Raw genomic sequence first — 72,089 nt, forward strand, 5'->3', positions numbered from 1 at the left:
TTCAACGGTCCTTCTCAGGATAGTTGGCGACTTTCTCTTCAATATTGGTTTTCTTTTGAATATTCTTCATGCAATTGCTGTAGATTTTCGTAACTCTGTTTTCGTAACGCTGTTTTCGAACATGGCAGATATAATTGAAGGCATCAAAAAGGTACAGCTTCATTCTAAGAGATGTTGTAACCCACTGGGGAAAGAAGGACATTATGGCAAAGACTTGAGGAAGATTTCAAAAGCTGTTTTGGAAGTGTATCCAAGTTTACATCCACGATCAAAAATTTGCCATGACTGCAGGAAAACTTTTTACAAAACTCAAAAAGATCATTCTTTGGAAAGTAATGTTTCTCTTGAAAGTAATGTCTCTGTAGAAAGTAATGTTATGGAAGATTCGATGGAATTTGACGACTCTTCGGAAGAACCTCCGTCTAAACGAATATGCAAATCTAGAGAAGAACAATTAGAAGAACTTTTGAATGGGCTAAAAGAGAAATTCCTAAATTTACCTGACAATGATCCTTTGCGTAAATCTATACTCACAATAGCCCCCGATTGTTGGAGTATTCGTCAAATCAGTGAAGAATTTCAGTGTTCTTATAGGATGGCCAAACAATCCAAGGAGTTGAAAAATTCAAGTGGAGTATTATCAGTACCACCTTTCAAGAAGGGAAAAAATGTAGATCAAGAAACTGTCTCGAAAGTAATTGAGTTTTACGAAAATGATACAAACAGCCGCATCATGCCCCACAAAAAAGAAACTGTTACTATAAAAGTTGATGGTCATAAAGAAATAAAACAGAAGCATTTACTGCTGTATGATGTCAAAATTTTGCACTCGATGTTCAAGGAAAAGTATCCACAGTATCCTATTGGTTCGTCTAAATTTGCTGAGTTGCGGCCTAAATGGTGTGTCTTAGCTGGAGCGTCAGGTACACACAGCGTCTGTGTTTGTACGACTCATCAGAACGTTAAACTAATGATCGACGCTGTAAATCTCAAAAATTTAAGCAGAGATTCTGTGGTTAAATTAGGTGACTACAAAGATTGTTTGGAATTTATTCTTTGTAAAAGACCTACAGCTGCTTGTCATTTGCTGCAATGTAAGAATTGTCCTAATATGGAGAGGCTTTCCGAACTTGTTCTGGAATTATTAGAACAAAATAGCATAGAGCAAGTAATATTTAGCACATGGCAATCTACCGATCGATGTACCCTCAAACAAGAATGTCTTCCCTCAGATGAATTTGTGGAGGAATTGTGTAATCGCTTAAAAGTCCTCATTACTCATAGTTTTATTTCAAAAGAACAATGTAAATTTATATCTGACAAAAAGGAAAATTTGAGAGAAGATGAAATATTGTTACAATGCGATTTTGCGGAAAATTATGCTTACGTTGCTCAGAACGCAGCGCAGGCCTTCCATTACAATAATGACCAATGTTCCGTTTTTACTGTTGCATTTTACTATCGCTATTCTAAGGAGTTAAAACATCATAGCATTATTTTACTTTCAGATTGCACTACTCATGATGCAACGGCGGTCTATTTAATGCAGCAGAAGGTAATACCGGAGATCAAAAAAGTATGTCCAAAAGTAAAAAAAATTTATTACGTATCAGATGGCGCTAAGCAGCATTTTAAGAATAGAACTCAAATGATGCATCTTACGTATCATAAGCTAGATTTTGGAATCGAAGCGGAATGGCACTGCCATGCATCGTCACATGGAAAAAGCATTTGCGATGGTCTTGGAGCTTGTCTGAAAAGTGAGGCTACTCGATATAGTTTACAAGCTGAACCCAAAAATGCTATTTTAAATTCGAGTGATCTCTTCACATGGGCTAAGAAAAAATTCAAGAATATACAATTCTTATATTACACCAAAGAGGAACATCAGAAGTTATCAAAGTCACTAAATAAAAAATTCCCTAATCCACCTGCTGTGACAAAGATTCAAAGCAGTCATGCATTTATTCCAACTACTGGTAATAAATTGAAGGTAAAGCGGTACTCTAATGCAAAAGACAATACAATTATTATGCAGTATTAGAGTTTATGTAGCCTTCTTTTTGACTCTGAATAATGATTGATTACTACCACATCAACTAGATTTGACATTTTTGACAAAATTTATAATAATTTTTCTTAAAAATCAGTATTTATTCATTTTCAAAGAAGTCTGCTGTTGCTAGACAAGTGATTCGAATATAGGCCATAAGTCGGCTATCTTGGATCGCCATTACGTGAATTGCAACCTATCACACCAGATTTGAGAGAAGTGACGTTCAAAATCCCTGTCAATAAATTTTCAAACAAATCTGGTGTTTTTTAAAGCTTTTACATCAAATTTTGACGAAAAGTCGGCCATCTTGGATCCGTCATTTTGTGATTTGGAACCTATCACACCAGATTTGAGAGAAGTGACGTTCAAAATCCCTGTCAATAAATTTTCAAACAAATCTGGTGTTTTTTAAGGCTTTTACATCAAATTTTGACGAAAAGTCGGCCATCTTGGATCCGTCATTTTGTGATTTGGAACCTATCACACCAGATTTGAGAGAAGTGACGTTCAAAATCCCTGTCAATAAATTTTCAAACAAATCTGGTGTTTTTTAAGGCTTTTACATCAAATTTTGACGAAAAAGTCGGCCATCTTGGATCCGTCATTTTGTGATTTGGAACCTATCACACCAGATTTGAGAGAAGTGACGTTCAAAATCCCTGTCAATAAATTTTCAAACAAATCTGGTGTTTTTTAAGGCTTTTACATCAAATTTTGACGAAAAATCGGCCATCTTGGATCCGCCATTTTGTGATTTGGAACCTATCACACCAGATTTGAGAGAAGTGACGTTCAAAATCCCTGTCGATAAATTTTCAAACAAATCTGGTGTTTTTAAAGGCATTGACATCAAATTTTGATGAAAAGTCGGCCATCTTGGACCCGGCATCTTGATTTTTGCAAATGTGCATACGGCTTTTAAAAGTTTTCAGTTCGAGCTTCAAAATAAGCCCTTATACGAATTTATTTGTCGCTGAACATTTTGGCGGCAGCACTGAGCCGGTTGATTGATCAAAAATTTTGAGTTTATGGCCGCCATATTGACGTCGCCATCTTGATTTTTGCTAAGGCGCTTATGGCTTTTTGTAGCTCTTTGTTCAAGCTTTAAATTGAGACCTCATACGTATTTTTTCATCGCTTTAAATTTTGGCCGCAGCACTGATCCGGTTGACGTGGAACGTTATATGTATATATATATTTTATATTTTTTTATATTAATGTATAATTTTTATATTTAATCTAAAAATTTTATATTAATATTGATATTACAATGTTGAGAAATGCCTGGTTTTACTTTTTTTATTGACATATTTAAATGTTTTTGTAGAAGCTATTTAGGTATAACGGTTCACTGGATTGATAACACAACTTTAAAAAGAAAATCAGCTGCGCTGGCTTGTCGTCGAATAAAAGGAAGGCACACTTATGACATTTTAGCTAAAGCTATTAATTCCATCTTTCTAGAATACCATATTCAAAACAAGGTTTGCTGTACAACTACTGATAGTGGGTCCAACTTTGTCAAAGCGTTTCGGTAATTTTTTTATACTCAATATACACATTTTAATATTTTTTCTTGCACTATTTGGTATATGTTTATAGCAAAAGAAATTTGTTTTAACATACTAATAGAAAAATCATATTTCTTAGGATTTTCCAGAAAGATGATGATGATGATGTTGATGATGATGAATCTATAATAGAATTTCACAACCTGAGTGATTTATTAATTATGAACGAAGAAGAAGATAGTAATATAGAATCAGAAGACGTGATCACACTTCCTGCACATCACAGATGTGTTGCTCATTTACTGAATCTGATCGCTGTTAAAGATTCAGAAACGGCCTTGAAAAGTAGTATATTATAAAAAAAAAATACAGAACAGTATTCGCAAAGTTAACTAAACTTTGGAACAAACAAAATCAATCAACACAAACAGCCGATAAGATAAAAGAAATATGTGGTGTTTATTTAAAAACACCTGTTGTTACAAGGTAAGAAATACTTTTCTATCGTTTCTATTCATAATAATAATAAATATAAAAATTTGTGTTTAACAATAATAACATAACTTTCCCAACTCATTAATTTCTTATTTTAATAGATGGAATTCTACTGCGTTTGACTGCGTATCTCAGCTCGTAAACCTCTTGAAACATAATCCCGAAAATATAAACGCATGTCTGGATCACTGTAGCTTGCAAAGACTGACCGATAACGAAATAACATTCCTAGAAGAGTATTGTCAGGTAAGAATGAAATATTGCATACAAATTTAACAAATTTTACTAGTTATTATTTATAATTATTTAATTTTGCTTTCTCATAGAGGAAGCTTTGTTTTCGTGATTTTCGTACATGAACCTTTGATTGCGTATAAAGTTGGGTCTAATCAACCAAATTTAAATGAATTATATATGAAATAGGGGTAGAAGAAACCAAAGAAAAGATTGTTTTTTGAGTTTTTGATGCTAATATGTTCAGAGTGTTCTAAAATGTCGAAATATTGCATTAAAAAAAGGTGTCCGTATGTGGCAAATTTTTTTAGAAATGTCCGTGGTTGCTCTAACTTCCGCAAATATTGAGATATCGGGCTGTTTTTTTTTTAATCGATAGAGTATCATTCAAGGAAGGTTGGTATTGAATTTGGCGATGATCGGTATATAAAGGGGTTCTTTTTTAAATATTGGGCTATTTCTAATTTTATTATATTTTTTTCAGTCTTTTCTACCTCTATTTCATATATAATACTTTAAGATTTGGTTGATTATCGGTATATCTAATAATCGGTAAAACTGGCAGTGTTGCCAGATAGTGAAGAACGAACTGTCGTACCAACCGTAACGAAATTGTCGTATTTGGAGGGAAACTGTCGTACCAACTTTTACAAACTGTCGTACAAACTGTCGTACACTTTTCTCTTTTCTAATGACCAAATTTTGTTACAACCTACGGCACGTTCACTATTTTCGATGCTGAATTACCCATTAAATAATATTCAAATTAAAATTTAAAAAAAAAATAACAAAAACGATAAATAGTATCTTTTAATAGTAGGGGAGACCGCCGGGGTTATGTGTCCACACTTTACGCTTTTTTCAAGTTTACTAAAAAACTAATAAAGATATTTGGCTAAAATTTTAATGGTATAACCTTTCAACCTTGCTATTAAAAAAAAAACATAATTAGAATCATTAATTTTTTAACATTTTAAAGAGGCGAATTTTTTAAGTGGGTAAGTCAAGCGTATACAGATAGCCCCATATGCGGGGCTATCTGTCCACATTCGAGGGGCTATCTGTCCACATAATAAAAAACACATTATTTATATTAATTTTTATACTTACTTATAATATTATTTATTACTAATATATAATATTGAAAAAACTGCCTAGTCGCTGGAGTCAAAAATTTGCCTCTGTTCTCATGGATTTAACGAGATGTCTAATGGAGAGTATCTATTATCTGTTTTATAACTTCACTGGCAAACTGTTTTATTCAGTTCAGTTTGCAAGTGAAGTTATAAAACAGATAATGTGCTCTGAATGTCAACGTGAAGAAATTCAAGCAAGCGCGGGTAAACGGCGGGAGTAACTATGACTCTCATTACAGTAGCCAAATGCCTCGTCATCTAATTAGTGACGCGCATGAATGGATTAACGAGATTCCCACTGTCCCTATCTACTATCTAGCGAAACCACTGCCAAGGGAACGGGCTTGGAAAAATTAGCGGGGAAAGAAGACCTTGTTGAGCTTGACTCTAGTCTGGCACTGTAATCAGAGCAGTAGTAGGCACTTGTTTAGATTTTTTGACAGGTTTCCTGCGTAGAGCTGACTTTTCTTTATGTATGGTGGCATCAAACTGATTTTGAGTCCGTTGCACAATCAATGTGATGAGTTTCTTTTGTCCCTTCAATTCTTCAATCTTTTTTTTTTATTTGGGGCCTTTACTTTATTCTCGGCAGCGAATGAAATAGAAAATACTCAATAATTTAAGACAAACTTATATATTTAACTTGACGTTAAATTTATATATTTAACTTGACGTGTACTTTTAAAATAAAAATTTGGTGACGATTCTTGAATCTCAGGATCAAGTAGCTGCTCGTGGTAAAAGGGTTCTTTCTTTATAAAATTTTGAATTTTTTGAGGATCGGTGAAGGGATTACCAATTTCTGCTTAAAAAGTGTATAAGATGTACATTAGGGTGGAGCAAACTTGCATATAAAAAACAAAATTTTTGAATTTTATAACGCTACTAGGCGGAAAAGATGCGAATATGTCTAAAACTAATATCTGTAAAATTTCAACTTGATCGGAGCTCATCTTCTGCCTCCAACTTTTTTTTGAAAATTTTACTAACTGTAGGGTGAAGCGAAAAAAAAATTTTTTGAATTTTATAACGCCACTAGGCAGAAAAGATGCGAATATGTTTAAAACTAATATCTGTAAAATTTCAACTTGATCGGAGCTCATCTTCTGCCTCCAACTTTTTTTTGAAAATTTTACTAAGAGCAAAATTTTGAAAATTAAAAAAAAGACGCAGCTGAAAATTTTTTTGGAAGTTTTAACTCTATTTTCATCAACAGTCCACAAATCTTGATTATTACAATACTTCAGCATACTAAACCAATTAAAATATATCAGAGCAGGCCATTTTTTACATGTAAGAACGCAGAATTTGTGTGTATGTGTGTTCGTGTGTACCTACAGTGCTTCGACATCGGCGGCGAGGCGAGACCGCATCAAATAGGTGACATCGATCTGCGATTGTCTTTTAGTTATATCCGTTTGTTTTCTGGTTACCGGACCACGATTCCACGATTGCGCCCGGAAACGAGTTACAGTCGGTCGACGACAGCGAATCTGAGTATACGTTTTATCCTATCTATATCCCACATACAAAGTAACAGAAGGGAGGCATTATTTTTATGATTTTTTAGGGGTGTTAATAAGGCCGTTTTTTGGCCCACGTCAGAATCGCTCCAAACTGTGGTATTTTCTTCCTACCGATGTAGCTCACAACCTCCTAGAACCGTTTGCTGTCCGAGCAATTAGAGGCTGAAAACGGGCAATTTAAAATCTCAAAAATTAATGGAGTTTTTCACATGGTGGTAGTGCCGGTCTCATTTCAGCATGTCATTGTTGGGAGGGAGGGAGGGATGGAGGGTGGAGGTCGCAGGGGGAGGGAGGGAGGGGGGGGGAGGGGAGGGGGAGAGGAGAGAGAGAGAGAGAGAGAGAGAGAGAGAGAGAGAGAGAGAGAGAGAGAGAGAGAGAGAGAGGGAGAAGGAGAGGGAGAGAGGAAGAGAGAAATAGGGAAAGGGAGGAAAGGGAGGAAGAGGGAGAGGGAGGCAGAGGGTGGCAGAGGGAGGGAGAGGGAGGCAGAGGGGGGCAGAGGAAAGGAAAGGAAGGGAGAGAGAAGGAGAGAGGGAAAGAAGGAGAGAGAGAAAGAGAGGGAGGGAGAGAGGAAGGAATAGAGAAGGGCAGAGGGGGAGAGAGAGAAAGAAGGGGGAGATGGAGAGCGAGAGAGAGAGAGAAGGGGGAGAGGGAGAGAGAGAGAGAGAGAGAGAGAGAGAATGACGGGAACCAGACGGGAGGAACCAGGTCTGCCTCCCTCTCTCTCCCTCTGCCACCCTCTGCCTCCCTCTCCCTCTTTCTTCCTTTCCTCCTTTCCCTATCTCCCTCTTCCTCTCTCCCTCTCCCTCCCTCTCCTTCTCACTCCCTCCCTCTCTCTCTCTCTCTCTCTTCTCTCTCTCTCTCTCTCTCTCCCCCTCTACCTCCCTCCCTTCTTCCCTCCCGCCCCCTGTACCTCCCACCTTCCCTCCCCCCCCCCCCCCCGCTACCTCCCATCCTCCCTCCCTCCCTCCATCCCTCCCTCTCTCCCTCCCAACAATGACATGCTGAAATGAGACCGGCACTATACCACCATGTGAAAAACTCCATTGATTTTTGAGATTTTAAATTGCCACAAACAAACGGTTCTAGGAGGTTGTGAGCTACATCGGTAGGAAGAAAATACCACAGTTTGGAGCGATTCTGACGTGGGCCAAAAAACGGCCTTATTGACACCTCTAAAGTCATAAAAATAATGCCTCCCTTCTGTTGCTTTGTATGTGGGATATAGATAGGATAAAACGTATACTCAGATTCGCTGTCGTCGACCGACTGTGACTCGTTTCCGGGCGCATTCGTAGAATCGTGGCCCGGTAACCAGAAAACAAACGGATATAACTAAAAGACAATCGCAGATCGATGTCACCTATTTGATGCGGTCTCGCCTCGCCGCCGATGTCGAAGCACTGTGGTACACACGACACACATGCACGAACACACATACACACAAATTCTGCGTTCTTACATGTAAAAAATGGCCTGCTCTGATATATTTTAATTGGTTTAGTAATTTAGTATGCTGAAGTATTGTAATAATCAAGATTTGTGGACTGTTGATAAAAATAGAGTTAAAACTTCCAAAAAATTTTTAGCTGCGTCTTTTTTTTATTTTCAAAATTTTGCTCTTAGTAAAATTTTCAAAAAAAAGTTGGAGGCAGAAGATGAGCTCCGATCAAGTTGAAATTTTACAGATATTAGTTTTAGACATATTCGCATCTTTTCCACCTAGTGGCGTTATAAAATTCAAAAAAATTTTTTTTTGCTTCACCCTACAGTTAGTAAAATTTTCAAAAAAAAGTTGGAGGCAGAAGATGAGCTCCGATCAAGTTGAAATTTTACAGATATTAGTTTTAGACATATTCGCATCTTTTCCGCCTAGTAGCGTTATAAAATTCAAAAAATTTTTTTTTCGCTCCACCCTAATGAGCATATAAGATCGCTTCTTATATGAACATATAAGACATTATAAGAGATTTTTTTTCCCGGGTTCGTCTATGAAAAAGCAAAACAATCTCAAGTTTAGTGATCTTTGCTCTGATAGGGCGTTTGCCTCATACGAAGGTAATGGAGGGCTAAAATTTCAAAAAAATAAATTTTATGAGACTACTAATGTAATTCGGAATAATATCGCATTAAATTCAATCATAATTAAAATGATAAATCTCATTAATCCACTAACTGTAAATTTTGAGTTGCTAACTTTTATAGAAAATATACAAATCTCCTATAAATTTTGGCTATTACTAACTTGCAGAAAGAAGCTCTTTTATAGTGATATAAAATATGTATTGTTAAAATTTTGAACGTTTAAATTATTTGAAAAATAGCTGAATACCGTTCGCACCCCTTTTTGAATATTAACAGATGTATTTTATGGAAATTTTTCTCATGGAAACTTTATAACAAACCAAAAGTAAGAGTCTTTTAATCATCATCGAAAACAAGGCGTGGCGTTCCTGCAGAGTCAAATCTCGATCACGTTTGCATTGTTTATAAAAGCAAAGGATGATCTCTTGTTAATATTGCATAGCACGGTGAGATAAACGATACGCCAGTCGATAGTAAGTGACCTCCGGGTTACGACATGATAGGAAGGAACACGTGTAACTCATTTTATAAAGTTATTATTTCTATATTTTTTAAATTTGTGATTCGGTGAGAAATCCCGTTACGGTAATCACGTAGTGTTCCGCTGCTTTAGGCGGGTCTGCCTTTATTGTGTCCAAATTATCAAAAAAACTCGACTAAATTCTAGAAAAATCCGAGTTGACGCAACTATGGCATATCTATAAGTCTGAACTAATCTGTCTAGTTAAAAAAAAAAAACAGGAAAAAAGTAAAATTATATTACTCCGCTGACTATATTACATCTCACTAATCGTTACGTTTGCCCAGTTCTTTCCAGATGTATCCAGATGAACGAAATTATATTTTGAAATCGGCTGATACCAGAGATACTCACCTGAGAGTCAGCGTTGTTCACTCGTTGCTTTTCACGCGCGTGTCGTTTAAACTATTCATTTCCCCCTTTGATAAACGTGAGAACGCCCTAATTGTATAGGGAGATAGTAGGGATCGCAAATTGTTTGTGCCCCTCCCACTGGCATCCTGTTGTCTCTATACAATCGCGCGTATTGCTTATATAAAAATCGCAATTGTGCGTTACTATTGCGCACAACCGTCGCGACTACGAGAGCATTTCGGACTCGACGACGACTCCCGGTCTCTTCTGCCCTGATCGACACCCCCGGCGGCGGCGACAAGGCGATTCCTCGAAACGAGACTTCGTGACGTGGTAAGAGAAGCAGAGCGAACTGTGTGGTAGGGACTTGAAACTAGTAGAAGTTGTTTTGATCTCTTTCGACGGACATATCGCGGAGGTCTCCTGCCGTAGTAACACGGTCGACGTCAACGTGGACGCTTTACGTGCCTCCCGTCGTCTTCGGCCACTCGAGTCTCCGAGTCCCGTCCATCCGAATCCCGACGGCGCGCGCCGTATATCCGTCGCGAAGACCATCGGGCCACACCTGTCACCTCCCTCGATCCCGTTACCGCAGATATTCCACCGCGTGGAAAACCGATATTCGCATCTCTGAAAATTTCTCGTGCAAATTCATCCTGCAAGAGACTCGGGAGAGGTTCCTCGCGTCGCCGTCGAACGGGACGGTAGCGAAATTCGGAGAAAATATTTGATCCCGCTCAAGGGGGTTCTCGAGGCTTCATTGCTGTCTTCGCGGAAACGTTACTTCGCGAAAAGAAATTTGCGGATCACGAAGTAGCTCTCACGCTCCTAGCGCGAGGAATCCGCCACGAGGATAGATGAGAAGTATCAATTCCTCGAAAAGGAATTTGAAGGGGTGAGTTTTATTGATCCCTGCCAGATTTGTCGTTACATTTCCGAGTGCCGCGGGAAAATTCTCGTACTTATTTTCCCCAAAGAAATTTGCGTTCCTATTTTATACTCTCTAAATTTCATAGAGTAGTTTCGCCATATATTAGAGTGATTGTGATAGTCACTCTAAAAGAGAGGGTTGTCACTCTAATTTGAGTAAATGCGGGCACTCACAAGGCAGGAGTGAATTTTTCACTGAAATTTTTAGAATGGCTACTCTACCGGAGTGATACGATCTCACTCTAAAGCTGTTGTGAATCACGATTCACTAAAGATCGACTGATAAATGACCCTAACAGAGTGAAATTTTCTACTCAAAATTGTGACATAATCCACTCCTATAAACACTGATTTACTAGGCTGCGTTCCAAAATTCAACCTTGGTAACTAAAATCTATAGTTTACGTCACGTACTCTATAGCATTTTAGTTACCGAGGTTAAATTTTGGAACGCAGCCACTCGTAAAAAGTGCTCTTTCACTCAAAGTACGATTTCACTCCGACTTATAGAGCGCAATTTTACTCTTTCTTAGAGTGACGAATCACTCGAAGGGCACAGACACAATTTTCACTTGTCGTTACACTTGCATTTCACTCGTTTTGCGTGACATTTCACTTTTCGACTTTTAGAGAGTACTAGTATAATTTTGACACGTTAATTTTAACTGGTACTCTTCGACAGCTTTGAAAAGCTTCGGAGCTTCGAAAAATATATTTACGACATAAGCGATTGCAACATTAGAAATTTTATTCGGATTTTGTCATATAATTTTATAAATGTGTACCTATTGCGATACTATTACTATTATATTAAATTAATAATTACATAATTTTAATCCTTCGAAGCTTCGAAGTTCGAATATCTCGAAGCCTTCGAAGCAAATCAGCAGCCCTAACTTTAACTGTTGACTGCCAGAGTTACCAATTAGATAATTTCGTTCTCGACGTTATCTTTATAACAGCATGTTTTTCAATGTGTTACTTAATTATATTTATTCGTCATTAAAACTCACAATAAAATTCTTATTTTTCCTTATAAAAAATAGAATCGGCGAATAGCTGGTGAATAGCATCCATTTATAGATCGCCAACCAAGAGTCAACTCATATTTGGCAATCATCAACGTATTGAATTATCCAAAAATATCCAAAAATGATAACGACGAAACGAATGAATAGATCGTGGTTATGACGAAGTTATAATAGATGCAACAGCTCGTTACCCGCTCGCGAAAAATTTATTCGGCATTCTCGCGAATAGGAGAGCGCATATCCTTTTCTACCTCTAATCAAAGGAAGATCGAGGTTTCGCGGAAATTGAGTTTCAACATCTGAAACGCTCGTCGATAAGTTCGGTGGCGATTTTTTAGGAACATTCATTAATCAACGAGTATTATGCGTAAAGGGGAGGGGGGGAGGGTGCTCATAAGTACTGTAGCAAACAGTGATAACCCGCATTGTTCCTTTCGCAAGACTAGGCTGGACCCGTTGAATTAGCATTGGTATTATTGTGTTTTCCTAATTCTCTTTCTATCTTTAGTTATTTATATGTTTTTGTAATTTTATATGTTTTTCATCCTATATATAGAGAGCTGTGAAGGGATTGCTTCTTTGAGCGATGCCGCAGGTTCGATCAAATCAAATTGGTTAAGAATGTTAAAGCACTGCATTTAAAAATAGTTGATTGTTAAATATCAAGTTATTTGTTAGAGAAAAAATTAAATGTACCGAATATCTAATTGGTAACATTAATAATTAAAGAAGCGATCCCTTAATTGCTTTCAATGGCACGACGGTTTATATGTAACAGCTCATTTTCTCTTTAACGAGATTTCTTTTATCTTATATATTATATGCATATACTTATTAAATTATATATTTATTTCCTTGATATTCTTTAATCTTATACGTATATTCTTATCTTAGACGATTTTTGCGACTTAAATTTCAGTAAGGGTTATCAGTATACGATAAAAATTTACACGTGCGATAGATAGGAAAATTTGGACATGGCATAATCTACACGCTAAGATAAATATTAATTACTAGTTACGAAATCATGCTTCACTGATTACGGTTTCCTTTACGATATACATTACGATAGTAGAGATATATTCTCAGTTAATTAGTCCTGTTTTCATGCGCTCTCGGTAGTAACAAGTATATAAAGTCGACATCCGATCCGTCGGCGTCGAGGAGGCGTAAAAGTCCCTCACAGCATGCGTTCCCACTGTGAAATCTTTGAGTAAGCTTTAGGTAAGGGCACGTGCGTGATATATCTGTACACGATTGTGTACATAGCGCAGAGTATATACGTATGTGTATACAGTGTGGAGAGTGACGAATTGCTGTCAGATGTTAGCGCGATTAAACACTGACAATGCCTTGTGTGGCGTACGCGGAAGCGCGTTTTGACTCTAATCGCGGCGATGATGAGGTCGTTACTCAAATTAAGGGAGAGAGCCGAGGGAGCCGACGGAACAGCGAACCACGGCGCCGCGGCGCGGCGTCGCGAGACCCCGTGCAAGACGTATAATCCTTCGGTTGAGTCTGTCGAGCGGTCTACTTAGATAGCGCGGCCGACCGCGGCCAGTAGCGGGATTCTGTAACTCCTTATGAAGGGTTGCTCAAATCAATATGATAAGAATTAGTTTAAATTTATGGAGGATATTCGTTTATAGAAATCTTGAATTATTGAAGTTATACTCTTATACACGGGCGACATAGCAAAAATGTTGACACCTGTAATGTAACTCTCGAAGGCATATTAAAAATAATATTGTAAAAATAAAACAGCATATTGTAGCTGTTTCGCGTAAAGCTATCGAGCACGCTACGGAGGGCGTGCATTTCAGTCGGGCAACGTCGAATTTGAGTCGGCCCTGATAAATGGGCGGATTGGAATTGCGTGAATTTTTCATTTTCATTCATTTACAAATTACGAGTATCTTTTCTTAAATGTATGGATTTGTCCGTCATTGAGGTTAATTATCTTGGGTGAAAAAATAGACACTTATTGTAAGATATATATCAATCGGAATATATTTAGAGAAAGGAAAAGACGGATTTTTCCATTATTTATGGTCAAGGAATTAATTCGTTACTATCGGATAAGAGATATCTGTCTTCTGTAAGAAAAAAAATAATAGGGGAACCAATAAGTACATATAACTTTAATAATTAATTACTCGACAACCATGCAGACAATTGTCTTCAACTTTGGCACGGACGACAGATTTCCGTAGACGAATATCCTCCATAAATTTGAACTAATTCTTAACATACTGATTTGAGCAACCATTGCACCCTCCTTTAACGACAATGTCGTTACGCCAGGGCTGCGTTCGGAAACGTCACCCGAGTGCACACGAGTATACTCCCTTCTCTTTCTATCTCAGCGAGTTAGAAAGAGAAGGGAGTATACACCCGTGTATACCTGGGTGACGTTTCCGAACGCAGCTTTGATATTGGGAACTTTCCAGCAAGCGACACAAGTCGACACAAGCGACATTTTTTGATTGGACAATTAGTTTTTGAATAACAATTAATTTAAAAAGTGGCAAAATTTTCGTCTAAATCTCGAATTTTTTTTAGAACTGCGCCATTTTGTTAAAAATTAATATTTCAAAAAATCCGTACGCTTAACTGAAGACAATTTTGTTATAAACACTCTGTTCAAATTTCAAGTCATTCGGATAAAAATTGACCGAGATATGCGACCGCCCAGCTTTTTTTGCGGAGGTACACGGCACCACACACTGAACACGCAAATATTAATATTTTTTAATGATTTTTTTTTACAATATATTTAATATATGTACTTTAAAGAAATGACAAACCAATTTGATTAAATTTATTATTTCTCGCGAAAAAAAATTCATGAAAATAGCATTTTTTTCCGGCCGTCACACAGTGGTTTCCCCCCTTAAATATAACATAAATTACATGTCCCAAACAGTTTACTCAAACTTTTGTATTAATTTAACATAATATGGATGTGTTAAATGGTAACACCGATACTACGTTAATGTTTCAACAGAAAAGAAATGTAATTTTGATCGTAATTTGAAGTTAATTGTGTGTACGATTAACATAACTTTTATGTTGAATCTTATGTTGAATTATCCCCACTTTCGTTATAGAGTAAAATCAACATTCTTTTTCCGTAAATTTTAACACATTTAATAAATACGTTCAAATTTTGTTACTTTAACATATTTTTTGAATTATTTCAATAATTTTACATTTTATATTTGTTCAGTTTAATTAACATAGCAGACATATGTTAAATCTACACATGTATGTGTTGATTACTTTACACAAAAACTAACCTTGTGAACGCTTGTGAACAAGGCGCAGGCAGATTTTTTAAAACAACCAAGAAGTGCAATTTTTACTCATCGCGCTCCGGACGCCCCCCCGACCTCGCAACATTTCTTCAATATTTCTAGGGCGAGCGCAGTGACGAAGCTTCCTCTTCTCGTCCGCGATCTTCTGGTATAAACACGAGATTGTTGTTGTTCGGGGAATATTCCCCGAGGACCAGGGACAGAGCAGAAATTAATGTCGCTTGTGAACAAGGCGCGGGACGATTGATGCCGCTGATTTTTGCGACCACGAGATGCCCTCAAGTCCATCGCCAGTCGCCCACGAAAAATGTCTCTCCAACATGGAGAATAATCCAGCGGCGACGCGAGCGATGTTTAAGGGCCAATGGCACTTTTTACATCAGACGATTCCCGCATGGAGAAGCGATTCGCACGATTCCTTGGGCCTAACGCATCTACGGATCGAACCAAGTTCACAATACCGTGGACACTCACGTACAGGAACACGTTATATAAACAATTACACTTTTCCGAGTTTAGATTACACTCTCCCGAGTTTGGATTGATCATTTTCAATTTGACCGTGGTTGAATCGATCCTGGGGATCAGGCGCCATTTTTACAAACAAAAGATGCGTCACCCGTCGAATGATCAGTCATAACCGTTGTTTATATAAATAATCACGGGTGAGAAAAAAAGAGAAGGGGCGGGGGGTGACCGTGGGGGGGGGGTACCGTGGCTGACATTGGTCGCGAGATAGATTCTCTGAGATCAAAAATTTTAGTGGGATTATCGCGGTTGGAGGATTCGCGTGTGACGATGATGCGATGCGACGCGACGCTTAAACTACCGCATATCGGAATGAGATCGTAGCGCCGCCAGATCACAGACGATCTATAACTATGCCATCTATAACTATGCGATAACAGCGCCGCAATTATTTAATTCCGCGAAAATTGATTACCCATTACGTTCATCACGCGTCTTCGCAACGGCGGATAAGCGGCGAGATCGAGAGATCGAAGGAAGGGATCGATAGAGCGAGGTGAACATGTAAGAAACGCACGTGGTGGTAGTAGAGCGGGCGAACTGTGAGACGGAGAGAACGGTAGTAGAAAGGTAAGCGGTGATTATTGAAAGAATCGTTTGCGGAAGGATCAAAGATAAAGGTAGAGGTGAAAGAGATAAGCGTGATAGGTCAGAGAGAAAGAGAGGGGGCGGGAGAGAAAGCAGAGTAAGGGAGAGAAAAGTAATTATATGTGCATGTTACAGATAACCAAAGAAAGATGGAAGGGAAGATAATAATAGAGAAGGAGGCGGTGGAAAAGATAGTGGAAGAGAAAGTATGGAAGATGATAAAGGAAGTTAAGGAGGAATGTAAAAGAAGAGAGGAGGAGATGAAGGAGGAGGTAGAGAGATTGAAAAGACAGGTGGACAGGATGGAACAGAGCGGGGGCAAAAGGAAGAGGAATGATAGTGAGGAGAGTAAGGGTAAGACTGGTAAGAGGAAATGGTGGGCGGAGAAGTTTGAAAAGAGCGACAACGAGAAGAGAAGGAAGAATGTGATAATAAGGATTGAGAAAGAGAGATGAGGAGGAGAGGAATCAAATTGAGAGAAGGTGAAGGAACTGTTTACGGATGGATTAAAGGTGAAAGTGGAGGTAAAAGAGGTAAGTGTGATAGGACAGAGAGGAGAATGGATGTTAGTAAGGATGGGGAGCAAGGAGGATAAGTGGAAGGTTTTGGAGGCAAGGAGAAAGGAAGGGAGTAGATTGAGGGTGAAAATGGACGAGGATAAATCTGCGGAGACGAGGGTAAGAGAAAGAGAAGAGAAAGAAAGGAGAAAAGAAAGGAGAGAGGAGGAAGGCGGGAGATGGAAGAGGACTGAGGAGGACGAGATTACGAAAAAGATGGAGGAGAGTCTGTTGATGGAGTCGGACGAGGAGGAGGATGATAGGAAAAAAAAGTAAGTAAGGACAGTGAAAGAAGGAAGGAAGGCGCCGAACGCAAGGTGGGGGAGAGCCGGACAAAAGCGAAGAGGCCCGCCAGGAAGGAAGGAGGCAGAGAGATGTGGAAATATGATGTTAGGTCGCTTGGGTCATGGGTATAATGAATGTATAATTGGGTCGCGAGTATATATGTAAAGGGTTGGGTACGTCCCTGGAAAACGCCATATGAAATGTATGTGATTAATGACTGAATGTATAATTGTAAAGGTTTTTGGGAACGTTTTTCCTGTAAAAAACGCCTTTCCAACCCCGGAAGGGGAGTGAAATAAAGATGATTGATTGATTGATTGATACCCATTACGTTCATTGGCATCGTAGGTATACGTATCATTAGGAAGAAGCATTTTGACAATAAATTTAACACACTAGAACTACTGAGAGGGCTAAAATAACCCGTTTGACATTTCTTAATAAATTATTACTCATTCTTTTAAAACACCTTGATTTCTGGAATTTTCCCTGACTTTTATTGAAATTACAGATGATTACCCAGACGGCCAAGTCTGTCGAAAGCAGATTTTGCCGAGTATCTCCTATAAATTTTACCGGCAGAAAGACTACCTTGATGCCGATTCTGATATATCACATGATGTCCGACATAACGCCAACAAAAGTATAACAGATGTGCTAATATAATCAGGCAGCAGATTGACGGCAGAAATCGAGCAGACCCTGCTGGAACTGTTCAGGCTCTGCACGGTTTCTACTGCCAATCTGCTGTCTGATTATGTTAGCAGATTCTGCTGGCAGAACATAAACTGAATGCGGACGCAGCTGATGTCATCTGCTGCTATGTGTGATCAAATTTGTTACCAATCTGCTGACAGATTGTTTCATTTTGCTTACTGGGTAATTTTATTAATTAGTTTCTCTTTTCCTCTTTTCTTTTCTCTAAAGATTTCTTCGGTAAAAATAAATATAGATTAATCTCCGGTAGTTCTAGTGTTAAGAAATCAACGAATGTAAAATAGACTATAAATTAAATAATCGGCAGATTTTAATGATTTCTGAATAACACAATTATTTTTCATTGTATCTGAAAAGCACCGAAACGAAATACTCTTTCTAAGATAAAACTTATTTCTATATCAATGTTAGTGTAGGATTAATATTATGCAAAGATATTAGCGATATTTTAATTGGTAATCTTTTCCAAAGGACCTCTCACAAAACCACGGGAAAATGGATCCCGGTCAAACTGAAAATTTAGTATGATGTAATTCGTGACGTCCTGATGAAAAGTGTCCATGGGCACGAAGTCCAAAAATGAACAGTTTCCGAGTTACAGAACGTCAAACATCGGAAAAATGGGTTCATCGGCTCATGGTAGCCCTGCTGAAAAAGTTCGATTAAATCTAATTAATACCATATTAATATCAATAAGATTAATTATATCAAGTTCGTATATATCAACAATAATATGAAAGGTTAACGGCCAATAACGAGCATGAAAGTTGTTAAATTCAATAAAGATTTATTATTACAAACACTTAATTAATTAGGAACGTTTCGGCAACACAGTGCCTTCTTCAGCTAAAATTAATAAAATATAAAATGTCGCAATTCAATATTAAATTCGTCACGAGTTACAAGTTTCCACATCCAAGTAATAATAATAGGAACATCAAATAAATACTGAACAGAAAAAATCGGAATCGCTGTACATTTGTGAGGTCCTTAATTGGAAAATGTAGTCGAATAATAAAATCCATGATTGATTCTTTAGTCGGAAGTGAGAATAAATCGAGTCAATCAACGATGTAAGCTCGTCACAAGCAAGAGTCAAATGAACAAAATTAAAAGTGTATGTACTGTAAATTGAAGAGACTTGTAAGAACAAGGAAATGTAAATGAATTTGATACGAATATACATATTGAGCATATAAGAAGAGATTAAGCTTTGAATTGTTGCGAAGGGACCGTACAGTGGTACAAATCTTGTGCGTGACTGAGCCTTACTGTTTATTAAAAGTGTTGGTTGACAATAAAGGTCGTATATAAAAATTTAAATAACTCCCTAGGAATTATTACTGAGTTTGTTGAGAATATTGAAATAAGACCCATCCAATAATTTAGTATCATTATTAGAATTAATACCATTTTTCTGTTCTTTGATGTGTATCATCTCTGAGATAAGTCGTTTATGGTAATTATAATACTTTCAAAATCCAAAATCTCCGGGTTATTCCCATTAAAGGTGTGATTCAAATTTAGCATATGCTCTGTGATAACTGAATGTTTTGATGGATCCAATTTATAATTGTTTTTGTACTCATTAATTCTTGTTTTCAATGTTCTATATAGATTTCTACAGTAGGTACATATTAATACCTATAGAAATCTAATAGAACACACCCTATTCTAAATTCCTGATAAATACTAATACACATATGTTGCTGTTAATACTATTCAAAATATATAGAACATTCATTGGAAATACCTATATTTAATCCCAATAGAGACAAATTTCCATTAAAACCTTAAGAAACATATAGAATAGTTTATTAGTAATTCACATTGAAAACCACAAGACACCAGTTCTTTTTAAAACCTATAGAAATGTATAGAACAGTCTATTAAGAAATCCCTGTAAAACTCCTTAAAAACTATTCTCGTTAAAACATTCAGGAATCTATAGACTTGCGTTATTGCGAATTCCTAGTAAATCTCAATGGACACCTATTTGTACTTATAGAAGTATTACCTATTAATACCTATAGAAATCTATAGAACACCCTACTTTAAATGTCTAATAAATACTAATAGATAAATGTATGTTCCTGTTAACACTATTCGAAATATATAGAACATTTATTCGGAATTCCCATTTAACACCAATGCATACAAATTTCCATTAAAACCTAAAGAAACATATAGAATAGTTTATTAGAAATTCCCATTAAAAACCACAAGACATCAGTTTCTTTTAAAAACTATAGAAATGTATAGAACAGTCTATTGGGAAATCCCTGTAAAACTCCCTAAACAATGATACTGTTAAAACATCCAGGAATCTATAGACTATGTTATTGCGAATTCCCAGTAAATCCCATTGCACACCTACCCAGATAGCCAAGAATGCTAAACTCACATTAATATTCATTATACACTGTTGGAAAATTTGTGTTAAATATAACATAAATCACATGTCGCAAACGGTCCACTCAAATTTTTGTGTTAATTTAACATGGATGTGTTAAATGGTAACACTGATACTATGTTAAAATATTTTAACCGAAAAGAAATGTAATTCTGATTGTAATTTGAGGTTAATTATGTGTACAATTAACATAACTTTTATGTTGAAGTTAAGATTGTAAGATAAAATTAACGCTCTTTTTCTGTAAATTTTAACACATTTAATAAATACGTTCAAATTGTGTTACTTTAACATATTTTTTAAATTATTTTTAATAATTTTACATTTTAAATTTGTTAAGTTCAATTAACATAGCAAGCATATGTTAAATCTACACATGTATGTGTTAATTATTTTACACAAAAATTTCAACAAGGATCTTTTTTAACAAAACTACAAAAATTTTCCAACAGTGTGCATATATCAAAATGTTTGTTACATTGTTTTTAATATTTACAAGTTAATATATCATTACAAGATTTTTGAACACTATAAAGATGTTAATGGAATAAATAAATAAATTCGCCAGTACGTAGATAAAAAAACGTCTGGCGACGCATGATGTATAATTGTTGCGTATTTAATTATAATTATAATATCTCACTTGAGAAGGACCAAATTATGGTCGAAACGTTGTGAGTCAGAATAAATGTAAACTGGCCAGTTGGGTCGCTTAATTTTGGATTTTATTACTATAAAGATATGTTATATATACGAGTATAAGCAAGAAGGAAGTGTTAGAGTCAGAGGGTCCCCACTAGTCCATTCGATCGTCGATGTCAAGCAACGTTGAGCGCAGTTACTACTCGGATAGGTGACTGGGATAATTTCCAGTCAAATATAATAAAAACTGATTTAATATAGTTCGAAAACGCTATAAAAATGATTAAAAACCAGATGCTTTTTAATGGCATTTTATGATTAAACTCAGCTAGAACCAATTGACTTCAATGAAAGCGATAGGATTGAATAGAGAAATTCGCATTAAACCCGATGCAAACGGTTAGAATTATATTCGTTCCACGGTGATAATTTCCAATTAGACATTTTAAATTCCGGTTCAACATGGTTCAAAAACGCTAATAAAAACAATAAAAACTGTTAAGATTTTGATTGCTATTTTACGATTGAGCGTAATCAGAACCAATATAGACATATTAAAACATATAGGACGGAATGTGAATATTTCTATCGAATCTGATTAAAAAACCATAGAAACTTATTTATATCTATCGGCATAAGTTCCAGTTTAACAAAGTACAACCGATTTGAGAGTAATTATGTTCTAATGGAAAATGCAGGTTCAAAAACACAATTCAATCTTATTAGACTTAATAGGGCTGATTTTTTAATGGTTTTAATCGAGCTTTTTCAGCAGGGAGTCCTTAATGTGTACGGTCATGCTGGTGTGTGCCTGTGTGTGTGCGTGCGTGTGTGCATGTTCAAAACATAACGAAAAACAAAGTTGACTCCTGGCGAAGGTATCGCGATTTCTGCGCGGCAGCGAACGTGTTAACCGTGTATGTTTGTGGATATGCAATTCGATATGTTCTTCTGTGTACATGGACGTAGATATACACATGTAGTTTCGATGAATGTCAGATATTGCTTTTATTCAAACCATAACTATTTCGATTAAAAAAAGTTAATTAATGTCCGTAATATTAAGGCAGTTACTTTGTCCGAAGTTGATAATTCACTTATTTTTAAACGTTAACTGAAAACGCTTAAGTCTTAGATTTGTACAATTCCCAAAGAGTCGAGAATTCACATACTCGATTAAGTCATAATCTAATATTCGTACTCTCGAAGATTTTCGAAAGGGTAGCTAAAGTTCGCATTATTTTGTATGTTTATACGTTTGTGATAGAAAACTGATAGCCATTTTTAACTTTTTCTTTATTCCACCCGGGAAAAAAAACCTCTTATTTATTCATATTAGTTTATATTAGTTTATATTAGTAGATATATGATTATATATGATCATATAAGAAATGGAAAATATAATCTTAAACAATATTATATGGCTATATATGAGAGTATATAATTATATATGGCCATATATAAGCATATATGATTATATACTCGGGAAAAAATACCTCTTATTTGTTCATATTAGTAAATATATAATTATATATGGTCATATAAGAAATGGAAATATAATCTTGGACAATATTATATTGCTAAATCTCTTTAAGTATAACTTTATATAGTCATATATGGTTTTATATACTAGTATATTATCATGTGTGATCATGTAAAAGTATATTTATAAGGTTAAAGATAATCATATATGAATATATACTCTATAATGGATCTATCCATATAAATTTGTATAACTGTTATAAATATTCTTCTAGTATAGTATTTTACTTGAAACTGTATCAAATTAATATGAAATATATTATTTCTAGTTTCAGTTTACACAATTGCGTTTTAAGTCCGACAAAGTCCATATTGGCACGCAGTGCCAATTTAAAAACTAAAAAATGTATTTAATAATAATTGATATTGTGAAATATTATTAAGCATCAAGATCCGCTTCGACCGAAAACGGCACTTCTTATTGCTTATATGTTATTTTAAGTTTTCTTTTTTTTCTAATTTTGCATAAGATACTTAATTTTTTAAATTGACATATTAATTTTTATTAAATATTTTCGTAAACAGTGAAATTACCAGTAATAATTCGTGAAAAAAACTGTTATATAATATATATTATGGTTCTTATAAACAAATATATTAATCGTATTATTTTGCAAACATACCTTATAATTTAAACTGAAAATAATATAATCGTATATGAAATGATATAGTCATATAAGATTATATATGATCAGATCAGAATATTGCATCTCAAAGTATCCGATAGATGGCATTCGATGGGATCTGTTTCTCGTATTTAAAATTTGACAAACAGTGTTATAAGAACGGCATTAAAAAGACACGACACTGTCTCGCGCTATTCTCGCGCGACGCTGTCTCGGAGCGACACAATTTTTGTATCAGTTATATCGTGAAGTCCACTCTTATAATAAAGTGGCATGCTTAAAAAATAACATTTGAAAATATATAACAATTTTATAAAACTTATTTAAATATATATGTCCTTATATATAATCTTATATAATCATATATGACCATATAAACTCTTATCAGGCCAAAATTCATATATGATAAGATAGCTTCTTATATGAGCATATAACACACTATAAGAGATATTTTTTATATGTCCTTATATAAAATTCTTTAAAATTCGGTCAATTAATTCCCGAAAAATTGAAAAAATTTCGGTACCGGCTTCCAAAAAGATCGGTAACGAAAAATTATACACTTTATAGCACTCCCCGGAAAATTCTACCCCTGTTTGATCTATAATTCTTTGAGATTCGGTCAATTATTTCCCGAACTTCAGTAGATAAAAAAGTAATATTTTTCAATTTATAGCATTTTAGAGAGAGAGAGAGAGAGAGAGAGAGAGAGAGAGAGAGAGAGAGAGAGAGAGAGAGAGAGAGAGAGAGAGAGAGAGAGAGGAGAGGGAGGGAGGAGAGAAAGAGAGAGAGAGGAGAGGGAGGAGAGAGGAGAGAGAGGGAGAGAGAGAGAGAGAGAGAGAGAGAGAGAGAGAGAGAGAGAGAGAGAGAGAGAGAGAGAGAGAGAGAGAGAGGAGAGAGAGAGAGAGAGAGAGAGAGAGAGAGAGAGAGAGAGAGGGAGAGGGAGAGGGAGAGGAGAGGGAGAGGGAGAGGGAGAGGGAGAGGGAGAGAGGAGAGAGGGAGAGGGAAGGGGAGAGAGGAAGGAGGAGGAGGAGGGAGGAGGAGGGAGGAGAGGGAGGAGGGAGGGAGAGAGAGAGGGAGAGAGAGGAGGAAAGAGAGGAGAGAAGAGGGAGAAAGAGAGGGAGAGGGAGAGGGAGGGAGGAGGGAGGGGAGGGAGAGAGAGAGAGAGAGAGAGAGAGAGAGAGAGAGAGAGAGAGAGAGAGAGAGAGAGGAGAGAGAGGAGAGAGAGAGGAGAGAGAGAGAGAGAGAGAGAGAGAGAGAGAGAGAGAGGAGAGGGAGGGAGAGAGAGAGAGAGAGGAGAGAGAGAGAGAGAGAGAGAGAGAGAGAGAGAGAGAGAGAGAGAGAGAGAGAGAGAGAGAGAGAGAGAGAGAGACTATTTGCGTGTCTTATTACATATGTCCTCCGGAACGAAGCCCGGGTAACCAGCTAGTATGACCATATAAGAGCTTATGCGGCCAAAATTCATATATGAGCATATAAGACCGCTTCTTATATGAACATATAAGACATTATAAGGGTTTTTTTTTCCCGGGCAAGTATATTATTATAACTATATTATTATAACTATATTATTGTAACTATATTATAACTATGATTTTTTCTTCAATATTTAGTTATGGGCACTTCGTGCCCATGGACACTTTTCATCAGGACGTCACGAACTATACATCATACTAAATTTTCAGCCAATTTGACTAGGATCCATTTTCCCCTGATTTTGTGCGGGGTCCTTTAATTCACAATCAACTCGATCCTAGAATACAAATAATACTGTAAATGTAAAATATAAGAATCTTTCATTAAAATCGTCTAACAATTTGCAAGAGTGAATCGCACCGTTTGCTTAAAGATAAGTTTAATACAATTACGAAACTAAGGCATTCTAATGCGCTCCTTTAATGCACCTGAAGAGGACCGGAGCAATTTTCCGGTCTACATAATTGCGATCTTCATTTAATACCATCGCGCGCGAGGCATTATCTTCCAACGTATAGTTTGCAATAATAATTCTGCATTACAGTAAAAACGACAGGATGCGTAATGAAAGGGCGGCGTGCGCTTATAAAATAGACAGGATATAATGAAAATGGCAAAGGGAACTCCCTTCCCTCTCGTAAAACTGTCGAGTCGTTTTCGTGATCGATGGACAAAAGATCACTTTGTTTTCCGGGTACTTCCTTCGTTTTCAATTCTGCGCGTACTACTTTGAGCGTGATAACGCGCGCAGTTATCGTTGTTAAGAGTTCTATTTCTATTCTACCCCTTAGCTTCGTTATTATATTATCCGAACAAGCCCGCGCGTCTGCAACGTTTAGTTGCTGAAATTAATAATCCATTATAATGCGTCAGGTATTTATACCTGATGAGTTACGTAACACACAATATTCGCCCGCCGGCGAATATTCGAGAGATAGATTTTATGTTTCTCTTCGAGAAATCGCTCGCCTCTATATAATGAACTGAGATTGCAAACTGTGTAACAATTATGCAAATTAACTGGAAATATTGCGGATCACTTATTAGGATAAATCGAAAGATTTAATCTACCGATATCTCAAATTCTTGCATTCAATTTAAATTAAGAAAATTTTTTAATTATTTATGATAAATTATGGTAGAATATTTGTGTATGTAATTTTTCAGTTTTATTACAACGTGCATTTGCGTGCCTAAAGGACTTCCGACAATCATGTGGGGCGCTTCATTGGAATCGTTTTTATTTCTCTTTACGTTGAAATCATTCATCGCCGTGGGAAACGCGTATCCGACTACCGGCTCAGACGTAGAGCCTGCGAAAAAAAATATAATGAATCTCATAAACGACGCAACCGCATCAGTTACATCGTATTCGTGTGTTTATATACCATCGAATTTAGATTTATGTAGATTTGGGTAAGTCACAGAATATAATAGAGAATTCTCATGATATTACCGTTCATACTTTTCAATTTTATAAGTGCATCGATGAATTACTTTTCTTTCGTTCTTGCTGTAGAACTTTTATCAAAAGAAGTATTACCATCATTTGAAGAAAGAGTATGAAATCTTATGTTTGTGTTTTAAGCAAAAACATTAAAATTGTTTAATATTGTATATCAAAAGATTATTAAAGTATAAGTATTAAAGGCAGACGATTAATGAATCAATTAAGAAAATAATAAGCATAGAGCCGCAACACGGTGTTAGCGTTGATAATTTTGTATTTGTGTTAAAATAAATTACAAATATTTTGATCTGTTACAAGACCATCCTCAGTATAAAAAATAGTCAAACGGTTAAAATAATTAAGACATATTACGGTTACAGGTAAATAATTCGAAATCACACAAATTGGTAAAACCGCTGTGTTGTAAAGTTGACAATAATGACCTGTGCTTATTTTACTGTGAGTCATGTTGTAGGATAAGCCTTTGTGTTACCAGAGAGAAACAGGTATCTCTTTGGTGTGTTATACAAAAGGAAAATCTGAGAGTCATCTGTCATAGGCCCCTATTCTGTAAACGTTAACGATATCGTTACGTGCTTTGCGCAGCATTTTTGTGGTATATTATATCTGTGCAAAGCACGTAATGATGTCGTTAACCGTTTACGGAATAGGCCCCTAAGTAACACGTCGCAGTCAAAATGACATCATTTTGACATCATATTGGCCAAAAAATGACGTAATATTAGGTCAATATGACGTTAAAATGATGTCATTTCGACTGTGATGTGTTACTTGGGTGGTCTTAATTATTTTTACTATTTATACGTTTGACTATTTTTTGTATTCTGAGGATGTGGTCTTGTAACAGACCGAAACGTTTGTAGTTCATTTTAACACAAATACAAAATTATCAACGCTAACACCATTTTGCGGCTCTATGCTCATTATTTTCTAAATTATTAAAGTAATTATTAAAGTAAAAAATTAATGACAAATAATGGTCTCTAATTTATTTCTCATTAAAAGAAACTTTATTGCAAAAAAACTTTGTCGTTAGAAGGAATTATACACTTTTTGGAAATATGATGTATTTAAATCCAGAAAATTTTGATTTCAGTTCTAAATCCACAGAAAATCTCTGGAATCCAAAGCACAAACTGTCAGTAAATAAAAAGCGCAAGTTATTGGAGAATAATAAAATGTATTTCACGTCACGCCCATCGATGCGTGTCCCAGGAACGAAAAAGTTTCAAAGTCAACCATTCGTAAAAACTATAATATATGAGATACAAACTTGCGCACCGCCGAGGTAAAAATGCAGCGAATGAGTTTTTATAAGAATAGCCATTTTTATAAATAATTACGTTTCGTGTATCTTAATAATAACGCAAAAAATTAATGCAGTGATGTAATCAACTTACGCGTTTACGAGAAGGCGAAAAAAAAGACTATATTGCATTGGTAAAAAGATGTTTGTTCCATTTTGCAGATTGCCATTTGTTCTACCTTGGTGCACCGACGAAGATCTCACCGACAAGAAGAGCGAGATCCGACGGCTTTATCCCTTCATGATAAACGGCTTTCCGAAAGGAACATACGAATTTCCTACGATGTTGCCTTCAAAGGAACTCGAACGAAATCAGCATAATTTGTAACGCACACTGTTGTGTGAATTAATTGACGCATTTAAACGGCTATTACAACAGTCGTGTCTAAAGCTTGACGATATTATAAAAGATATACTTATTGAATTTCATAATTTTTTACTTTTATTAACAAGAACTTCATTGACAAATCTATTGATGTGAGTGAGTCAAAAGGAATAAAAAGAAAATAACGTAAACAATACAAAATTTAGTACAAGAATTAGATATATAAGAAAAAGCGCGCATATATATAAAAGAAAAGCGCATACATAAAAAAGCATATATTTCGCAAAGATTGACGTTTGTAAAAATATGTGACAGACTTGCACGTATACAACTCAATAGAAGACTGCAAAGTGAGATATAGGTAAAAATGAAAAATTCTTTAGCATTAAGCAGTGAGCAATTGTTTAGCAATAGACTGTAGTAAATAATGAAAGTGATACAATAATGTGATCGTTGCCTCTGCCGTCGTTTAACATAACAATACTTTTGATAGCAATATTACACATCAAATTGTGTGACTGTAATAAAATAATCCTAATGTAAAGTTATCCTACGTCATCATCATACAAAAAATTGGGAAATATAGAGCTAACTATCTTAATACCATTGTTGTTTTTTCATACCTTACGAATTGATGCCGTATTAAAAAAAAAAGAATATATATATAATTAATTATTTTTTTAAATATTGAATATATATAATATTTTTTTTTTCACTATAAAAATGTATGCCCCGAATATTTTGTAGCAAGAATCGTACGTACAATCGTTGTGTTCTAATCCTAAACTATCTTTCCATTTCATAACGTAACCGAAAATAACAGTAATAAAAGAATGAGTGCGTAACGTATTTAAAAGTAATATCGGAATACGATATGAGATATTGGAAACTTTATGAGAAACAATGTCGAGGGAAGCAGATTGACCACGGAATTCGCGGTGATCTGTGGTGCGCACCACGACCAAGAAAGAACACACATCGGATAGTCCTGAAAAATGTAAGGCCATTTTTACGTTCACAGGAGAGTCGATGAAGGCGAGAATGACCGACGATGCGCAATAAAGGAAACGTGAGATATCCTACGGTGCATCCCTGATTCGAGAGCACGAAAGCATCGCCGTTATAAACGACACACGTGCTAAGAAAATCGCCGTTACATAAAGCACCGAACGTGGCAGGAATTTTGACTAATGTAACAAAACAGTATTACTGTTCATTTCGGACTGGTTACCAATTACTGTAACTAATTTATTACGTGATAATTAGAGGTTATAATCACAGTGATATTGAGAGGCTATAAAAATGTGGGATTTTGCGTTAACAAAAAATTAAATTTTAAATTTATATTCACATTTACGTCAGATATCTTCGTACATTGTGTTGCAAAAACCGATACGTCGCAATCAGTGTATTAAATTAAATTATAAAAGATACATTGTAACAAGTTAAATTACCTATATACTATATATATTACGATAATTTTGCGCGCTGTTTTATCATATATGTTGCATATAACTCAATAAATGTCAGATTTCGTTAAATGTACGCTTTGCTAATAAATGGTTTCATGGAAGATATTGATAGCCGACTCAATCACGCGACTTCTGAACTTCTGGCGAAGGATCGACTCAAGTGTTATATTATATATTACGATTTCTTTAAATATACGTTTTGCTAATAAATGACTTCATGGAAGATATTGATAGCCGACTGAATCACTCGACTTCTGAACTTCTGACGAAGGATTTAAGTATTATATCTATACTAATATATAAAATTCTTACGGGTGGTGTATGTTTGAACGTTATTAACTTAAAAACTAATCAACCAAATCTTAAAGTATTATATATATAAAATAAGGGTAAAAAAACTGAGGAATATAATAGAATTCAAAAAATTGCTAATAATAAAGGGGTTACCGATTACTGTCTAAAAAAATCTACGTGATTGTTCTAATTTCCGCAAATTTTGAGACATCGAGCTAAATTTTTTTTTTATGGATGGAGTATCATTAAATGTAGGTTGGTATTGAATTTGGCGAGAATCGGTGAAAGGGTTGCCGATTTTTGCCTAAAAAGTGTATAAGTTATACATGTCATCTTATATATAGTATCATTAAAAAAAAGGTTGTTTTGAATTTGGCGAGGATCGGTGAAGGGGTTGCCGATTTTTGCCTAAAAAGTGTATAAGTTATACATGTCATCTTATGTAGAGTATCATTAAGGGATGGTTGTTTTGAATTTGGCGAGGATCGTTGAAGGGGGTACCGATTTCTGCCTAAAAAATGTATAAGTTATTTGATGAATAGAGTATCATTTAAGGAAGGTTGTTATTGAATTTGGCGAGAATCGGTAAAAGAGTTCTTTCTTTATAAATTTTTGAATTTTTTGATAAATGTCCGTGGTTGCTCTAACTTTCGCCAATTTTGAGATATCGGACTATTTATAATTCTATTATATTCTTCAGTCTTTTCTACCTCTATTTCATATATAATTCTTTAAGATTTGGTTGATTAGGAAAATCTGAACAGGAAAAGTTACTAAGAACGACTCTTTTAAAGAATTTAAAATACTGAGGATACCACTAAAAAAAACGTGTTAATAATATACAGTACCTCATAGGTGATGTGGAAAGTTATTGAAAATATGTGTTTATGAATCATATATTGGATAAGATTAACTAGAACACAAATGTAATAACACAAATAAAGTTGTTAAAAAAAAAGACGCCCGGGCGAAGCCCCGGGTAACCAGCTAGTTATCCATGTATTACGATTAATATGTTTTGAAGTTTAAACTTCTCATCTGACAAAGATAATGTAAACAGAGTTAATTGGCAAATTGCAAAAAGCGGCTCCAATTAAAACTGGGATTCCAATTAAAACTCAAGTTGGCCTTTTATCTAACATATGTTATCATTTCTTTAACTACAACTAAATCACTTCGTGAAATAGTGGAAACGCATGATTTCTTGAACGTATCAAAAATTTTTAATAATTTTTATTTCATTAAGATAATTATACAATTTTACTTGCAAGAGATATTGTATTAATTATATAAAATAATCAAAAGGGCGTCTTCAATTTCGTTTAGAATCAAGAGACACGCTAGTGTCTCGCGTCAAGTGCCTGTGCTAGCGCGCACGAACGACGAAACCTCTGACCTGTATCTTTACACTACACGAACCGTTGAGTTAGGAGGCGCTTAGATTATATTATCGGACTATCGATTCAACAGGGATATCAAGCCGATAAATCAGGTTAGGAAAATAAGGAAATAAAGCAATAGTTCACATTTCTTTTCATCACTAGGGGTGCATTCCGTGTTTCACGCATGATGCGCATAATGCATCATTTATCCTTGTTTAACATTCGGTGAAACGGAATGTCCCTAGATAACTTAGACTATGTAGCGTTTCATAGAAAAAGAAAAGATATTCGAGCCAGAGTGAAGGAGCGAGAGCGAGGAAGCGTGCACTGAGAAAAAAATGTTGTTAATTTGACTAAACTCGTTTAGTTGGTGTGATTTGTTTAATGTAAATATTAATATATTTAAATCAAATATACGTGAGTAATATCAAGAAATATTTTATTTTATTTTATATAATATTTGTTGAATTAACAAATGTTAGCTTGACAGCCCGTGACCGCTGCATTTAGTTGAATCAAATAATATTTCTTTGAATCTACGATTTTTTTTTCTCAGTGTGAACAAAGAAGCGAAAGTGAGAGAACGTGTGCGGGGGGGATATTTTTAAAATTATGAAATGTCGAACAACACTTATTATTCACCTACATTCTTCTTACGGAAATCTACACCATTCATGTTGCAATGCACAATTATTTTATATATTTTTGATTGGATATATTACAACAATTTTGTAGCATAGTTTTTTGTTTTTTGTACTGGCGCGCGCACTTGGCGACTTTTTTGCATTTTTTAAAGAAACTAATTTGTAAATAAATGGAAAAATGAAAAAATGTAGCTTAGCACAGGAGCTAGTTTAAGCACAAGCTTTAAAAATTTATCAAGAACATCGATCGTACGTGAAATTTTGACATTGGATTCGGTCGATTATGTATGTGACTTTTGTTTGATGTCCATCGTTGATTGTTTAATACGAAACTCCAGGTCTTGCAAGCAAGCTTCTACCTCATCAATCATTTCTGAATAGTCATTTTCTAAAATGCCAACCTAAAATTCGTAGACTTTCGTTTTTCTCGCTTCATCGCAGGGGTCTTCTATATCTTTCGGATACACTATATCTTCTCTCTTCCAAAATTCGTCAGACAGATCAATCTTCCCTGGCAACAAGAATTCTACCAAGGGCTTAAAGTATATAGTAAAAAGGGATTTTTCTATATTACTTTTATCTATTAACGTGTTGAAAAGTGCATTCGCGTCTGAAGAATTACGCAACTTATTTAACATTTTTAAACTGGACGTCAAATCGAAAGATACGGAGGGTTTGTGATCTTCAATTAGTTCAGTGATATTAATCTCGGATTCGTGATCCTTGATTGGTTCAGTGACATTAGGCCGGTTCTACAATCAGTCGTATGTTGAAGTCGGATGTCGGAACGCAGCCGATGGTCCACTGAGAGAATTTCTTTTTTACTTTCGATGAATTACTTTTTTCGTTGAGAAAAATTGTTTCCAATTCGGGAGGATCTTCCACGATCTGTTCACGCGTTCCACCGATTATCAATTTTGATCTTCGTGCGATTTGTCATGAGTTAACTTGTCTTCTTCCACCTTAACGATTTTCGGTGGAAGACTCGCTTGATGGTCCGCGCACAAAGGAAAGTCCATGTCAAGCAAACATCCACGTGCTACTAAAGTTGCGGTCATTGACAAGTCGACTACCTTCGTGACGTATATTCGCGATGGTCTGGTCCCGGTACGTTGCTGAGTTGATCAGATGGCTCCGTCGTTGGGTTGGGATTCGACATCCATTTCCGGCGTTTTCGAGAGCAACTTCGAAGTCCTAGCGGGGTCCGCCAATTCTTTGTCGTCGTCGTTTACCAACTTCGAGAATTCGAGCGAGAATCGAATATAGTTATACAATGTCTCTCTGTCGTTAACGATTTCGTTCTCCGCCCAGGAGACGGCATCACTTGTCTCCGTTTTAATTGGTTTCGTTTGGTCGGGCTCGTCCTCGTCGGGCCTCTTTGCCATCGAATGCTTGTATTCAACCTGGGTTTTTCCCTGAGAAGAACACGGTAGAATGTCTTTCTCGGGCATCACGCAGACCGGCTGATGCCGATTTACGATTTCGATCACACGCGGCCTCTCCAAAAGAGTTCCGTTTTTTGTTGAAAAACAGTCCTTTATTGCTGACATGGCTAATAGTCCTCTTTGCTTGATGAAGAATCTTTCAATCTTTTAAATGCGAGACACTACACACTGCACCTTGCAGGGCTCTTCAAGACGATCTAATAGCAGTAATGCAATTTCGAGCTCATGCACGCCGGTGTTTTTCCCCCTCCACTTACGCACGCAAAGACGCTTTACGTGAGATACTAATTTGAGGCTTAGAGCCTTACGAAGAAGTAAATGATCTTTAAGGGCTAAACAGACGGGCTAAACGGGTTACTTTGTGGCGCCACAAACTGACCCTGTATCTGTATCTGTGCGCTTCTCTGACGCGTCACAAAGTCACTCGTCTGTTTGGGCCCTAATTCAAGAATAAGACAGTTCATCTCGAGAACAATATGAAGATATTCTAAAAAAAGGGCGATTAAACCGATTAAAATTTTTTAGATATTATAGATACTCGAGTAAATAACTGGACTAATAGTCATCGTAAAATTTGTCGTCACACAGAAATTTATCGTCTGTGGAATATATAAATAGGTACTTAAAATAACTATTTTTTAGTTCTTAGATTACATTTAAGTGAGAAGTCTAGATACACAAGCTGATTAATAATATCTAGTCGTTCTCGAAATATCCACTATACGGTAAAAAATAGGGATGTGCGGAAGAGTATATGTATATCGATATTTTGTATTGATACCATTGATACGAATCGAAATACATAGTACCAATACACCGATATATTAATTGAAAATATATCAATATTAGAGAATGTCGTTATCTCACTTCTTGACATGTCTTTTAGATATTAGGGGACACCGGGGCGAAGTCGTCACTACAATTATCTCGAAATCTGTATGTTGTGTGAATTCGCCATTAATATTGTAAACACTACTTATGGTGTGTCCCATGTGACCAACGGAGTTTAGTGAGATTATATGCCATGTTGGCATGTTGTGATTTTCATTAAGGCAAACGTGTTTTCGGAGGTCAAAAGTAAAATTTTTTGCGCGTCAAAAATTTTAAATATTTTAAATATTATTGTCTCTCTGAATCTCGAGATAAGTGATTCTGAAGAGTAATGCATGCTGAACACGAATCCAGTGAAAAATTTTTATTTTCGTTGATTTCTAATATTTCATGAGTGATTAAACTTAAAATATGTGTCCGGGGCGAAGTCGTCACCAAGCCATATCAGGGAGGCTTCGAGCGAAAATCGAAATCAAAGAAGCAGCAGTGGTCGGATTCCGGCGAGAACTTGGATAATATGTATTGCGTGTGCTCAGAGATGACAGAATAGAGCTGACGAGAAACAATGCGTTTCGTGCGAGCGTAGGACCATAAGTATGTGCTTTTCTTGTAATTATTTTCCGCCATCGTGTTTTTAATTAATGTTTCCATTTTTCTATTAAAAAATAATTAATAAAATGTATCCTATCATTTTTCATGATCGGAATTACGAATTTTTATTTAAAATCCAGTCAGAGAATGGAGTGACGACTCCGCCCCGGCAATTTTGACATTTCAATTTTTCCACCTTTGTCGTTTTCACTCTAAAGGTACTGTTCCACCCGACACGTATCGCGTGGAGGTTTTACGTAGGGGCAAAGAAAACTTGTTGCTGGCTTGATCTTCGCCTTTACTGAGATATGTAACCTGTACACTGTCCGCGCTTGTCGATGCGCAACCGTTACGCTCGCTGTTCGTCACCGTTCTCTCGCGCTCTCGGGGCGTGAGGCGTGAGTGTGTGTGTTCGCGCTTTCGGACTGTGCTGCCGGTCCGCGCTCGCCTCGGTAGATGGTGGCGTCGCCTGCAGTCAGTATACCACCGCTCGATATTCGAATCGGTACATTATGCTCTAGCGCTAGCTCTAACAGGTACCAGTTGAACAAAGCGACGTAGACCAAAAATGTCCTTATAAATTTTGTAGCCAAGGGTTTACTCTTTACAACAGTATACCACATTTTACTAAAATTATTTGTTTTGTTGTTAAAAATCGGCACCGAAAAAATAGTGACGACTTCGTCCCGGTCTCCCCTACTTTGAATTCTAAATTCCATGTATAATCTGAATTACACTCCTGTAGATTCTTAATAAAAAAAAAGGTCATATTAATGTTTGAGGGTCGATTATGTATCTTGAGGTAAAAATTACAAAAGTGAGGAAATTCTAGAGTATCTACAATTTTATTTATCTAAATCTATAGTAAATCTGTTCACTCTTGTAATAACGTTCTTTCAAGGTACATTATCAATCCCCTGAAGACGGAATTTAAGACCATCTTGAAATAAGACTATATTTGTGAATACCATCCAATAACGGAACACAGCCAAAAATTGTTGTTTGTATCGAATTAATTGATATCTAGGTTTTTAACCGATATGCCAAGATATTTAAACTCAAAGTGTATCGATTCAAAATATCGAATATTAAATGACCGCTGTATCGATATTTCGAAGTATCAATCCGAATCGGAACATCCCTGGTAAAAAACATTTTGTATTTGAATAGATTTCTATCAAAAAACGGCTTTGCAATATGGTTCAATAATAATGCGAAAAATCACGTAAATTTTAATAAAAAATAATTATTTTAGTGTAAAACAAGCGTTATCCGACCTGTGCGCAATATTGGATAACTTTGCGCGTCAATAAAAAAATCAGCGTTCGTCGTACGAAAAAAAAACAAGAGTCCTTTTTTGTTGCAAATTTCGTTCACAACAAGATGCATACGATAAAATTTGTCTCAAATAAATTCTAAGACCTGAAAATAGCGAAAAACTAAGACTATTAAAAAAAAATCAAAATTTTTTGCTTACATAGCTACAAACTAAAGAAAAAGAGTCTAAAAAATTGGTTGCATCATGAAAAGTATTCTTTGTTCTCAGATGATGTGTGATTTTTTGGGGATTTTTAATTCCATTTTAAATGACGGAAAAAAATCACCGGCGCAACATCAAAAAAACGATGAAATCGAGAGGTTTCGGGATCCGAGTCTCGGACTTTGACGGCGCGTGCAAGCTAAACGACTGACTTGACGATAAATGTTGTTCAGATCATTATTGTAGATAATTTTACGCTCTACAAAAAAGGTACGTATAGTTAGTTACCCTATCTTGCTTAGTTTTCGAGATATTTGAGAAAAAATTAAAAAAATTGTGTTTTTTGTTGATAATATTGATAATAACTTTTTATTGCGCGTTAATTTTGCAAAGCAAAATAAATCCCACTTATAGCACCTCAAATCAAAGCGATTCATGGTGGTTGCAACCTGGAAAGATTAATTGGAAGGTTTGATGTCTAATATGACTGGCCTAAAAATTTCAATTTGATAACATTAATACATGTGATTCTACAATCATTTGTATAACTGTATATTTGGGTGACGCGTCACGAAAATGGAACATAAGAAAATCGAGCAGCGTCATGCAACTAAATTCTGTGTCAAACTCCAGGATAATGCGAGTGATTTAAAAAATTGAAACAGGCTTACAGAGATCAAGTTTTATCCCGGGTACAAGGCATTTTTAGATGGCGGTGAAATTATGAAGATGAATCCCGATCACCAATGACATAAACAATTTGGTGATTCAAATTTAATTTAATTGATCACCAATTATTCCCACTGTCAACTTTTCAAATATTTCTCTGTCATGTTATCCTGAAATTTGATACATAATTTGCTATGTCAAACTTCGCATAACGCTGCTCGATTTTCCATTTTCGTGACGCGTTACCCAAACATACAGTTGTACAAATAATTGTAGAATCACATGTATTAATATTAATGTTATCAAATTGAAGTTTTAACTGAAGGTAGAGTATGAATGTAGCTCTCGATCTACTGCAGTCTCGTTTTTACAGTGTTACTAGTTGTTGAGAAAAAAATTCAGTCTCATTACTTTATAAACAGACCACGTATATCAGCAAATTACTTCTTTTAGCATTAAAATTGTGAAACTTCAATTTGCTACATCTTCTAAACCAATGTCGTCCCCCACTTTTTTCTTGCGTAGAATTACTCAGAAAGACCTCCCCTACAACATATTTAAATGGCGATAAAATCGGTAAGTACTGACCTTTTATGCATAATTACTAAAATTTTTTGCATTTTAGTAAATATTAGTTTGCATACAACTGTGACTCCATTTATTAAAATAAAGCAAATTTTCCTTTTTATTAGTATATTTTTTTCTCAGTAAATACACATATACTAATAAAAAGGCAAATTTTCTTCATTTTAGTAAATAGAATCACAGTTGTATGTTGTATGCAAACTAATATTTATTAACCTTTAGAGGCCGGGGGTGGTCGAAATATCGACCACCCAAAAAACACAAGCTATTTGATGTTTTCAGGCAAAATTTGTGTGTTGAATAAGGGAAAAATAGTAAAAAAAAAAAAAAACTCTTCAAGTCCTTTTCCCGGCCTCTAAAGGTTAAAATGCAGAAAATGTTTTTCTCCATGTATTATTTTATACATTTTCACATCTTATGCAACGAAAATATGGATCATCTCCATTGTCATCACATTCTAGAATCTAGAATCTAGAATCTAGATGATACCACGTGGAACACCGGATACATTGCATCCAATCTTCCCCGTCGATGCATTTCTGATGACAAAATCCACAGGATTCAGTTTCTGACGTCTTGCTTGGTTTTTTCTTGTGCTTTTTTTGTTTTCTTTCTCCTCTCGTGCTCTTTTTTTTGTTACCGCCTTTTGGCACCTCCAAAATAAACTCATCAGACATCAAAATCCTGAACATTGTTTTCTTGCGCCCTTTTATAAATTGCCCAGAACTGTTAGAAGTATTCGGCAAAGAAGTACTCACAGTCTCAAATTTTACAAGGTATTCCACCAAATTTTCTTCCTGTTGTCTGTTGAGCGTGGTGAGATCACCAAAGTTTGCACATTCTTTCAAAAGAATTAACTCTTCTCCGAAGTGTATTTCTTCGAACGTTGAAAATCGAAGCTGCTATCTGCAATGGCAATTTATCTACTTTGACTCTCATCGCTTCGCCCACGCTCTCTTAGCTCCACGACTTTGACTGCTCTGTTAGTAGTTGTCTCACGATTACGCACCATGTATTAAAAAAAAAAAATAATAATAATAATCACCAAAACCATGTGCGTTTGCCCCTTGTACCAACTGTCCATTTGCCGCTTGTACTAACTGTCCGTTTGCCCCGTAACGTATAGAATAGTATATTGTGCACCATGAGGAGAAAGCAGCGTTTTTCAGACAAGTGTGAAGTTTGCCACCCGAGCCGAAGGCAAGGACGGCAAATCACACGAGTCTGAAAAAGCTTTCGACCCGAGGTGCACACGATATTTTTCACAACACTTTTATGGAAAGTTCGACTTCCATGCCCAGAGAGGGGCGAGAGTGGCCATTTCACGCCAGGGCTTAGAGGGCGAAAGAGAAGAAAGTGGTTACTTTCCGCTCGCTATGCCGGGTGGAAAGTATCAATTTTCTTCCCTAGGGAGGAAAGTGGTTACTTTCCGCCCGCTATGCCGCCCTGCACGTACCTTCAGAAAGGATTTCTAATAACGAGACAAAAAATATTCTTGACATGTTTAATCTCATCACAACTTAATATCTTGAGACAAGAATAACATATATAAATTTAAGCTTATATATATTCTTGCGTTTAGACTAAATCTTCACACGATGTTATAACGCACGATGTTAGCGCCATAATATTAGGCGCGACCCGCGCGAACGCCGCGCGCCGCGAGACCGATGTGTGTGCTACCGTCTTTTGTCGACGTGATACGCTTATAGCCTTATACGCTATTGACCGAGAACGGCGAGAACGAGCGTAAGTGACATTTTCGTAGTCGTGGACATAAAAAGTATGGCAGAGGCTGCGTTTCGATATTCACTGCAAGTACTGAAAATCGGAACGCAGCCAGAGTAAAAGTAAGTCATGAAAGGGCCCATGCACAAAAATTGTCGTAAACGGTTATGACAATCCTTGTGCTTTGGCCCAAAGGCTATTGTACAATAGCCTTTTACGTCTTACGTTTTTCTTTGCCTTAATTAACGTCTACGCTATGACAAACGTCTTCTTCTCTTCATCAGTCATACGTGAGTAACGTGAATAACGTATCTGTGGTGGATCTGAGTAACGTGAGTAACGGAAGTAACGTATCTGTGGTGGATCTGAAGTACATAACAATGAATCTGAAGTATTTAACTATACAAGAAATATTAAAGGATATGAAGATGTCGCATCTCGAATCTTATTTCTCAAGTAAGTATATATACATATATTTATTTATATATATGTATGTAATTGTGAGTCTAATTATTATTAATTGATATTAATCGAATCAGAATTAAGATGTTGTATGACTAGTTTTGTCATAGAAAAATCGGATAGAAACATATTTCTTTTGATGGTTATATCGTAGTCAATTAATATGTTCGAGAAAACTTATAATGTAACAAGTAAAATAGCACTATATAAGTATATATAAATCAAATATCAGATCATATATATATATATATATATAATTAAATATCATTCTTTCGCTTATATATCAATATATTAAAGCAGAAATGTAAAAAGTAAAAAAATTTAACATTAAAGTTAATGGAAAAATTTTTCACTTTTTACGTTTCCGTCCTAGAAAAAAGATTATATGATCAGTGCTTAGATTTTCTTATAGTCAAAATGCTTATTAATTTCATTTATATGCTTATTAATTTTATCAATATTATATGATCAACTTTTATAGCTTTATTTGTATAAGCCTTACTTGTTTTAACTTAACATTTTTTTCGACTTCTTTAGACATGGTGTGGACATAATTGCCTACAAAAGTAAAAAACGCTAAATCCTGGCTGCGTAAGAAGGGAGCAATTTCATCCCCGAAAAAAAAGAGAAAAATACAAAATACAGATGACTTGGCCTTCTATTGATGGTAAATTTTATTTTACACTTTTATTTTTATTGAGATTTTTTAAATTTTACGTATTTTATGCAAGAATCTTTCAGATATTTTATCGGATAAAATAATAGCCGCGTAAGAATGGCTTAAAAGAAATAGAAAGCAATTTGAAGATGTTTTACAAAATTGGAAAATATGCCAAAAAGTTCGTCTTAAAAGTCTCATAACTAATCAAAAAATTTCAACTCTAGAGTACATTGATCAATGGTTAAACATCTTACAACAACCACAAGCTAGTATGTTTTTGTGAATCTTTTATATGATAACTATCCATGTTTAAAAGATATACATTGGTCTAATCATTTTTTTTTCATCAGATTTTGGAAGATTTTAATTCTTTGCATTCTGTCACTGCCAAGTATGCTTGTTTGAAAGGCAAGCAGAACAATATCTTGCTGAAATGGCCTTCAATCAGTAAAAAATTGGAACAGCTTGTAATATTACAGGATGATATTGTACATTATAATGATATAAAGGATTTTGTACCTATTTGCAGAATAAAGATCTATCTAATGGTGAGTGTAATTATAGAAAATTTAGATACTTATTTTTTGAAGAAAGTTTGATATGGTATAACTAGTAGCATAGAAATTATATATATAGTAACTTTTTAAAATTAAAATTTGGTTTATCTTGTTTTTTTTCTCCACAGATATTAGAGATTAAAATTCCAAGATTTGGCTATCCATAGAGCAACCAACATCAGAATTACTGCTAATGGTCAACGATTGGTTCCGTTCCGTTCCGTTTTATTCTCTATTGATTACTCTATAAAAGACGGGTTCTATTAAATATGTTTTGTATGATTTTCGATTATTTTTATGATTTTTATAATTATAATTGAATATTGTCTAATTGTACGAGATCATAATAAAACGTTACAAAATAATAGCTGTGTTTTTGTTCATAAATACTTTTACTTTATTCTATCACAAAAAAGATCTTGAAAGAATAATATAATAGATTCTTAACAATCTACAAATTCTCTTTTTGCAGAGTCTAACTTTCTCAGAAAGATTCAGATAGAACTTTGTGACAATCTCATAATATTCTTGATTCAACAATAGACGAATCTGAAAGAAATCTTATTCTACTCTTGCAAAAAGAGAATTTGTAGATTGTTAGGAATCTATTATATTATTCTTTCAAGATCCTTTTTGTGATAGAATGAAGTAAAAGTATTTATGAACAAAAACACAGCTATTATTTTGTAACGTTTTATTATGATCTCGTACAATTAGACAATATTCAATTATAATTATAAAAATCATAAATCATAAAAATAATCTAATAGATATTAATATTGTATGTAAAAAAATCTAGAAAATGTACTCATTTTTCGGGAGTTTAAACGGTGTACTTTCTTAAATAAGATTATAGTCAGAATAACACAGGCACACAAAAAAAAAAGTGTTTTGGCCGAGACACTACACTAGTGTATTCCCATGTACTTTTTTCCGCTGAATCCGAATCCGAAGTCAGAATTGTCAGATTGGCTAAAATTTATGAGATAACCACAAAAAAATGCTCAAAAACACGAATTAAAGGCAAAAAAAATTGTTTTATTGTGGTTATCTCATAAATTTTAGCCAATCTGACAATTCTGACTTCGGATTCGGATTCAGCGGGAAAAAGTACATGGGAATACACTAGTGTAGTGTCTCGGCCAAGACACTTTTTTTTTTGTGTGCCTGTGTAATCAAAAGCACCTGTAAGAATGCAACCATGAACGTAATTATACACTAAAATAGCAAATAGGTACTTAGGCTATAGTATACCCAGGTAGCAAGCACTCGTCATTTTGACGTCAAATGACGTCAAAAGACGTCAAAATGACAGACTTTTGACGTCAATTGACGTCAAAATGACGAGTCTTGCTACCTGGGTATACACACACAGAATGTATTTTTATACCATATATACATCAAGCGCGAGAAATATATTCAACAATCTCGGTAAATAATTTTCTTTTCGATAATAAATTTGATAAAATTCATATATTTTTTCCAAGTCTCTCACAATACGTAATTAACATGTCACGTGTCAAGTCAAAGAACTAACTTTCTTTCTGCTCGTGCAATTTCTACCGATTAAAACAACCTGTTGAATAATACGCAATAGATTCTCGAGAGAAAAAATTCATAGAATTGATTAATATACAAATATATATAAAATTACATGCGGTAAAAGCAGATAATCCTCAACGTATCAAGTTAGTGTGTCAAGTTTCCCGAGAATGTGTTCTCGAAAGGCGTGACGCGGGGGAGCGCGGCACGGCGACGAGGGAAACACAATGTCCCGGAGCGGGACAAAGAACGGGCGCGCGGAGGACGGGGGAGAGGGCACCGATTGTCGAGTGGGTAACGCGAGATGGAGGACCGAGAGGAGGAAAACGAAACCGTGGAATCTCCCGGTAGTGTGCACCTGGGAGTGCGCGGAGGAAAGAACTCGCGCGAGAGAGAGTAGGAGGTCGAATTCCCGACGGAGAATCTATCAGCCGCAGGCCGGAGAGGTGAGGCGGATGTAAGGCCGAGAGGTGTGTGGACCGCCGCGCCGGCTCTCGCGCCGCGCCGCGGAGCCGGTGAGCGTGAGCGAAGGACGAGGAAGGCGCGGAGGAGATAGAGGAGGAGGAACCTCCGCGCCGCCGATCTCCTCGCGGGCACGACGGGCTCTACGGCCGTGCCGGGGCCCGTGGAGCCCCGCGAGAGCGCGGAGGCTGCGGTTAGAAAGCGTTGGTGCCGAAGTGTCGAGGCCACGGCGGCGTCTCGCCTGCTGCTGCTGCTGCATGCCATCTTCGTTCGCGCACGGTGCCGCTGCCCGACTGTCCAGAATACCTACGCCCGGTGTCCGGACCGGAGCACGGTGTTGCGAGTGCCGCGAGTCCGACCGACCGACCGACCCGGTACCAGTTGACCGGCGTGGTACCAGTTGCCGCGCGCTCGCAGTCGCAGCCGCGGTCGCACTCGCAGTCCCGCGCTGCGCTCCGTCACCAGTTGACTCGTCGCTCGTGCCCGCGCGCGTGCTCGCAGGTGATCCATCGTAGCCACTGACGGCTGAGATTGCTTCCTCGGAGAGACGTGCGCTTGAATACCTAAACCACGGCAGGAACCGCGGCGCCTCCGAGAAGAATAGGTACGTTATCGAATAGAACCGAACGCGACTGCTTGAGGGGCGTTAGCGAGAACGTTCAGAAGACTTAACCCAGCATGTCTCAAATCGGGAGATATAACGTCTTAAAGACGTCTTAATGATGTCTTTAAGACGTCATTTTCCGATTTGAGACATTATGTTCGCTGGGAACCGACATTTTTCAGACGTCGTTCGGACGGACTTTTTTATCCCGTGTCAGGACGCGGACCGTTATTGAAACTTTGTCGGAGACGACTCTCCCGTTCTACGCATCTCGCGCGATCCAGCGCTCGCGCGCGCGCGGTGGGATGCTCGAACAGGTGCGTGTATCACGCGCGCCATCGGCTGCAGTTTAGAAAGTGCAATGAACCGTTTCCCCCTTTTTCGTGGTTTCCGTGTAGCGCACTTAACGCGCATACTTGCGCGCGAGAATGTGCGAAGGCGAGTATGGGCGCGGGTACTCGTGCGTACACTCGAGTTTCAAGCGCACATGACGCATCGTAAGAAGGCGGTCCGTGTGACCGTGTCGCAGCCTCAATGCCAACGCAACTCACACGTCCATTCATGGAAAGAGTAAAATGATGCGAACATCTCGTCTATCGTCAATCTATACATCCGATTTCGAAAACCGAAGGTTTAGCCGGTTTAGCGCAACGATAATCTAATCTTTTCTTTTAACTATATAAGTAAATAATCTCGAGTTTGCCAAATACACGCACGTCTATTAAACTGCGAAGAAATCTTTTTAAACTTAATATTAACAAACCATTGAATATATTGAATTAGATTATATAGCAACTGTGGTGAAATTTATTGCATTTTTACGATTTTTATCACACTCCCGGGAAATTATTGCATTTTCTCAAAACTGTACGAAAGGATTAACATGCCCTCGATATATCTGCTATCTAAATTTAAATCCACCTCGCGAAATTGGAACGTTCGCGTAATTATAATTGCGGGGATTATCTCGCGAAACGAACGGATCGGACCGGAATAGATCAACGGGATATTTCGTTGTCTTTCAGATAGGCGAGAGGAGGTCACGCATCGGGTGGACGACGTAAGCGTCTCTCGGTGCCTTCTTTTCATTTCCCTCGAGGGGCCACGCCGACCTTTTAGAATTCTCAGACGAGATCCGATCGCACGGCCAAACGCAGGAAACACGCCGGTTGCGGCAGGTCGCGAAGAACGGATCCGAAGATGGCCTACATTATCTGGCCTTATCGATGAGAAGAACCACTCCAGCCGCGCCGTGCGAGCGACTTGACTAGAAAAGGAGAAATCCAGCCGTGGAAAGGAAAAAAATGGGTCAAGCGTGGTGCAAGGAGAGAACCTCCAAGGCCCAGGACTCCAAGTCTCCGTTGGATCGGGTTTTTGTACGATGCGCGCAACGGGTACGTATATACGAAAACATGTTTCACCTCTTGTTCAAGCAGCTCGTTAATCGATAATCAATCATGTGTGTTTATGATCGATGACGCGCGAGTGATTCGCTAACAAGTTTTCCGCGCGAGAATGTAATTTATGCAAACGCTCTCGCGATATGAAGCCTCATGAATATTTTGCTCCAGTTTGAGAATCGCTCGTTTCATTGTTTTATTTCGCGACTTGGATTTTATAACAAATACGCTTTTCCCCTCCCCGTGTTCCGCTGATAATATTTATAACGCGTATTTACATATTTTATAGGTATAAATACATGTCAAAAATGTTCGAGCTTTTATATTGACCCCTTTCGGGGATTACATATCTGTGACAGGTCTTAAAACTAGGTCGAAAATTAATGAATTTTTATTGTGGGTAAAATTATGTTTCATTAAAAAATAAAAATACATGCCTTGTAGAGTAGTCTTTTGAGAATATTTCCCGCAAATTTCAATAAAAAATAATAAAAATTGAAGTCCTGACAGCTATTTTCCCGAAACAATGTTTTGAAAATCGATACCAGAAATATCTCGGAGACTTATAAGTGAATGCATGAAATTTTTTGCAGCCACTCTCAATATACAATAATCTAGTCCTTGTCATAGAATTTTTTTCGATTTATTGCTTAGTTTTTTATAAATAAAAAAACCGATTTTTGTAATAAAAAATTGCATTTTTCGAAAAATCAATATTTTAAAAATCAGCTATGATATTTTTGTTATTTTTATTGAAATTTTCTGGAGATATTCTCGAAAGACTACTCTACCAGACACGTTTTTTCTTTTTTTAATAAAATATAATTTTACCCTGCACAATAAAAATTCGTTAATTTCGACCGAGGTCGGTCAAAAGTACGTAACCCCTTTGAAGTCAGAATATAAACATTACAGTCAAAACAGGTGTATGAATATTTCAGCTTTTGACGTTGAATTCGGGGAATAGTCCAACTTCCGTGGCAAATAATCCAACTCGTGTGTGACTGTGCGATGACTATCGTATTCGTGGCGCGTCACGAGAAACATCTGTTTGCCATATAATTTTGCACGATCGTTACGCCGCGCCGGTCGTCTCCGGTGTAAGCGATGAGAAGCGCGACGGTATGAAAATAAAAAGAGCATACGGAGAGGAGGCCGCTGGTTTCCACGTGCACTTGAAACAGATACGGAGATGCGCGTCCTCGTTATTATATAACGTATGTATACACACATACAGATGCTCTGCGCTCTGCGCACGGATTGCGCGAATCTGCGAACGCGTGCTAGGCGTGCGTGCCACGCTAATTTGGAATCTCGGGTATGCGGATGCGATCGCAATTACTAGCGACTACCTGCTTTTACTCCGCGATAGCGTAGAATCGATAAATTATATATTAAAGGGGCTAATATGCGCATTTTTCGCAGCGAAAAGTTGAGATTCGACGCAATCTTTCTCGTAACCTTTGAAAGACAACGCGCAGCTGCGGACTTGATGTAAATTTAATATCTTCTATCTCTTGAATAATAATTTGCAAACTTCATATTGTACACAGAAAAAAATTAGTCTTTGTTCGAGACGTATATATTCAAGTAAACACAATCATTGTTTCATGTATAGGGTGTTCCAGGTCAATAAAACTTCAGGATCTTAATAGGAAATTGAATTATATATATAAGCAATATATAATTTCTTTCATAGAATTTTATATTCTTGTATTTCAAGAATATTATAATTGTCACATAAAGAGTACAATATGATTATTTTGATGATAATGATGTCTTCATCTTTTTCTGATTTCTCCTTCTTCGTTGTAACATAATAAAAATGAATCAACATTATTTGTGTTCACGTAGAGAATATTGAATTTTAAAATAAGATCAAACTGTCTTCATCGTTATAATATGAATATCCTTTAAAAGTAGATACTGTTATTCTCTATCCAATATTTTTTGCTTTCCACTAATAAAAATTATTTTTGAATAACAAGAATATATTTTTCTTTATTGAATCATATATGTATAACGCTTTGATACAAATAATTTATCTTTGTTTAACGCTGTATACAATTTTATTTTAAGATTTACATGTCAAAAATAAAGATATTCTTTAAATAAGAATATTTTTTTCTGTGTATTATCGCTATTTTGTCAATCTTGCTCGTGTTTTGATCTCGTATTTATTTCAAAATACTGATCTAACGATGTTTTCGCTTCCGCTCAAAGGCGAGCGGCAATATATTTGGCGCGTTAAAAAGCGATCGCTTTAAAACGGCGCAGATGGTCTCATCGGTAGATTCGCGAGAGAGAACGCACGTTACTCACGCGTGGTATTACAGTCAATTAGACACGGCGTGATAAGTTCGGTGTTAAACGCGCCGCGCGCGTCAAGGATTTCTTGTGTAAGAAATGGCACAAGAGAATAAATCAGGTCGCGAGGTCGGGTCGTTCGGATCGCTTCTTACGGTTTTTACTTTGTTCACATCGGAAAAATGACTCGCTAGAAAATTACCTTGCGGCCTTTGCGGCAAAAAAAAAGAGGAAAAATCGCGATGTATAAACGCAAGTGTTATTTCCTCTATACGAATATTTTCGTTTCCTCTCTCTCCGTTCTTTCGAATATTTCCACAACGTAACTTCCTATTATCATACCAAAAAAATTACGCGCAAATTACGCAGATCGCGCTAACGTAACAGTCGCGTTGTATCGCGTTCGATAATTGTATGTTTCTTCTACACGCTAACGTATTTTTCTTCCTGATACGCCCACGCGTTCCGATTGACAAACAATCACCCCGCTCTCGCGCCATCGGAGACCGAATCGCGAATCATCGAGGTATTTTTAGACCCGATTAAATTGTGCCTTCGTATGACGTGGGTCGCGAATGCACGTATTATTCATCCCAGTGTGTACTAACCGTGTGTATATATATACGTCGCGTGCCGCTACGCGGCATTCCGGATTCGCGTCGTGTAAGCCCGTGCTCACCGGTAAAATCGCGGAATTGATATGATATCTGTATTTGCACAATTGCGTTGTTCCTGCGCCGTAATACACCACGTGCGTCTTAGTACGGGATCGAGAAATTGGAGCTCGAAGCCGTCGTACAAACGCGAAATGCCTCGCGCGCGCTCTTCACGGCTTATCTAAACACGAAGCCTCAACGACGCGGCAATTTAGTTAGAGACCGATAAGTATTCGCCGCAATGGGAACTTTGTCTCGACCGCACTTTTAGTTCGCTGTTATCTTTATCGAGGGTGAGTTAAGATTGCCGGTGGAAATATGATTACCTGACCGTTCCAGGATGGGACTCGGACCAGCCCTAGTTTCCGGTCTTTGCCCACGTTATCGCACTCGACATTCCTACCTGGCGGGCATGACTTAAAAAATATGCTTTGCTGATTCACTTGCGTGTACATACATATATGCGCATTTGGAAAACTGTATTGTCAAGTGTGTCTCAAGGCACAACATCGCAAGGAAAAAAAAGGAGAGAGATAAAATTCTACTTTAACATTCTATTTGTTTCAGTTCAAAGAATAATTTTTGAGTCGTAAAAATATCTGGATATCTTCTCAGTTGCCGTCTTATATTCTTAAACAATTAAAATTTTCAAAATTTTCTAAACTTTTGGCTCACAAAATCCGCTTCCTGTCTAACAAGAAAAACTTAACGGATTTAATTATTCATATTATTCACAATTACTGCCGGCTTGTTCATAAAACTAGATTTATCTCAGATTTGATGAATACATCGTCTCGAAGAATACCTCGACGAGCTGACCTGGTTTGAATTGTTAATGATATGTTACTAATATCGCTCTTATGTATGAGCTCGTCGAAATGGAAAACGCAATGTCCTTAGCGACGCACGTTTGTGTAGCGTTGCGTATGTGTGCGTACACCATGTATAGGCGAGAGCTCGTAGAACTATGTGAATACAATTACGTTCGCGTGATGTACACTGTGTATTTGCGATTGAAGCATCATGGTACCTAGTACCGATCTAACAGCAGAATGGAGAGTTACGTAAAATGCGAAACTGTATTCTTTTATGACAGTGCTACCAGTGGTTTTTTTTTGTATGCTAGCGAAACAAACGGTATTTGCATATCAGTAGACTTTTCTTTCGGCTTCTTATGAGTCCATATATGAATAAACAATGGATTAGAGCTCAAAACATACATATCTGTTCCAAAAATAGACTCTTCTCAGTGATATACAAAGTTACCTTCGCTAAAATATAGCGGTAAAATGTATGAATTTTTATGCACAGACTTTAATGAGATTATTACAACATCCTGTAGAGTATACTGCCCAATTAAAAGTTGGCACTAAAGGCTATACATTTTCTTACGTAAATTTATGATGAGGAAGTATGTAAATATTAGCAACATTAATTCTGACAAAGCGCCAAGTTGACCAGTCAATTAATTTAGTGTCTTTAATTAAAAAAATTTTGATTGTTGAGATGATCGATAGCAAGATAAATTATTTATATTACGCAGCAAAGCAAATTACAGAGCCAACTTTTATATCTTGTTACATTATTTTAAAAAAAGTATTATGAATAAGTTTCTGCTTTCATATTATATGAAAAATATACTATATAGAAACTGTATATTATATCGCTAAATTATAATCAAACTGAGCGAATTCGTTAGATACTAAATACAATTTAATCTTGAAAATTTCGAATTCGTTAGATAATCCTACGACCGAAAAAGACAATCACGCCTCGGCGACGCAATCGCAGCTTCACGCAGGTAGACGTTGGCCGATCGACCTACGCTACTATATTATTAATAGATAGTGAAAGTTACATTAGATATTTGTGCAGGAACCCAGAAAATTGCCCACTGTCACGAAGACATAATAAAACTTTGGTAACAACCGGTGCCGTAATGCGCGCAGATTTCACGCTAGGGTCTCAACTTTTTGCCGCATTGACATTTGCCGAAACAACTGTGTCGTGCAAAATGCATTTACAATTGCGATAGAGGATCTCCCCTTCTAACGTACTAAACTCACCCGCTAAACTCGCTAGATTCACTTTGTTTCGTGGGAAATTCATGCCTTTTTTCGCATGCACGCATCACGTGATTCGATTCCTGGCGCCAAAAGTTACGCAAGAGTTCTAGAAATTCTTTACGATCGAAAATTTAATATACAGAACGAGATTTATTTTGCAACGACGACGAGTCTAATGCGCGGTTCTTCTCTAAATCTTGTGGTTTCGCCACTAATATATTAGAGCAATTGCGATAGTCATTACAAAAGAGAGGATTACTCTATAAATTTGAGTAAATACGGGCACTTATAAAGTAGGAGCGAATTTTTTTACTCAAATTTATAGAGTGTCATAACTCACTCCTACACAGAAAAAAAGAAAGTGTTAAATCAGGACTTACATACTTGTATATAAGAATCTATAATCTTGAAATGAGATGTAAATTGCGTTAAACGAAGAAATCTTGTTTGAATGAAAGTATTTATATAGTTTAATCAAGAAAAAAAAGTTGAAATAAAAAGTTGAAATTCTTATGAGAAGATTATAGATTCTTGCTTATATACATAAGTATATAAGTCTTGATTTAACACTTCTTTTTTTTCTGCAGTGTATGAACATTAATCTATTGCACTCGAAAAGAGTGCCTTTTCACTCAAATAAAGTGCAATTTCACTCCAACTTATAGAGCGCATTTTTACTCTTTCTTAAAGTGAAGAGTCACTCGAAATGATCACAGGCTTAATTTTCACTTTTCGTTACACTTGCATTTCACTCTTCAATTTTTAGAAAATATGATTGCAATTTTCTAAACAAATATGAAGATAAGTTTCAAGTTGTATCGTTGTTATACTGTTGCAAGAACGAACGGTGTTCGCGACGGCGTCATCGGCGTCATCGACCACACACTTTTGTGAGTGGTCGGACGGCAGTCCCGGGGGGTACCGGGCGAATGCGTTTCGCGAACAACATTTCGCTGAAACAACAGTCCGCTCCCGGACAGTGGTGGCGACCCGGGTCCTGGTTCGGGACGTAACTTAATCGGCGAAATAACTTTTGCTCACCGACTCGCCCGGCCCGGGTGACGTGTCGCGCGCGAGAAGTTTCCCGACAAATTTGCAATGTAAACCGCGCCCGGAGGAACGGCCGCGCGACACGTGTACGATTTCCAAAGGGCTGTTCGCCAGCATACGTGAAATATACCTTACCTACGGTGGAAGGGTAACGCCGCCATCTCGCCGTGTACCCGCGCGAGATCGATGCAAGGACACTCTTCTCGTCCCGTTTAATCTCGTTAACGCCCTATTATTTGCCGCGGCACTTACAACGTATCTATATTACGCCGAAGCTATATTCCCCTTCTCCCCCCCCCCTGGCTCGTTTACTCGCGATTAACCTGTCATGGGCCGAGTTTTAATTCGTTGCTCGAGTTTATCGTAGCAGAAATTGCGGAAGGCTCGCTTCCTTACAGAGCCCCGGGTAACTAACGGATTGCGTACTATAAAGTTCAAATTATGCGTACAAATCGTGCAATTTGAGTTAGGTGAAAGCGAGGAAAGAGCTTTTCACGTTTCTCGTTAACGATTTCGTAGTTTAAAAGGAATTCATTCTTCTTTTTCGGGAAAATAGAAACTTATTTGTTATGACAGCTGTAAATAAAAAGGGCAAAAACCATACACGTCCTCTGGGTCCCTTCGTTCTCGCGAACCAACGGAATTAGCGAAAAAATGACGTTTGGTTGGAGTTCGTCTGACACGTTCAAATTGCCAAAATCATCGTGGCGTGAAGCGAACGACCTTCCTCGCTATGCACCGATTCCGATCGATGTTTTGTTCCGTTCGATTCTTTTTTTTCTCTCTCACGAATAGATCAAATAAAGACCAAATTGGCCTGGTGTTCGAAATGTCATTATCCTATCCACGCCCAGTCGGAATAAAATATATCTCTTTTTCAGTAACTCTGAAAGTTACTGAAAGTTACTAAAAGGCCAAATATCATAGAATTTGTTCTGCGGAATTTTGTTTAAAAAGAGATATTTCTCTTTCGTGTGGCGTCGAACGTACATTCGCGCGACGTATCGTTGATAGGGTAACTGGGGGGAATATGCCAGTGTGGGGAATATGCCACTCGTTATGTTTAACAAAGCTACGGCTAGGAGCGTTGTTGTAAATACTGTGAAATTGTTAAAAATATTATATCTGACGTTTTGCCCAAGACAGTATGACAAGTATGACAACGTGCTTTTTAGAATTTTCTTAGTGTTTTATATAAGATATTCTTCAAGCATTACACTATTTTTAACTCAATCAGCTTGTCGTTCTATTAATATTGGTTAGGATGAAAGTATTCAGTACGTCGCCGATTCGTTTTACTGGCAATCGTATATAATACAGGCTCATTTTAATATAAAACTGCATCTTGGGGGAATATGCCACTACTTAGGGGTAAAATGCCAGTACTGTTTACAGCTTCCTAACCTACTAGCAGGATACTGCTAGTAGGTTAGGAAGCTGTAAACAGTATAAATAAATATTTTGCCGTATAAATATTGAAAAAATATTGAAAAAATGATGAAAAAATATTGAAAAATGTTGAATAAACACGTTTATTTTATGTGCTAAGAATATTATAGGCTACATACTTAATATTTTGCAAAATTGCATTCCGAATAATTTAGACTACTTGTAGCACACAGAGTATTATTGAAATGCAAAGAAAGTAATAAAAATATTCTTTTACATGTTTTTAGACAAGAATGCCCTTCTAAAGTTAAATTACTATACATGTTTGTATATGTGGCATATTATCCCATACTATGTGGCATATTATCCTATACTATGTGGCATATTACCCACATTGATGGGTAATATGCCACTTTGCAACACTTTTGTATTTCTTTCTTTTTAATAGTAAACAATCAAAATATTTCATTAAAATCATATATAAATAACAGATAAAAGAAGGAAAAAGAAGACCAGTATGCAAAGATACCTCAAAAAGAAAGAGAAATAGGAAAAAAATCATATTTTTCTTAAGTGTGGCATATTCCCCCGAGTTACCCTACATATAGGAAATAAATTGTCCAACGTGCTGAGAACGACACGACACGTCACATGCGAGTCATCTGAGATATCTCGTAGCCGAAGGCCGATCGTAAAGACGACGAAACGGTATTGAGCTCGACCGGTGCTTACTTACACCTCTCTCGCACGCTCGTGTTTTCGCGTCCCGCGAGGATACAAAAGGGTATTATGCAACGCGATTCGCACAGCGGATGGCCGCCGATTGTGTAATCCTTCGACAAGAGTGTCAGGGACCAAGTCGTGTTTCCGTTAAGCTTATTGCTCGTGTCGTCTTCCCGGGACACTTCGCTAAATTGAAAGATAACGCGCGCGTTTGGAAACTGTTCCCATTACTTGTCGCGAATCACTTGTCGAGTTCGTCAATATATTCTATATAGAATGTAATATATTTTTGTATGGAATAGATTGTCGTAATTTGTCTAACAAACTAATGCTTCTAATTTCGCTAACGCTTATTATGCCGCTAATTTCGTTAATAGTTTCTAATTCTATTGAGGAATAAGTGTAGCGAGCTAGCACTAATTGAATAGAGAACGCTAATTGGATACTAATTGCACTCAATTTTAGTTCTAATCTTCAAGTTGCGACGCGTATATTAGGAGATACTTTTAAAATTGCGCTCGTCTAAAATTTCTTGACGAAACGCCTTCTTGCTTCTAAGCAAGTTTCACGCAATATTTTAATGAAATCGCCATTTTTCAAAGTCAAATCTCTCCCGAGCAATATCTCGCAACGAAGAATTCCATTTGCTCCGAAAGAATTATGAGAGTCATCCTCCAACATTTTAGAACGCCGCGAGATTTCTGAATTGTAAGAGTAAGCCGAAAGGAAAAAAAATTGATGCAGCTACTTTATCTACGAGATTTACGACGGCGATTTTTAATCAGCCGGTCGCGCAAAAATGGATTTTTGCGGTCACAAACTTTTTGAAAAAGGATTTCTGGGGCACGATTCACACACAGGTCGCGTTCTATGGTTTTCGGTCGAGTAAACGAGCCGATGAGCCAGGTAATGCGAATTAGCTTAATCGGCTCCCCATGCGATCGAATCGACGATCCTTCATCCACCTCGCATCTTGACGCCCTGCCTGGAGAATTACCCTCGCATTCTCTCTCAACCTAAGGGCGCGTCGAAGTAATTACGCTGTTAATGACTTATTAATCCTCGATGGTGCTACCTTTAAGCCAACGAAATAGAATCATTAGAATGATCCTGCTCGATCTCATCCAATTATTTCATGCTTCATTGTTGATATTATGAATCTCATTATTTTTCGCTTTAAAATAATTGTTTATAATAGAATCCAAAATCTGAATAAGAGATGTTTCTAATTTTCTTCATTGTATTTTACGAGGTAAACTCATCGTCAGAGTGTTGCTTGATTAGTAATCGAAATAACACGAAAAGTGTTTTCTTTTCTTCACGAAAATCTTCATAAAAATGTAGTTCAGATGATAACGTGTTCAGATTCATTCATGAATTTATCAAATCGCTTTGTTGTTTTTACTTTGAGATCTTTTTTCGTAAGAATACTTCATATACATATTTTTATTTTCCTCACGGTATTTTTCTCTTCATCTAAACTTTCCTAGAAATGCAGAACGACAAGTATAACATTCACGCTTACCTCTGTTGCAGATTTATCCAGGTTTAAAGGAGGAAGGATCGGTCTTGGGAGGCGCCACGCAGAGAGTTACGAGGTACGCGCGCACTTGTTTTCTCTTCTTCTTTCTTCTTTTCTTCTTCAAACTTTGCTCATGCATTTCGCGATTACGAATCGCGAAAAGCAGCATGCGAGCTTTATCGGGCATGGTGTAATAGGATTTCAGTGTCGCCTTTTAAGAGTTACCTCGTTCTATACAGTTTCGCTGACGGTTATTGCCAAGAGCGCGCATCATCGTTGCTGTTAATTGCGCGAGAACGTGGGTCGGAGATAATCACTTAGGCGACCCGGGGATTATAATTCGCGCGACCATATTAATTCCGGAGAGATATCTGAATCGATGGAAAGTGACGTGCGGTAAAGCTCGCTCCTTCCTGGTGATCCAAAAATTGCGTTATACGGTTAATGTGATTAATGCCGTCGTCGTACGTGCCGTCATCGCGCACACAGGAAGTCACGTTACAAAAGAATTTATGAAAGGAGGTCCGCTAATTTAAGTTGAACAATGGACTTGGTGGCTTATTGGCTTAATGGGCAAGTAATCGCGTTACTCGTCGTCCACTTTCCGCCAATCTTGGAACGCTCGGGTACGAAAGCCATATTATGGATACAATTGGACATCATCGGACGCGAGTTACTAAGCGTGTATCAGGCAATTATTTCTCCGACGATACGACATTAAAGAAATGTTATAGATATTTTACAATTAAAATAAACGGCGCTATCTTTTCGACACGCAATAGATCGTGGAACGCGGTATCGCGATCGTGTTATGATCCGTCGATCGCGCAATAAATCGCGCGATATATCGCACGTAAGGATGGAAGAACGCAATTTCCTGATGCGACGGCAACAGCCTCGGAGTGAAATCTAAACGACCTAGCGCGTAAACGTCATCGTCGAAGGTGAACCTAACTTTACAATGAATTGAGGAGAGGTGGCGCGGGCTCGACCTTAAATGGTCACGCTGTTGTGTCAGGCGAATGGCGAACGCTGCGTCGCGCCCAATAACGCAATTTTATTTCTGCCTCGCCACTTTTCGTAATTGAATCATCCGGCGCTCACAAGCGTTACAATCGATTCATCTTCTCTATCTTGAGAAAAATCGAAACATTTTAGGCACTCGACAATTTTTTTTCTTAAGACCGCGGGACCGGGTTGTTTGTACCTTAAACTTTTGTACACCAGTCTGCAATTTGAAATAAAAAAAAAAATAATAATTGCGGTTTAATAAACGACTTTAATTAATTTCTTTGTACTGATGTCAAAAAAGAATTTTCTTTCTTTTCAAAAAGAGAAATAAAAACTAAATGAAAATAGTCTTTGAAGCGTTCTTTTTTATCGCGTAAAATGTCCTACAATAGATTTGATACAGTTAAATGTTAAAATATTCTAAAATAGAGAATCATATCATATCAGCAGAATGCAAATGTTTAAAATAATAAAAAAAAAGTTGGGCGGAATAATTTATCTCATCGTCCCATTTCGTTTTCTTGCAAATAATATATATCAACGGAAAATTATTGATAATACGCGATACTCGGTTCGGCTGAATTTCGGATTATCGTAATGCGTCGATTGCGAGAGGGAGAGGAATCGAATTTTCGACAGTGGAATATTTTCGGAGTCCGGACACGTTACATGTAAAATGTGTGGCGCGTTGCGGGCAGAACGGTGGTCCCCCCGGTGGTTCTCTCGTTACCGTGGAAAAGGATCTACGCCGTGTGACAGCTTTATCCTATATTCAGACAGCTTTTAGGCTGTGTGACAGTGAATCCACACGGCGATGATCGAGCGTGGGTCGGCCGCTTTAGTTTGCTCTCGTTCCTACGCCTCGTTCCATCGATTCCTTTTTAGGGTCAGTAGACCATTTCTGGACCTACTCGCAAGTGCGAAAGTCTAAAAACTACCTACTGCTGTGTGTCTGCGAAAGCAGAGAAAATCCAATATTATCGAATTTCACATATTTATGCCACCGAAAGTAAACTGTATAGAAATGGAATAAGTTAAATTGAAACTTTCGATTACAAAAATACGACGAAGGAGCGATTTGTAATTTTAAATATATGTGTAATTTTAAATCTATTTAAGCAAGCAGAGAATCTGTTTTCTATGTATAAATATTAATTTGCTTGAGATTTTTATCCATTTTCGTTTATATAATTTATTTTTTTACATAATTTCGACTTACACATTTCTCTCTAAAAAAAAAGATTAATTTTTACACTCTTTTGCTTCTTAATAACGTAATTTCTACAGCAATATCGTCATAATGCATAGTAATACTTTCAAAATCCCCCGATAATATCATATACATTAATCTCAGTAATCTACCTAGAAATCTGAATGAGAACGTGCGGCAAGTGACCTGCTTGTTATGCATATTTTAAAAGAATTTTAAAAAAACTATACTACTATACTAGACTTTACTACTGCTCAATTATGTACCTGTTCGAAGGAATCTACTTTCTCTTCGATCTCTTTTTTTTTAAATGGTGCGGTGCGCGTACGGCTACGTCAATTAAATTTTTTTGCCTCGCTGGGGGAACGATTAAATTGATCGATAAGTTTGCCGCGATAGTAACGATCAGGTGATTGGCTCGCTACCTCGCTACACGGCGAGTTAATATTTCTAATTTATTGTCGTCAAACATATCATGTAGTTACACAAGCATTCTTCTAGCATCATGTTACAATCTATAGTATGTACATCTATAGTATGTACATGAGTAATATACCTGAGTATATTCGTATAAGTGTGCACCGAGCAAAGGCGAACTTATCAAAAATTCTTTACAGATTTCAGACAGATACAAGTTTTCGTAATTCGTCCAATATTCTTTTAATGTTAGATAATATTATTCATTAAAATATTGTAACTTAACCCGGAGACGGGCGCCTGAGGTAAATTTTATCCCTCAGTATCGAAAAAATAAAGCTCACGCGCGTCACAGTAATTTTAATGTGCTTCTTTCGTTTTTTAAATATTTTTTCCTTAATTTAAAATATGCAATTAAAAATATGCAATATATAATTAATAATAATAACTTTTTAATTGGGATGTAAAAATCATCCCAGGTGATCATTTATGTAAAGAAATTAAGTTAGCCCGTTCTCAGGTTAAATCGATACATTTGTTCCATATTTCATTTTTGTATGATTAATAAATCATAACTTCTATCAATGTAAATAGAAATATTTCAATTAATAACATGTTGCAGTGTTTTTGCTTGAAATATTTTTAATAAAAAATTATTTTTTAGTTATATCTCGAGAAATTAGAGATAATATAAGTATATATAATAATTTTTGGGTAAAAATTATTTTCCACTGCGTAGCGCGATAATGTTAATTGTCAATTTTAATCTGCGCGAGTTATCGATGGCGAAAGTTTATTTCGCCGATAAAATGTATTAATAACACGTCCCGTGTAACGAGTGATACGAGTACACGTTGTAAAATTATGTAGTAATTTCACAACAGTTTCGTAACCGGCAAGATATTCTTCATAGCGCACCGTTAGGATGCCTGACGTTGAATCAGTGTTTATCATCAGACCGTAATTAACAACGCAGATAGTAATGTTTATTTTCACATTAAAGCCGGCAGAGGTGAAATTAAGCGATGAAAAACCGCGTGTTTAACGTAATAACATTTTATCGTTGATCGCTCCGCCAATTATTATCAGAAAAATTACGGAAGGGTGTATCCTAGATTAAGGATAAATCATCACGTCGAATCGAATCTCTTGACGTGGACGTGATGCAAACCGAACGTTAAAAATCGCCGATTCAAACGTGTATTGATAATAATCACGTTTATAACACGCATATTTTATTAATCTATTCTGATAAAACACGCACACAACGGAGATATGCTTATAATAATCCGCTCGTCGGCACGAACTGTTCCAACAATGTGAATTTTAATTCATTTGAGCCCGCAAGAACAACGAGGATGATCATTTCGCGTAAATTATTCGCGCACGCCGTGGCATAAATTACGATGCACCGGCTCGTATATATATGCGCGGGTTAACATAGTAAATAAACTGCACGTGTCACACGCTGTTACGACCCGGTACAGAACGAGCAATCAAGTCCACATGTATTAATATCCATTAAGTGTAGGATAGAATATCGATCAATTGGTTATGCGTATAGTATTTCCTAAATGTTAAAACCAGAAACAAAATTTATTTTTTATTTCCATTAGTTTTCATCTTGTTTTAAGTGATCATATTAGAAGAAAACGCATTGTTTTATCCTCATAGACATGACTTATTATTATTTCTTGCACAATGAAAATTGTAAATTAAATAAAAAAAGCATCGCTTCTCTTATAGAGAAAAGCTCCAGTTTTTTAACCAAGAGCATGCTGAATATTATTTTTATGTTATTTAGTATCTTCTTGTTTTAATAATTTATTAGTAATTTCTTTCTTTTTTAAGAAAAACTTGTTATAACTCATTTAGCGATTGTACGTTGGAGGAATTTAATATTTTATCATGTTGCTCCATATTGTGATGCTAGTTCAATGTAAGTAAATCACTGATAAAAGATGCCCTGGCGAGAGACGAACGGAATTCTTCCTTCTTTGTAGATATTTTGAAATCGTTCGCGTGCACCGTGGGTATTTTGTACACGAAGTTGAAAGGCACTCTCTCGTACGCGCGAGCAGGAGACTGTATGAGAGAAATTCCGGTAATGTTTCGCGTCCCGAAAGAGTTATAGCTCAAGGGACGCGAAGAAACACGGAATGCATTTGCGATAAACCGTATAAGCTTACGTAGCGCTCGCGCCGTAGCGATTCCGAATTATCTCGGTGCACCGAGCTGTAATTTTTGATGGACACAAATTGTTTCGAAAGTGGTACAGAATTAACAGTCGACTGCTCCGCGCATTCGTGACATTTGCGAAAGAATGCGAATTTATCTCGTACCGCTTTTCTCTCTCTCCGCGGATATACTCCCGCTTCGCAAGAAGCTACAGCCGAAATTCGAATGCCTCTAAACTAGGGCTGGTGATTTGCTTCGAAGGCTTCGACATTAAAATCTTTGAAGATCAAAGTTTCGAAGCTTTGGAACTTCGAACTTTCGAAACTTCGAAGCTTCAAAGAATCAAAATTATACAATTATTAATTTAATATAATAGTAATAGTCCATAGACCACAATCCACAATAGGCACACATTTATAAAATTATATGACAAAATCCAAATAAAATTTCTAATGTTGCAATTATGTCGCAAAGATATTTTTCGAAGCTTCGAAGACACCTTAAACTTCGAAGGTTCAAAGTTAACTTCGAAGCTGTCGAAGAACAACAGCCCTACTCTAAACGATACCGAACAGTTCAGTTTGTACATCATTTCGATGACAAACTATATAGCGAAAGTAGTAGAAAAAATTGCGTTTAAAAAAAAGATGGAGAAACGTTATCTCACTTGATACACGATTATCGGTGTTATCTCTAAAACCATTCTTTTTTAATTTGTTAAAAACTATTTAGATGTCTGGACACTTTTACTTGAAAAAGTCTATCTTCTCAACAAAAGATTACTGCTGCATACGCAATTAAGCCAGTTATCGATTATAAGCTCTGATATGCGCATTACTTCTTAATTATTCACGCCTATGTATCGCTGGTCTATATCGCTAGATAGTTAAGATATCCCCGCGCGCATCGCGATGGGTTTCCACACAAACTTAATGCAGAATACTCGCACGATGATCGATTACACGTATCAAATTCGCTCGCGGCTGTCATATATTTACATTCCGAGCTATAGAAGAGCGTTAGCGCGTTATAGCGCGGGGAGTAGCAGCGGGGGCAGCTCAACTTAATCTTTTCTGTGCAGCTCCGAAATAGGATACGCCGGTTCACCGCCGAGGGAAGCGCTCACGAGGGGACGGAGCATAGACTCCGTGGACAGGCCCTTTCATCCTAGCGACTGGGTGGACGTCAATCTCGAAGTGCCCAGCCCGCCTAGAGCGAGCTCGACTCTCACTAACTCGTTCGTCGACACTAGTCTGCGTCTCGCCGCCACACCTACGTTCAGCTGTAAGCTCGACAATTTATCGTCAGATTGATGTACAGCGATCGGTGGATCGTTACCGGGTACCGAGTACGAAAGCGCGCGCGATTCGGACCGAGACGAAATAAAATTACGGCGGAATCGAAAAAAATGTATTAAGAAAGATGAAAGGTATCTAATTAAAAATTTTTAATGAACGCGACTCTCGGGAAAATAGTCGCAGTTAAGAGAATTACAGACACGAGATTGAATGTATAGAAACGTCACGTGATGTCACGTAAAATTGCTGGTCGCCCGTGCGAATATCGCTGCATCGCTGCATCGCTTCCCATCGTCTCGGTACGGAACGCAATTTCTATTTCAAGTGCCCGGTTATAAGCCGTAACAGGAGTGCGCGCCGCAGGGACTGGCTCTCGCAAATTTAACCGTCAGCGCGCGGCCGTCTCTTCCGTTTCTTGTCCGAGCGTAAGACATAAGCCCGCATAATTTATCGCTGTACTACGTATAGATCTTTAACGAGTCGCGTTAACGCTGCGACGATGGCGCGGGTAACGGCCGCCGATATTGTTGGGCATTATTAAAGTCGTTAAAGTCATTCAATCTGTATGCCGCGAGCGTATCGTTGTATCGAATAGAGGAGTAGATGTATAACGAGCGCCGCGCGGTAACCGCGTTTATTCGGATAAATGTAACGCCGCAGGTTCCAATCTGAAGGACGTCACTCCGGTGCCACCTCCGAGGCGAAAAAAAAGGAACAGGAGCAGGCCCTTGCCGCCGAAACCGGACGAGATTCCTGAGAACGTGACCAATAATTTGAGACGCGGCGATACGTGCGAGGAACCGTTATACTTGTCGGTCAGATCGCCGAAGACGGGTAGCAGCGACCAGAACGGTGACGTCGAGGCGCGGGGAGCGGGAAAGACCTGCACGGAAGATCCGAAGCATGACAGTCGAAGGTTGAAAGAGATTTACGAACATAAGGCGAGTTAGTTCATCGTAATTGATGTTCCTCCAAGTTATCCAAGAGTTGGCGAATCAACGTCACGTCATCATTTTGATACAGCGCAATTTGAAACGGCGCTTGTTGGCTCATTCACGTCTTCACTAATTTATCTTGATGTTATATCGAATTTTAATCGGCATAGAATTCGTATCGACATAGATAAATCAAACGCGGATGCGTAATATATATAATATAGGTACATATTTTAATATTATCGTATTATTAAATGTTATCGAGCTTAAATTGTCACATTATTTGATAGGACAAGGAAACAATTTTACAATAAAAAAAGATGATTTTTAAAACGTCTTGTATGACTTGTAATAAATAACAAGTAAACAAATTTAAAATTTAAAAACATCAAGAGAAAGACACTAATATAAAACATATCTCTTCTGGAAATTGAAAGATATTGAAAATAAGACATTGTGCAAATTAAGCTTTAAAAATTAAACAAAGTAATTAAATATTATTCAGATTATCCAATTTAGCGACTGTGTTTTGCCTACTTCCTTTATTTATAAATTTGAGAAGAAAACTATACATTCTGCAATGTGAAATTTTATTTTATGTTTAATTTCATTATGTTTAGAATCATATTGATAAATTAATTCATTTCTGCATGGCGCCGTCCAATTTATGCGAAGAAAATAAAAAGCGAAAAATAAATGCAGCGTACTATTAGGAATTGCGCTAATCTCGTTCGAATTTCTCGTTCTATTCAACTTTCGATAACGAAAGTAATGACTTCCCTCGGCAGGTTAACGGCACCGGAAGGATAATATCTAGCGAGGTGGTTTCCGGCAAGAGAACGCCCGGCGACAAGAAAACTTCGAGGACTTCGGAGTCGGGCCACCATCACCGGAAAGCTCTCGAGAATGAAGAATACGAGAGATGCGCCCGGAATCAATCGATCAAGGACACTTCGGCTCCTAATCGCCAGGACAGACGGAAGTCGAAGGAGCTCGAGAGGCGGATCAGGGATTCCTCGAGAGACGACGACAGACCGGAAACAAATACAAGGACGAAGAACTACAGCACCGTTAGCTTGCCGAATTACGATGAGCTGGACGTGTCTAGGCATCCCCCGAGAAGCACGGCGAACGACGAGGGAGGTGTGGGGGAGAAAATGAAGTCGAGGAGACCCGTCAGATGCAGTACGGTCTCGCTTCCGGCCGAATCTTTCCTGTCGCCCTTTTCCGAGGTTCAGTACAATCATTCCCCACCATTTTATTTCACTGATCGAACGCAAAAATTTTGAAACGTCGTGGTGTCTATCAAGAAAAAAATGTGCAATTGCGAAGACTGTTATCGTCACACACAATTACATTTTTTTAAATTGTTATACAATCATCATCGTATAAAACAATCGTTCAAATTTTCTTTGCACTTGGAATATGTATAAAGTTCCTCGCGGCATTTCATTATTTCATTGAAGAGATTTTTCTTGATAAAGTTACGTTTTCTATATGTTTCCTCATTTCTCTTTCCGTCAACTTTTTAATTTGATTCGTTTCGCCGTATTGGCGTACCAAGAGAGTTACGGAACTAAGACGATGATTACACTCGTGTTATTTGTCGATTGTAGAAAACCAGCGTGTGCTTGGAGGACTACATCCCGCGACGTGGCAGCATCGAGCACCTGTCGCTATATCAGGTGCTGGGCAAGTTGGACTCGAGCGAGAACGAGGTCACCGACGGCGGATTCATAAAGTACGATCCGAGTAAATTGGAGGATTGGGACCTCAGTGACATCAGTAATTGCGACTCGAACCAACGTCTCTCTGTCGAGGTACGTTTACAAAGCGAGCCGCGTTGAAATCGATATTAAGCTGACGCCCCGTTAGCGCTGGTATTCCAATGAAACTAATCGCATTAAGAAACGTATCTTCGCTCTCTCGAAAATAGAGTAGATTTATGTCCGCGAATTTTATTTTTCACCGTGGAACATCGCTCTAATTGTAAGTAGGAAATAATTAATTTTTCTGTCATACCCTAGATAGATTTGCACTAAAACTATCAAGGGGTGTCAAAATGTTCCGTTTGACATTTTATAATAATTTATTACTCATTTTTGAAACGTCTTAATTTATGAAATTTTCCCTGACTTTTTTATTAAAATTACATAGATGATTAATTTTATTAATTTGTTTTCTCTTTTCTTTTCTGAGATTTCTTCGGTAGAAATAAATATAGATTAATCTCCGGTAGTTCTAGTGTTAATATCATTTCTGCGCTACATAATATAACTGATTCAAATATTTCCACATAAAGTGATAAAACACATATTATTCAAGTATATTTTAAATGTGGATTACAGAATACGCCGCGGATTGAAATCCATAACGACGAGTCTGCGGAAAGTGGACTTCCTGATGGTATAGACGTTGTCGACCACTCGCGAAACGTCGAAGCCGGGGAAGCCGAGACGACTGAGATGAAAATCTCGTGCGTTCAAGATATGATTTCGTCGTTGCAGAAACCCGAATCTTTCGGCAAGACAGGATCGCCGATAGACGAAGGTAGAGACTCGAAGTATCCTGACGAATGGCTAACAGATCAAAACAGGTATCAAAATCAATTAAGATGTCTTCCACGCAAAAATGTACATTTCAGAGGATTGACTATACTACTGTAACGTATGGTCAATTTGTTTCAGATCGTTAAGGTACTTCGATCCTCCCAAGATGTCGGAAATCTGTCAAGTATCACCGATTTGCGAGTTAGCGACCTCGCCAGTTCGTAGGGAGCCTTTTTTTCTAAACGAGGAACTTCATCGCTCGGCTTTTGGTAAATATTTACGATAATTAAATATAACGATTGAAAAATCGAACATATATACATATTTAAAAATACTACGGGTTCGTAATATGTTAAAAGATTTCAATTAATATACTAAAAGTCCATTCTACAGTTTGTTGACTTGAAATTAACGTTAAAAATTGATTTACGTTGTAATTTAACAGTTTAAAAATCTTTGTGATATAATTAAATTAAATAGTTGGATTCTAACTTTTCTTCGATGAATGTCTTTGATCATAAAATCCTCTTAACTTCTTGACATTTTATCGCAATCTGCTCGTTCTAAAGTTCCATAGAAAATGATTCATAACGAATCTCAATCCGGAGAAAAAGTGAAGATGAGTGAAATTCTTCTCCCTATTTACAAGAAATCGTCGGCTATGTAAACCGAATATATGTCCGACCGCAGCTTCCGCGTGCCCTTCCCATCCCATACACTTATTCGCTCTTGGATTCTATCTCGGTCGGGTAATCGTCTGGAGTGTAGAAGGTATCCAACTATTCGCGTACGTGACTAGTTAAACCGCGGACGTTCCATTTGGCAGATACGATCGAAGGGTCCTGCAGGAACGGCGCCGTCATCCGGGAATCCGATCGATCCGACCAATCGAGGCTGATGTTCGGCCGTAGCTTGTCGAACGAGAGCGAGCCGTACGACGATCCGTACGAGTCGAAGGAGTTGCGTGCGGCACATTCCGACGTAACGAACAAGTTAATCAGAACGATATCGGAGGAGTCGCTGCCGCGGGAGATGCTGGAGGGGGTCGACGAGGAGATGGTCGACTTCTTCGACGAGAAGCTGGCCAAGGACGCGACGAACAAATTGAAGAAGGATTGCCAGGATCAGCTAGTAAAGACGCCACCGCCGAGCCCGGAGCCAAAGATCAAAGCCCAAATCCTGGATAACGATCATTCGGCCTTGCTGAAGGTTCTGAATGACGAGGCGGCCGACGGAAGTAATCTCAGCTCGATGACGCCGAGCCTCACCGAGCTCGAAGCAGCGCTTTCGGATATGTTGGAGAAGGAGGATCAGCCCGACGAAATTATGAAACGAGAGAACGCGAGCGAGGAATGCAAATCGACGCTCGTGGAGAAACTTCTCGAGCCGGAAATCGTACCCGTGGAGAAGCGCAACGCAATCGACAGAAGCGTGTCGGATCAATGTCGTTCAATTAATGATGACATTCTAGTCGATGGTACGCCTGAGAATAAGACAGATCGGTTGTTTTTGGAACAGCTCCACGGAGACTCGACGTCGACACCGAAGAAAAGAAAGGTGTCCTTCTGCACCTGGGAAGAGAAGGTCATGCTGGACGTCGATTTGAAAAATGACGAGGCATCGCCGCGTAACGAAGTGCCAGAAAATTTAGACGAGGCGACGACTCCTAATTTGAAAGATTCTGTCGTTAAGTCGGAACTAGGATCGAGCTCTGACTTTTTCGAAACCGTCGCAGGTGATACGAAGGATAGCGCGAGCTCTGTGGGAGAAACATCTGAGAAACCTATTAGATTGTTACAAAATTTGGAAGACGTAACGGAGGATTTGTTGGAACAAATCCCTACGCCGCCACGAAGGAAGAATAAAAGTTTGGGTATTACGAAAGAGTCAGTCAGGAGTATAGACAATTATCACGAAAATCCTGATCCTGGTCCCAATGACAGACTCATTTAATAATTTCAGATTACATGATATCGTAATCCGCTGTTGTGTGATCGTGCGCGATAATATGATCCTACAATTTTTGTGCCACATAAATTGTTAATATTAATTGTTAATATTGTTTAATACATTAATTCATTATCGCTATAAGCTAATAACCATGTAATTAATAATAATAAAAAAAGAAAAAAGTATAACATATACATTGCTGTTTTTTTTCCAATGTCTTTTATACGTTTAACGAAAATATCGCTACAGTTGCATTACTATACATATGGGGGATTCTTTGCCAAATCGGTCGATCGCCGACCCTGACTTCTTTTGATTTTGTTCTTAATTTTTTATTACAATCAGGTAACTGAAATAAGTATTCCTAATTTTTTTTTTCAAATTTTTATCTCAAGTCATATTCGAGATATAGATATTCAAGGTTTTGAAATCCATCTTCTCCGGGGAAAATATTCAAATAGCCGTGACTTTACACTTTACTTCTATTTATCGGATCGTAAAAAAAATCGGTTACGAAATTAGTTGGAAAGAAATGTACTTTTTGAAAAAAAAAAAAACTTCAAAAATGCTACGTTTTAGTTTTTACAGTTAATTTTAAGTTCAAAAATTAAAAGTTCGATCTTCAAGATGTATAATACCTAGTTATTTGTCAATCCGAAGGAAGTTGCAGACTTGCTCGAGCAGCAAGTCATTTTACCATACCACCTACATCATCACAGAGTTCCTTTCCGTGTGCAGTGACAAAAAAATGCCATTCCGCTGGCACTCCAATGTTGTTCGTAGTAGTAAACTTTTGCAAAGTGTTTAAAGTTTTTGTACTGCTGCGGGGCCCCATCCGAAAAATAATACAATTTTGCTGCCTTTTCTGATATGATTTTTATGATTTGATTGATTATATTTGAATAGACATAGACGGTTACAACGTCATGAGTTAAACAGCCAAAAATTATAACTAAACTTTTGTGTACAATTACGCTATTTTTTTGTAGTAAATACACTGTAAATCCAAGTGTGTTATTTTAATATCAATTAAAGGTTAAAGCTCTCCGAGAAAAATAAAGAATATAAAAACAAGGCAAACGAAAGCCAATACGCACGTTGGTCGGGCGACGGTTATAATAATCGAAAATTAATCAAATAAAACAAATGTTGGTCCCTTGGTTTGGACCTTCCTCAGTATGATAAAAATATTAAGACATTCAGTGATACCATAGCCTTAAGGTCGTAGAATCCAAAAATGCAGTCGTGATAACAATGTCAAAAGCTCTAACGTCGCAACATGATTGTATGTACGAGTACCGATTTCATTCGTCGATGTGACTGTTGCCTTAATTTAAAAAAATGACATTAAAAAAAAAAGAAATTTGATATATAATAGTCATACCTTAAAAAATTACACATCAGTATTACCTGATAGTCAAATCGATAAAAAGTCTAGACATCACTCGAGCGCAATTATTTGTCGGAAGAAAATACAGTATCCTTACACGGACGAGCGCCGGGGTTACAATAATTATGAGATATCATGAAACATCAATTCTCGACATTAAAAGCGTAAATATAAATAAAGTAAGAAGGAAAATTATATATGAGAGAGTCCCTCGATAATCGGAAAGTAGGGGAGACCGGGGCAAATCGTGACATTTTTTGGTTTTGAATTTTTTCTGAGATAAGTATTTGAGATAAAAATACGTTTTAGCCGGTTTTATCATCGTGCAACCTTCTAGTTTTCAAAAAATATTTATTTGTGTCTTTTCATCACATTACTTTTAAAGTAGAACACGAAATGCCTCACTCTGTCTCGTGTCACGAATTGCCCCAATACCGGGGTAAATCGTGACAAGGCACGGGGCAATTCGTGACAATTCTTCTTTCAACGGGTTTCAATGTCCGAATTCGTCCTATTTTCATGATTTATATCAAAACGTACACTTACTCACTCAAAAAAGGTTTTTATTAATCAAATTGTACATTAAATGGAATAGGAAGGGCAAAAAATCGTTAGGCTTCGCTTTCGTCGTCTTCCGAACTGCGAGTAACGACCTTTCTCGGGCGTCCACGTCCTCTGCAAGCTGGCTGTTTCTTGGGGAGCTTGATCCTTATATTCTTTTTTTTATTTTGTACTCTTTCGTCATTTTCGTCAACAAGTGCATCGAGTTCATTAGCGTCAGTCAAAATTGCACTTCTCTTTCGTTTTCGTCCTCTTGTCGTGACTTTCCTTTTGCCCGCTTTTGGAAACGATCGAAGGGATTGTTTGAGGCCCTTGATACATCGTTTTCAGTTGAGGTACGTGGCTGTGGTTGGTCATCTCCATTCCATCCTCGATCAGTGACTTGACCGGGTAAAAAATCGATTTCACCAAAAACGTCAGGATTGAAAGGAAAGATTCCTGCTGCTTTGAATCCGACCCTGATGTTTGTACTTGTTGTGGCTAAAGGCAAAGAATCGGTGACGATCGAAGGGATGTCATATATCGTCATCGTTTTCCCAGGATTGTTCACGCAATGTGTCACGAATTACCCCAGGCGGTCATGTCACGAAATGCCCCAGCGTCATTTTTTATCTTTCGTGGTCCGAAAAACCCAGACAAGAAATAAATGCATGCAACCTGCGTTACACATGTGTGTGTAAATGCCAGGTGAACAAGTAAAACTTACCGTTTCAAATCTGGAAGCAATTGCTTCGTATTGAACACAAAATATCCGTGGATTCAAAAATTTACTTTTACACGAGGTAAACACTTTTTCCGCCACTGACAACGAAACATTGTAGATACGCACACCGAATTTTGTTCTAATATAGAGGACCATTAGACCCATCTATGGTCTGTAATACAGGTTTCTACCAGCAAATGCATAGAAGTTATCCGCGCGGGAAATTTTTCGTATTGTCACGAATTGCCCCGGTCTCCCCTAATCCTTGCTTAACTCTGTCGTGTCCTCCTGTGAATTAAAGCCATTGCTTTATAGTCCAGTCGGCAAGTACATTTAAAAATCGACTAATTACGACAAAGCTGGAAAAAATTTTAATTGCTTTGTTTGAGTGTCAGTAATGACATATTAAGTTTTCGACCTCCGTGGTGTGCTTCAGCCGCCATCTTGGAAGAAAGGGGTAAAAAATCGGTTTTTCGCGAATATCTCAGTTTCCATTAGACTTAAGCTAAAATAGTTTTATACAATATTGTGGGAAATTAAATTCTCTACAAAAAAGGTAGTATAGGTTTTTTCCTACGACCAATAGCAAATAAAAAATAAAAAGAGCGTCCAGACATTAATACATTTGCAGTTTAAAATATTTTGTTTATTAAAAACTTATTGTAAAAACTAATTTATTAACTTTTATTTTAATTTATTAACTTTTATTATTTAATAATAGCGTGAAGTTTACTTTATACGTTAATTGGACTAAGAAATATACCTTTTTATGATTACTTTTTATGATACATTTATATAAGTAGTGCTCTCTCTCTCTTAACCACAGTATAAGTATAAGAACAGTATCAGGTACACTTCGTGTCGGTGCCTTTGATCTTTGTGGTAATCATCTTCCATGTTGTTGATTGTACGATTGCGCTTTATTTGATATTATATTATTATCTTTTTATCTTATCCATAGACGCCTATGATCTTATCTTATTATCTCATACTCACACTCTAAAAAATATGGGTGTGAATTTAACAGCAGTGGTGTGGATTATAACACCCATATGGGTGTTTATATAATTCTCACCGGTGTTGGTGTCAAAACAACACTGTCTGCTTGGTGTGGAAAATTTACATTGTTGCGGTGTGTGTGAATTAACACTACTGGCTCACAGTGGGGCCAAAGCGTCCAATACTTGGCCAAAAGTAAGAAAATTGAAACCGTAAACAAAACATTTTATGTACATACAATTAATAGAAAACATATCCATATGTACGTTTCTGATACATATTTGTCATTTTTACTGTTGCTGTCACTGTTATTATTTATCAAAGCTTAACCTTTAAACGAACCGTTTATACCTTTATGTAAGATACGTTGTCACTTCGTATTATAATATGCCTCAAAATTGGAAGTTTTCCAAGTCATTCCAGCATGAAAATGATATCTTCAGGTATTTTAATTATATATTTATACAAATAGTTAAGTTTTATTTGTTATTTTTATAACAAATAGTACATTGTTTTAGTTTGATGTAAACTTCTTACTACAATATCTGCAGAGACTTTTTAATATTTATAATTATTGTTCCCAACATCTCCCGGCTGTAAATTTTTTTTATTATTTAACTAGCTGGTTACCCGGGCTTCGCCCCGGAGGACATATGTAATAAGACACGCAAATAGTCTCTCTCTCTCTCTCTCTCTCTCTCTCTCTCTCTCTCTCTCTCTCTCTCTCTCGATTATTTCCCGAAAAAATAGAAAAACAAATAAAACCGGTTTCCACAAAATCGATAACAAAAAACTATACACATAGTGGCACTCCCCGGAAAATTCTAGCCCTATTTCATATACTTTTGGTAAAAATTCGATTCAAAGGTTTGGTCTGGGCATTGATGAATCAGTCAGTCAATCAGGACATTTGTCTTCTATATAAAAAAACCGGTTTCCAGAAAATCGGTAACGAAAAACTATACACGTCATGGCACTCCCCGGAAAATTCTACCCCTGTTTCATATACATACCTTTCTTCTTTGTCTCTTTTCTCTCTCTCTCTCTCTCTCTCTCTCTCTCTCTCTCTCTCTCTCTCTCTCTCTCCTCTCTCTCTCTCTCTCTCTCTCTCTCTCTCTCTCTCTCTCTTCCCTTCTCTCTCTCTTTCTCTCTCTCTCTTCTTATGATGTGCGAATATCCTTCTTTTTCTTAAGAAACGGAAAGACAGAAAGTCAATTATTGAAATAAAAAGGAAATAAAACAAAGAGACAGGTCACGTAAATGAAATAAAAAGGAAATTAATATTTAAGATACATACCTTTTTTCTTTGTATCTCTCTCTCTCTCTCTTTCTTTCTTTCTTTCTTATAATGTGCGAATATCCTCTTAATGACTTTCTCTCTTTCTTATAATGTGCGAATATTTTCTTAATTGCTCGTGACAGTCACGAATTGAAGTGACTGATTTATCAATTTTGACATATCATATGTGAAAGCAGCAACTTCATAACATAATTCACTTAAAATTGCTCGACCTATGAACGATATCATTTGTTAATTTTTTAAATTTATATTTATTTTTTTAATTTATATTTATTTCACATATGATATGGAATTCTTTGAGATTCGGTCAATTATTCCCAAAAAATTGTAAAATCGGTAACAAAAAATTATACACTTTATAGTTTTCATATATTTTTGGTAAAAATTCGGTCCAATTAATTCCCGAAAAATTGGAAAAAATTCTAATACCGGGAAAATTCTACCCCTATTTCATATACTTTTGGTAAAAATTCGATCCAATTAATTCCCGAAAAATTGGAAAAATTTCTAATACCGGCTTCCAAAAAGATCGGTAACGAAAAATTATACACTTTATGGCAATCCCCGGGAAATTCTACCCCTACTTCATGTACAATTCTTTGAGATACGGTCAATTATTTCCGGAAAAATTGGAAAAATTAGAAAAACCGGTTTCCAGAAAATCGGTAACAAAAAACTATACACATCATGGCACTTCCCGGAAAATTCTACCCCTATTTCATATACTTTTGGTAAAAATTCGATTCAAAGGTTTGGGCTGGGCATTGATGAATCAGTCAGTCAATCAGGACATTTGTCTTCTATATAAAAAAAACCAGTTTCCAGAAAATCGGTAACGAAAAACTATACACGTCATGGCACTCCCCGGGAAATTCTACCCCTGTTTCATATACTTTTGGTAAAAATTCGATCCACTAACGAATGAGTAGTTCGCGGACAGACGGACGGACGGACGGACAAACAGTCGGGTTTTATATAATAGTATGATACATTTATTTGCCTATAATATCGTGAAAGAAAATATTGCGCCTTCGTATGCCTTTTAAAATTATTTAATATTTTATGAGTCCAACTGAAATCAAAACCAAAACTTTTATGGAAATCCTAGAAAAGCTATATGTATACGCGCTCACATGTATACTATACACTTTTTCTTTATAAATATTATAATATTTAATTATTAAAATAATATTTACACATATTATCACAATCATACTATTACAATAATATTGTTCAACTGAAAATCGAAACTTGGCCTAGAGTCCGACCAAAACTACAGGTTGTGATAATAGGATTGTAATTAGAGGATTGTGTGATAATGTGTGTAATTATTATTTTAATAATTAAATATTATAACATTTATAAAGAAAAAGTGTATAGTATACATGTGAGCGCGTA

The 72,089-nt window shown here is 37.0% G+C and overlaps 2 protein-coding genes across 3 annotated transcripts; both read left to right on the top strand.

The window, feature by feature from the left end:
- The first annotated feature begins 9,848 nt into the window (after window positions 1-9,848).
- On the top strand, window positions 9,849-28,269 carry LOC139784388 (uncharacterized). 2 transcript variants are annotated; one of them, XM_071723558.1, is made up of 4 exons: window positions 9,849-10,247; window positions 25,734-25,982; window positions 27,134-27,325; window positions 27,506-28,269. In XM_071723558.1, the coding sequence occupies exons 2-4, from the start codon at window positions 25,780-25,782 to the stop codon at window positions 27,669-27,671; spliced, it is 561 nt and encodes a 186-aa protein (XP_071579659.1). In that variant the 5' UTR covers window positions 9,849-10,247; window positions 25,734-25,779; the 3' UTR covers window positions 27,672-28,269. The 2 variants fall into 2 exon arrangements, with proteins under 2 accessions (XP_071579659.1, XP_071579658.1); XM_071723557.1 differs by lacking the exon at window positions 9,849-10,247 and adding an exon at window positions 10,317-10,809.
- A 14,080-nt stretch (window positions 28,270-42,349) lies between these two features.
- Window positions 42,350-65,930, top strand: LOC139784387 (uncharacterized). Its single transcript, XM_071723555.1, has 10 exons — window positions 42,350-43,077; window positions 44,103-44,471; window positions 54,205-54,266; window positions 60,088-60,290; window positions 60,965-61,245; window positions 62,028-62,471; window positions 62,856-63,059; window positions 63,588-63,835; window positions 63,927-64,057; window positions 64,615-65,930. Exons 2-10 carry the CDS (start codon window positions 44,382-44,384, stop codon window positions 65,739-65,741), a joined length of 2,790 nt encoding a protein of 929 aa, XP_071579656.1. The 5' UTR covers window positions 42,350-43,077; window positions 44,103-44,381; the 3' UTR covers window positions 65,742-65,930.
- Window positions 65,931-72,089: the final 6,159 nt, after the last annotated feature.

This window comes from Temnothorax nylanderi, unplaced genomic scaffold (genome assembly GCF_030848795.1).
Source record: "Temnothorax nylanderi isolate EJ_2023f unplaced genomic scaffold, tnyl_v1.0 TNYL_tig0620_pilon, whole genome shotgun sequence".
NCBI classification, from domain to species: Eukaryota; Metazoa; Arthropoda; class Insecta; order Hymenoptera; family Formicidae; genus Temnothorax; species Temnothorax nylanderi.

Excerpts from the sequence above, each read along its gene's own strand:
- LOC139784388 (XM_071723557.1), top strand. The coding sequence starts at position 10,772 with ATGAGAAGTATCAATTCCTCGAAAAGGAATTTGAAGGG. Across the intron at positions 25,983-27,133 it reads TTAGATTTATGTAGATTTGG|TTCTAAATCCACAGAAAATC; the intron begins GTAAGTCACAGA and ends TTTTGATTTCAG. Across the intron at positions 27,326-27,505 it reads CAAACTTGCGCACCGCCGAG|ATTGCCATTTGTTCTACCTT; the intron begins GTAAAAATGCAG and ends TCCATTTTGCAG.
- LOC139784387 (XM_071723555.1), top strand. The coding sequence starts at position 44,382 with ATGGGTCAAGCGTGGTGCAAGGAGAGAACCTCCAAGGCCCAGGACTCC. Across the intron at positions 54,267-60,087 it reads GCCACGCAGAGAGTTACGAG|CTCCGAAATAGGATACGCCG; the intron begins GTACGCGCGCAC and ends TTTTCTGTGCAG. Across the intron at positions 63,060-63,587 it reads ACCAACGTCTCTCTGTCGAG|AATACGCCGCGGATTGAAAT; the intron begins GTACGTTTACAA and ends TGTGGATTACAG.